This window comes from Saimiri boliviensis, chromosome 15 (assembly GCF_048565385.1).
Source record: "Saimiri boliviensis isolate mSaiBol1 chromosome 15, mSaiBol1.pri, whole genome shotgun sequence".
Lineage (NCBI taxonomy): Eukaryota > Metazoa > Chordata > Mammalia > Primates > Cebidae > Saimiri > Saimiri boliviensis.
In genome coordinates this window covers 34,092,005-34,164,093 of record NC_133463.1, presented here as the reverse complement: position 1 = coordinate 34,164,093, position 72,089 = coordinate 34,092,005, and positions in this window count along the sequence as shown.

The window sequence follows — 72,089 nt, the reverse complement described above, 5'->3', positions numbered from 1 at the left end:
TTAATGGATGAGTATTGATATAACTCTTTCACATATGTACAGTGCATATTTTCTTTGACAGAATGCAAATAAACTTTTTGAGGCTTTGTTTTGTTTTTTATCACCTCCACTAGCACCAATGCAACAGGCTGAGTAATGGATTTAGAATAATGATATAAAGATGTGACTTTGTTGTAGTTGAAGTCACTTTTATTCACTTTGAATTGTTTCCCCAGAGTCCCAGGCCTTAGCGTAATTAATGCTACTGTTCTGAAATCAGCTTTGGAACTTTGATCTCAAGCTCTAAATATGTCCTTGTTGTAAACAGCAATACATCTAATAATAACCATATCACCTGCTTATCTAAAGGGTTTCATGTGTGTTTAATTAATAATTGAGAACAAATGTCACCATAGTTGCCTCAGTCTAGACAGGGGACAATTATATCATCTACTTATTTTTTCTGCTTGAGGTGATATATAAAGCTTTCAGAGAAGGTTATTAAGGATTCAGATAATTAAACTGTATTTTTTTGCACACTAACAACAATTTATATTTGAAAACAATTAGCATGAGTTACTTGTGTGTTCAAAGAATCAATTTCACAAAAATCCTTTATAATGTACAAAGATATATGTTCAGAGATATTAACTGCAACCTGTTAACAATAGTAAAATTCTGGAAATTACTTAAATATCCATCATAAATTATGGCACACATTCTAGGCAGAATTCTAAACAATGATTTTTTTTTAAGAAAAGAAGTAAATCTATATGTACTGTTACAGAAAAACATGCAAGATACATTGTTAAGTGGAAAAATTGCAAAATTACAGAGCAGAATATTTAGTAGAAAGTAATTCATGTGAACAACATTAAACATAATGTGTTTTTGTACACACATGTACATGCACATTAGAGCACTAGTTACATTAAGATTACCTGAGAGGGCACACATACATACATATACACATACCCATACACATAATAACTCTAGTTACATTAAAATTACCTAGGAGGATTCCTAAAAAATGTTAACAGTTATTACTTCTGAGGTTATTTTAAGCATTTAAAGTAAGCATTTAAAACATTTTTATAATGATTATGTATTAGTTGACAGAAAACAATAGACAACCTCTGCATTTTCCAGGTTCTGTTGTAGCATATTCTTGCAATTTAATGTGTAGAAACTAACAACAAAGGCAACTTGAAATAACTACCTTTTTCCCTAGGTTAATAAGTAGTTATTCAAATGCAGACATTATAGGGATAAAACTAGCTTCGCATCACTTAATGTCCATTTTAATATCAATTAATTTGATGTAGAAAAGTAAACTCACATACTCCCACTACCTATACTCAGGGACAATATTAAAAATATTCAACAACCCAGAGGATTCTAACCAATCAGAAAAGACACAGCTATTAGTCATGGAAGCCCAACCCTTGAGTTGGTGGATCAAGAAAGAGTGTGGGGTGTTTGGAAGGTTCTAGGGTAGTCCAGACTGCAGAGATTGAACGACACATTAGAAGTGTGAAAGGCAATCATTTACCAGGTGTATACTTTTTGTTGTGTTTTAACTATTACCACAGCTCTGTGAGTCTGCCTATTCTTGAACCTTATTGGCCTCAGGGACTTTCCTTCACCAAACCAATACTGTAGTTATACACTTTCTTATCTTTACACATATTGTTTCTTTTCCTTCCTATTCTCTAATCACCTTCCATTCTCTACTTTGAAGTCTATGCCAGTGATCTCCTCTTCAAAGTCTATTCTTCAAACTCTAGTTCAAATGTCACTCTCTCTGTGAAGTCTTCTGTGGTCTTGATCTTTATCTTAGTTCATTCAGGAGACTACAGCAGAATACCACAGATGGATGTCCTGTAAACAACAGCAATTTATTTCTCACAGTACTGCAGAGCTGGGAAGTCCAGATCAAGGGGCCAACAGATTTGGTGTCTGGTGAGGGCCTGTTTCCTAGTTAACAGATGGATGGCCAATACTTTTCACTGTGTTCTCACAAGGTGACAGGAGTGAGAGAGCTCTCTGGGACTTCTTTTATGAAGACACTCATCCCACTAATCAGCTCTCAGAGACCTCACCTCCAATTACCATCACCTCATGGGAAAAGGTTCCAGTGTATGGGTACTGGGGGAAAACACACATTCAGTCTATAGCACTCTTTTTCCTTCCCCAGCAATAATTACCAAGGGAACCATGCCCTGTGGTTGTGAGCTCCTAAAGAACTCTGTTTATTCCAGTGTTGTATTTCTTCTACACCATTGCATAATGCTAAAATTGGGCTCTGTGAGATCATGGGTGTGTCTTACTAATGCGTATTCTTAGCAACTAGTGCCAAAAACATAATGGTTGCATTTATTACATGAACAAATTAGTACTAATAAAAGTAGGGCAGACATGGCTGTAATTGGGATCTTCTTTATGGTAGGTTCTAGAGCATTATGTGTAGCAACTTCCTAATTTTCACAATAAACCAACTGTGCCACAATTTTCACCATTTATAAATTAACCAACTGAGACACCAGGAGAGTCAGAGACTTGGCCACAGTTTTTAGTGATAATAGCTGAGGCAAGATTGGATCCAGGCTGTGTGGCAGAGTTTGTGAGTGTTGAAGCTTGTAACTAAACAAACCTATCCAGTTACTCAGATATCTTCATGGCAACTGGACAGGCAAGTGGACAAGTAGAAATCTTGTCACATGATGGAAATCTGTGGTCACAAAGTGATGTGTCAGTTCTTGATAAACAGTTCTACGATGGATATTGAATGCTACTCAGAAGGGAGATAATGAGTGCGTTCATAAAGTACGAAAAACAGAGTGAGTTGAAATTCCAGACTCTCTGTTAATTTGCTAGCTAGAAGATTTCAGAATGTGTGTGTGCGTGTGTGTGTGTGTGTGTGTGTGTGTGTCGTGTTTATGTACACACGCACATCCTGTGTAAATATGTATGGACATATATGTATATGTTAAAAATAATATTAAATGCAATTATCCCTCCAAAAACCCTATCATGAGGGCTTAAGATATATTAATGCATCTAGTCATTATAACAGCTTTCAGAAGTACATGCTATTATTATCTCCTTTTTTTTTTTTCATAGGGATTTTTGCTCTTGTTACCCAGATTGGAGCGCAATGGTGCGATCTCGGCTCACCGCAACCTCCGCCTCCTGGGTTCAGGCAATTCTCCTGCCTCAGCCTCCTAAGTAGCTGGGATTACAGACACGCACCACCATGCCCAGACAATTTTTTGTATTTTTAGTAGAGACGGGGTTTCACCATGTTGACCAGGATGGTCTCGATCTCTTGACCTCGTGATCCACTCGCCTCAGCCTCCCAAAGTGCTGGGATTACGGGCTTGAGCAGCCGCGCCCTGCCTATTATCTCTCTTTTACCCAATTAGGAAATTAGGAAATCTGAAGTCCAAAGAAAAGACTTGCCCAAAGTCACAGAGATAGGCAGTGATAGATCCAAGATCTCCACCTAGTAATCTAATTTAAAGCCTGTTAAACTACCATGCTATTCTCTATTTTTAAAATTATAAGCAATTATTATGTCAGGCACAGTTCTAACATGTAATAATAGCTAAAATATATTATGTGATGCCAGGAATTTAAAAAGCACTCAGTAAATGTTGAAATCCTTTGGGCTAGGAACAACTTTTACCCACATTTTCATAGAGAAAGCTGCAACCCAGTGAAGTTAAGTAACTGAATCACCCCTACAATAAATTACATATGTGGGAATTGATGGAACTAGGGTTTAAATTCCAGAATCTGGCCATTCTTAAGCATTTAAGCATTACATTCCAATGTCCAATGTCTCAAAAGTAGGGGAAGTTTTTAGGGGTCAATATGGAAACTGGGCTCCTGTCTTCAAAGAATAAACTTTACACCTACCTATGGTAGTGACTGTATTTGCCAACTAACTTGACGCGTTCAGAGGAAATAAACATTTTTCTTTGCAGAGCAAAATGAACCCAGGCTAACAGTTGCTTAAAAACCTCTTTGAAACCCTAAAAACCACCTGATGAGGGCAATTAACAAACCACTCATTCCGGTGAGGACCAGAGCACATATAATACAATTTGTTGAGTTGCTTCAGGACAGCGGTTGCAATGTACTGGCTCTATGACAATCTGCTGTTTACGGAGGCACAGATTTCTTTCCAAGAGGATGAACCTGCCGCTGGTGAGTGGAGTGTTGGACTTCAAACCTGGATGGTCTGAGTGCACAGATCCTTGACTGCTAGGCCACACTGCGTGTGAGTGCATACCTGCAGGAATTCCAGTCTCCTCAGATCACAAAGAAGTATGTGATGCCCTGCAAACAACAGCACATGCATCGAGGCCAGTTCAAGAAGCCAGCGTAAGATGAAGACTAGGAACGTTTTCTGCATCTGCCCCCATAGGCCCAGACATCGTGGTGGAGACGTTGGTGAGAAATGACCTTGGGGACAGAAGCACATGTTTGAAGCTCTCTACACTTGAAGCCAGTAGGGAACACATGCCATTATTTTGTCCACTTTCAAACAGAATTGGAAATCAAAGTGGCAGATTGCAGAGCAGGGTCCTGTGTGTTTTTAAAACATGCTTCAGAAGAACTGGCGTCCCTTGCAAAGGAGTAGCAACAAATAGTGACAAATGCACCTCCTTCTCTTGCCTTTTCCCTTCCAATATCTCTCCTATCTTCCATCTTCCTATGTATTTGTGGTTATCCTAAGGCTTTGACCGGCTTCCCAGGCTGGAGAAGTCCATGTTTGCATGCATATTGTGTTGGCCACAGAAAAGTATTTATTTTTCTTTGCAGGATATGTTGGCTTCTCTCTAGGTACTGAGTTCTTGCATTTTAAAAATCAACTTCATTGAGGTCTAACTGACCCAATAAAATTCACACATTTAAAAAAAAAAAAAAAAAGCACCTCCAAACTTAAGATTTTAAGTTTGGAAAATAAGTCAAGCACAAGGAAGGAGGCAGCTGATACCTGGTTGGCTGGCTGGATGCTTATGGGTGTCCCAGGGTACCATTATCTCTTTAAACATCCTGAGATAGGATCTGAGCATCAGTTAAAAAAAATTCTTATATATTTATTGTGATGTATTTTATACATTCAGAGAATGTTTAAAAAATAACATAATGATAAACAATGCACCTACCCTCCACCTATGTTAAATTTTAACATTTTTACATTTGTATTACATGTTGTTTAGACAGAAACAGATGTAGATATAGATGTAGAAAATGTAGATATTTACACCTCCTTTCAGTGAAGCTCCAGGGAGCTCTTCCTTTCCCACTCTTCATACTTCCTCTCTTCTTAAGACAGTAATCCCTCTCTTCGTCTGGTGTTGACAATTTCCAGGCGTTTCCTTATATGTTTCTTTCTTTTGATGGCCATTACTCATATGTAAGCTTGTAAATAAAATGTAATATTGCTTTTCAGGTTTTAAAATATTATTTTGCATTGTGCCATATTCTCGTACCTAAACCATGCCTGACATAGGTTATATACACAATAAATATTTCAGAGAGAAGAATGAATTGATTTTTTTAAGGATTTAGGGAAAAGTAACTCTAGTTTCTTCCTTTAACTGTGGTATGATGTTCTATTTTTAACATACACCACAATTATTTTTTCTAATAAAAATTTACATTAAATATCAGTAATAAAAGTTGTACAAATTACTTCTAACTCTTACATTGTTTCTTCTGCTTGACTTAATGCATTGACGGCTCATTCATTCACTGTTGAATAAAAGTAAAAATGATAGGCATCTTTATCTTGTTTCTGACTTTAGAAGAAATCCATTCTAAAATTTTATCTGTAAAATTGTCATTTGCTATATAATTTTGGTACATATCCCTTGTAAGTTTAAACACTTTCCCATCAATTCCATTGTGATTACAGTTTTCAACACAAAGTGATGCCAACTATTACCAAATGCAAATATTTCTGTATCCATTGAGATTTCATTTACCTTTTTCTTTTAATCTGTCAATGTAGTAAATTACATTAATAAATTTTCTGGTATTACACCATCCTTGCATTCTTGAAGCAAACCTTACATAGTTATGTACTAATTTTTTTATGTTAAAATATTAGATTACATTTTATTCAGGTAAATTACATTTTATTCAGGTAAATTACATTTTATTCATGACTTTTGAGTCTATACTAAGTCAGGAAAACATAATTTTTTTTCTTTTGCTCTTCTAATCCTTTTTTAGAATCAAATTTTTAACTGGCATGCAGGACAAGGTCTAACAGCAAAATCCAAAAATATAGTGGCACAAACAACATACAGGCAATGAGTAGGCATTTAGGTTTCATAAGAGTATCCAAGAAAACAAAATTCTTTTTTCTGTTTTGTTGCTTAGCCTTTTTCTAAATTTTGTCATTATCTAAAAGAAAAAACTGGTTCACTCACACCAGGGCTGCACATTTCAGCCCATGAGGATGGGGAAAAAGAAGAAATTGATGGCAGATTCCATCATCATAAAAGGATGTGATCTAGAAGTTGCATTCATTCATTTAGAGCTTCTTGGACAAAACTTAGTCATATAATTAAAACTAGCTGCCTAAGTTACTACAAAAATGAGGTCTCTAATTGAGTTTCCATGGTCAGCTAAAATTCAAGAGAGAGAAAGGATATTGGGTAAATTAGCAGGCTCTTTCACAGAAATAGAATAAGGTTGAATTCAGTTGTTCTTCAAATATGTGTGAGAATACTTCTAAACTGTTTAAAGGGTAAATATTTATCTCTCTAATTACTTTTTAAAAGATAAATTTATTATATAATCTTTTAAATTAATTTTTGGGCATTTAGCAAATTATTCATTTTGTTTAAATTTTCAAATGTACTGGCATAAAATTATATATAGAATTAAGAGTTTTTTAAGTATTGATATGATTATAGTTATTCTCTTTATAATACTATTAATTTGTTTTATCTTTCTTTTTTATGATTAGATTTGCCAGAGTTTTATCAATTATATTAATTTTTTAAAATTATGATTGTGTCTTTTCCTTCATTTTATATTTTTATTCTATCGCTTTTCTTTTTTATTATTAATTTCTGTTCTTTATTATGTCATTACTTCTCTCTTTTAATTTACTCTATTATTTTTCTAAGTTCTTGTACTGATATTTAATTTGAATATTCAGTTAATTGTTTTTCAAGTTTGCTTCAAGACTTACACAATAAGCTAACAATTTTTAAGTGCCAATTTGTTTTTTGTCATTAGTTCTACATGTTTTTTAAGTTCCATCATAATTTCTTATTTGACCTATGAGTTCTTTAGAAGAATTTTAAACTAAACTCTCTAAAGTGTATCTCCTATTTACTTAAAATTTAATTTTATTATGATCAGAGAATATGGTATTATATGATTTCTTTTATGTGTCAGCCTAATTGGGACATGGAGTGCTCAGATATTTGGTCAAGCTTTATTCTGGGTGTTTCTATGAGGATGTTTTAGATGACATTAACAATTAAATTAGTATTCTGAATAAAACCAGTTATGCTCTATAATATGAGTGCACCGCATCCAATTAGTAGAGGGCCTAAATAAAACAAATGTCTGCCCTTTCCACAGCTAAGAGAGAATTGTCCTGTCTGATGGCCTTCAACCCACCAGAACATCAGTTCTTCCTGGTTCTACAGCAGTCTCCAACCTTAAGACTCAAACTTCACCACTTGCTCTTCAGATTTTAGACTTGTCAGCCTCTATAATCATATAAGCCAATTCCTTATATAAATTTACTTATAAACACTTACAGTTGGTTCTGTTTCTCTGGATAACCTTGACTGTTACAGCTATCATCTCAAATTTGTTTTCCTATATTTGGTGTCTGTTTTGGAGTACTTGTAAGTGCTTAAAATGTTCTTTTTCAATTAGATTAGTCTCAGTCTCTAAGAAAATATTTTTACTGTTCTATTTTATAGATTACATGTTAACGCAATTAAGCTACAAACATTTTATTGCTAATACATTACCAAAATGCTTTTCAAACAGCCATTTCCAACAGTCTATTCTTTGGCAAAAACAATGCCATTCTCTTGAACGGCAAAATGTGAGTGCTACTAACAGGTGAACTCTTAATTTCTAGGTGAGGCTAACATCTTAAAATGCCTCCCTGAAACTTATACATGATTAATTTTGTTTATTTGTATAATTTCTTTGCTCTATGGTTTCAGCTTCATTTGCTGAGAAAATTTCAAGATTATTTCCTGAGAATTTCCTTTGTTTCTAAGACAAAGGAGAAGTTTTAATCTTACTAGAAACTGTAAAACAAGGTTTTTTAAAAGTTTCATTTAAAAAAAAAAAACAAGAGAAGAATAGAAATATTCAAAGAACCTGCTTTCATTTAGGCTGGATTAGTAGAAAAAAGGAATCCTCTCTTATGACAACTAAGGCATGAAATGATGCAATGTAATTTTGTGAATTAAATGCATGGGATCTGGAGTTCCCTTGGCTGGTTCAAATCTCTGCCCCACCTATTACTGGCTGTATGACCTTGCATATACTACTTAACCTCTCAGGGTTTTACATATGAAAATGGAGTCTAATAAAAGTGCCTACCTCATAGTAAAACTGAAATAATGTATGGAAAGTCCTTACAAGTCCTTATTATAACAGTTGTCAAAATGCTTTCATTAGATATTATTATCATTATTATTTGCCTGATAATTAATGTATCCTATTTTAAAATTCACTGATAGGACTTCATTTCGTTCATTAGTACACAACAGATTTTGATGTTGTTTGAATACATTCTAAAAATAAAATCAGCAGGAGATGTATTCGACCATTCTGCTAATGAGTCTCCATAATCTATAAGAAGAGGAAAAATTATATCATGCAAATTGTAATATATGTTATGGAGGAAAAAATGCACTTATTTTCCTATTTATCTTATAACATCCCTGTTAATCTCATTTAGAAGGGAAAGCTGAAGTTTAGAATTGTGAAAAACTCATGGTTGCTTCACAACTTGATTTCAGTTGAAGTGTGGTATGTGAGACAGGCATAATCATCTCACAAACTGACATTCAACAAATAGTTATTGCATAGCTACTGTGTGCTTGGTGCAGTGAAATTTGATTCCATTTTATGTTAGTCAGTCAAGTTCTCTTTTGTAGCCTCAAACCGTATAATGAACTTAAACCAGAAAATTCAGAAATGTAAGCTTTTCATAAAAATATTGATGAGGAAACTGAATGGCATCTCTTTTGAACAGCTGACTGATCTGTAACAGCCTATAAAATCCTTACATCAGCAGGGTGCAGTAGCATGTGCCTATAGTTCCGGCCACTTGGGAGACTGAGGTAGTAGGAGAACTTGAGCCCTAGTATCACACTACAGTCTCAAGCTGCAAAATCTGAAAGTCTTCAAGCTGTAAAAAGTCTCAAGCTGTAAAATCTGAAAGTCTTATCCTAGAAATAAAACAAGTTTCTTTTTTAACAAAAAATAAGTTTGCTTAGTGCCATTAAACAATCAAACAGCCTCCCCTTTTTTTCTGTTTGCAATGACATTTTCACCATTACCTTCTGTTTCATAATGTGTGTGAAGGAACTTGGTAAATAATCTCCAGACATTGTTTGTCTATACTTGCAATCCCACCCACTGAGTGCCAGATCTTACTGGACATCACCACTTAGAAGTCCCTCTGTTTCCTTAACCTCTAAAATCCCCAAATTAAACTTGTTTCCTCTGAAATCTGCTCTATTCTTGTGCTCCTTATTTCAGTTAATGGTACCAGTACATTCAACTGCCTAAGCAACAGATTCATCACTGATTAAGACCTTTGGAAACCCTAAATACGAGAAAATAATTGATGCAGCCCCTGCTCCCACTAAGCACACATACTTTAAAAACTATTCATAGGGTGAGTATAAAGTCTATGATATTTCCCATTAATGACAACTTTAACATCTTCAAACTCCAAAATGTTGAATTATTCAGAAAATATTTATGGTAGGTCATTTGCAGGCAGCCTGAGTGTTTACTGAGTAACCCAACATTGCTGGACCCACCACTCTCCTACTTCATAATCGATGCAGCTGCCTCCTTGACAGCGGGCTGAGCCTCCTTGCTGGTGTCTCTGCCTTTACCGTTCTCACTTCGAGTCTGCCCTTCACACTGTTGTCAGAATAATCTCCGCAGACGCAGATCTTATTATGTTATTTCTCTTCATAAAACTCTTAATTTCTCGGCAAAACACTCAAGGTCCTTCCAAGATCAGCAACAACATACCATTCTTGGATCATTTCCAGATGCTTCCGTCTTTCCCTGTCTCTTCCCCCTAGATCTCTAAGCACAGCACTCACCGCAGATGACACCTAATTTCCTATCTCCTGAATTCTTGTTGCTTTCTTTACCGGTCTCCCTTTCCCTTTCACTGATACTGTTTTCTCATTTTGATTACTTGCTAAAATACTTTCAGTTATTCAATACCTTAACTGAATGTCTCCGTTGCAATCATTTCTAACCACTCGCATTCACAGTCCAAGTAATTGCCTTTTTGGACTATGTAAATTGGCTTTTAAACACAGAAAGCCTTGACTACCTCGCTTTGTGATGACAGCCCATTTTTCTGCTACAGCTGAGTCCTTCTAAGGTCAAGAACCATGTTTAACTGTCTTCCCTTTCCTCCTTTCCAGGTCCTGCAGAACATAGCTGCACGTGGATTTGAGTGATTGTGTTCAGCACCATTCCGTATCCACAGATACTGCTTTTTTCTCACACCTTCTCTTGCCTCCCTCAACTCTCATCCTCTGTTCTGAGAGAAGGTGGAGCTGGCCTGATAGAGGCCCTGATGGAGGCACACTTGCAAGCTCCTAGCTGAGGGAGGCACCGCAGCACAGCCCTCCAATCCCTCCTTCCCTGAGAGCACCAGCTCTGCTTCTGGTGGGCAGCTGCAGCTAGATGAAGACAAATGAATCCAGAGACTTCTCTCGAGCTGTGAGCCTGAGCCAAGGGCACAGCTCAGCTGTCCAGAGAGCTTTGTGACAGAACGTGGGGGGCCAGCTGACAGGAACTGAGGCACTTTTAAATTTAGCACTTGTCCTTGCCCTTTCAGTTCATGATTTCTTGGAAGTTTCATTTGGAAAAAGAGATGAGGACCAGAAGTAGAAGTTGGAAATTCTGGATCCCCTGATTCTAGAATATTCTAAGATCTTCCAAACTAACCCTGATTCCTAAAAATAGAGTAGGACAATGTTATTTTAGGTATTGAGAAGAGCAAATATAGACATCCCTTACTTTGTTGACTTCGCTTAGCGGGTGTAATTTGTTCTATCCCAAAGCCTCCTTACCAGAGAATCTTTTTAGTGTAGAATGATAGGATGGAATACCAATTGGCATGGGTTTGGTAATAGTAAAACCATATTCTTTAATAACTTTTTCTTATTTGTTTTCCTGGAATTTTGTTTGGCTTTTTTTTTGGCATTTTTTAAGCAATTACATTCTTATTTTTAAAAATTATTGTGGAAGGTTTTGTTAGCAGAATTTCAAATCTATCATCTACGGTTAACTCTGACTTTCACTACAAACTTGTGAAGGTAGAGAGACCCAGTTCTTCCTTAAGTCACATCTACCATAAGGATATAATTCTGTCCCAGTCTGCCCATTTAAAGGGTGAACTTATAGTATCTGTTCAACTTTATATGTCATCTCAAAATTGTCAACATTTTAAGCAAGGGACTACCTAATTTTAGTGGGTGTGCAAGAAGAAGAAACGGGTCATTGACTGCAAAGGTGAAGCTATGAGCTATTAATGGGCATGTTGTGCTGAATCACAATCTCTTCTTGTTTCAAGTTAAAATTTTTAAGTGGCCGCGTGTTTGTCATTGTAATTGGTACCAAAATGCTGCTGTTCCTTGACTCTTTCATTCTCAAATGTGTGTATGTATATGTATGTGCGTGCGTGTGTGTGTGTGTGTGTGTGTGTGTGTGTATTCATGAACTGGGCATGCTGTCCTTCATAATGAAAGACTGCAGACTGCCATGAAAAGTACCTGGGCTTCTTTTTTTTACAAAGTGAAATGAGAGCATTTATTGCTGTTGCATTATTGTATTTTTGAATAAAAGTCTCTTTTCCCACTGTACCAAATCAAATGAGCTTGTGTTGGATTTTATTCATCGGAATTGTGGTTAATGCAGTCCTCAGCTATGGCATTAGTTAGGGCCTGCCAGCCCAGGACTGCTAAAGAGCTGGCTTTGTGATTTACCTGACTCAGTATGTGATCAAGCATCTCCATTATTGGAATAAAATAAAAACTTTCAAGATCATGGTCATGCCATAAAGAAAACAATTTTACCTCCACTCTAACGCTCAAATGCTACACTAATCTACTGTAATTCTGTCATTGCATTTGGAAGCAATTCCATCTATTCATTCAGAGATAACTGTTACAATACAATAGGCTGCCTCCTGCCTTCTCCCCTCAGTGAGCAAAATATGCTGTTCATTGCAAAGTAACCTAGCAGTAGTAAGTTGTTGTGTTTGTTTCTATGTGAATGAATGTGTGCATGAAGACCATCAGGAGGCTTGGTTTGTATTATGAGGTTACAGGAAAACATGTACATAGGTTACAGGACTCTCAAGCAAAATGTGGATGGGGAGGAGATTATGGCCTTCTTCAGATTTTAGTGAGAAAGCTAATAAAAGAGTCTTTGCCACTAGTAGTCCCACCAGTGCAACTCTGGCTCAAGAATTGAGCAGCCTGGATAGTTTCAGTATCATTATGTAAAGGAAATTATTTGTTAAACAAATATCACACTTTCATTCTCTATGAACCACTATGGATTTGACTCACTGATTGTTCTCTTTGTGTCTTAAGTGTAAACCTTGCTCCTGGATTTAAATAAATCACTCCAGGTAGAAGAAAATTAATTTCGTGTGAGAAAATGACCAAAAGTCCCTTACCACTCCCCATTCTCAATTTGAATGTCCCATACCTCTCTGTAAACTGACACTTAATCATTTCAAACTATATCCTTACTGCCCACCTAGAATGAGGAAAGGATAGTAGTTTAAAGAAGACAACAAATATGAGATACATATATTAATTTACCAGTACTTCTATTTTTCTTTTATCATCACGTTTTTCTAATTTTCTGTTTTCTTCAACTCCTCTGCCAACTCTACGGTGGGATGGTTTCTTTTAAAACACGTTGGCCATTCTGACCTTTACTCTAATTAAACAAAGCAGATCATCTAGAAGTGACAGATTATTTTACAGTTGGCATCATTGGGTCTCTTAGTTAAAAATCCATGTTACATGTTAAACATTTAGGCTCGGAATGTGATTCCTGTCACTGAATGGTGTCAACTTTCACACAAACAAGCTAAAATAAACACGAAAGATGTAAAGCTTATAGCTGGAGAAATCAACAGTATCTGGGGAATGTAAAAAAGGAGGAATTGAGTATCCACGGCCAAGAGAATTCAAGGAATGAAAATCCCAGGCTAATCACCCCAGACATCTTTGCTTGATTTGATTAAAACATATGTTTTGAATGATGCGATGTGCTGCTTAGATTTAAAAATAGTAGCAAGTCAAAGTACAACTCAATTCCTCCCAAAGTTGGGGAAATGAGGTCACAATAATTACTCAAAAAGAACTAGTGGAATATAAAAAGGCATTACAGGTACCTACTTTTCCATTTACCTTTGTCTTTCCTAAGAGCATCATGGCATATAATAGCAGTTTTTGAAGTGAGATGACATCACCATATTTAAGCAACAAAAAGGGAAAGGATTTTGCATACATTTACAATAATAAGGATAGTGTGTTTATTCTGTATGCAATGTGAAATCAAAGAACATTACTGACTTTTTAAAGGCTTTGTTTTATAGGATAAAAACCATCAGATTTCTTTCCTGTCTGTGTATCTCAAATCTTTTAATATTGCTGCAATGCTTTAGATTAAGTGCTGAGTGACATCCATGTGCCAAAAGTTGTGTTATATTAATATTCAAAGAAAGTACAAAGTGATGAGACTTAATGTAAGTATTAAAAATGTTCATCCTTTTTAAATATTATACATAACCAAAATACATGTCCCTGTCCTTTAGTAGTAGTGGCGGTTTCTTTGCATATATTTTTATATGTAATTTTCCCTTTTCTTTTAGACTATAATTCTAAAAGGAGAGGCAGAGGAGGTTCGCAATCCGAAGTCATGAGTGCAGAAGTAAATACATGGAGGTAGAATGTATGTGCGGTAAGCTAGCAAATTGTGTAATATGCCACACTAGCTTCTATCCTAAATGCCTGACATTCTTCCTTTTGAACATCTCTTGCACAAATGAAAGAGAGCAGGAGAGACAGAATCTTCTCTTTCGGAATATCATTACAACACTTGACTGGATTTCCTGCGTCCCCCTTTCCACCCCACCCTAACTTTTTAGTTAGGAAAGTTGTAGCTTTTAAGTAATGCTTGAATACTCAAGGAGACAAGTTCAGAGAATTCTTTTGTGACTTTGTAGCTTCTCAGCTTGAGCTGATGCTAGGTATCCCTGACTGCTGTCAGCCTTAGAAGATCTGTAATCCAGCGCTCACCTCCTGGATGAAACACCATTGGGTGTAGCTTTGAAAACTTCAGTGCTTTATGTTCCCAACATTGCACTTCCTTCCCACACATGGCTATCAGCAGTATGCTCATTCTCTGAAAACTGTATTTATTCTAAGAGATTTCTCAATACCATGAAGGCCCAAAGCAATGAACAATGTAAAAAATGTTGCTTTTCCTACATTTATAAGTGTCACTGCATATGTAAATATAACTTTCCTAACAAACTTTTTTGGGGGAACCATCTGAAATAATATGGAAATGTTCACATGAGATCATAGGTTGAGCCCCTTTTCTTTTCCTCTGGTGTCTTTGACATCAGTATCCAAAGTAAATCTATACTTTTTCAATTCAGTTTATCAATTCAGGTTATTAAATACACAACAAAGTATTTTTATTAATTATTATTTTATTGAATACAAAGCTTTTGACAACTATAAAGACACTGATGCATTGAAAAAAATTATTTTGGATAGTGCTAAAAATATTTATAAGAAACAGATTATTTTAGACACCAAATCTTTTTAGGGGAGAGGTTTTAAATTTAAAATTCTGGTTGAAATGTCCAAGGCAGATGAAAGGGAGAATAACCCTAAGTGGATTTCTTCTCTCCATTTTTGAGTGAAGGTGACAAAGGAATCAGGTCTTCAACTCTCAAAGAACAAGGATATTCTAATTTGTTGATTTTTTTTGACACCAAGGTAAGCCAGGTTTGAAGAGGTAAACGTGCTACCTGTGTATGCTAGCTGTCATTGAGCACGAATGACCTGACCCATTCAATGTGAGCATATCTGGTGACATTCACTGTCCTGATAAACACTATTCTCACATGAAAGAACAATTAGAGGAAAAGCTAAAACCTATGCAGTAGTTTCCAGAAAGAATATGTTTTTCTCTTCTTCTAGTATAATGCCTAATATGTGCTGAGCATTACATGGGACAGATCTCAGGTTTTAAGATGTCTAAAGCTATGCCATTTGGAATAATCTTTTAAGAAAAAAGCATTAATTTCATGCTCTGAAAACCATATAGTCTAAAGGATTTCTCACTAGCATGAAGGCCCCAAGAAATTAACAATATAAAAAATGTTGCTTTTCTTATCTTTGTATTATTATATATGTAATTATAACTTCTGTAGCAAAGATTTCCTGGGGAACTATCTGAAAATAATATTAAAACATTCATTTGGGATCTTATGATTATCCCTTTTTCTTTTCCTCTGATATATTTTACATTAATATCCAAAATAAGCCTCTATTCTTTTAAGAAAAAGAATGCAAAAAAGTAGAGATGACTGGAGTAAAAGGGAAGCTGCGAGTTTTGGAAGATAAGAGACAGGAAATCCAATAGGCGGGCAATTGGCAGTCCTGAGGAAGAGACCAGAACAAATGCCACTCAAGCAAGAATCTAACATATAATAAGAAATCTATTTTCTGAGCTGTAAGTTAACAATAAATTTTAAAAATAGCCTAAAAAAAAAAAAAGAAAAAGAATCACAAAATTAATAACAAATATTAACATTAATTTTTATTTTGCATGAGAAAAATTAATCACAACAAATTATACATTTTAAAGATATGACAAATGTCACAAACACCACAGCATTTTTAAAAAAAGCATGATATTTTTATTAATTAACTGCCTGGCATACCTCTATAATATTTCTTTGTATTTTGGTTACCTTTTTTGAGTGTCCCTTTAATACGGTTTGGTTCTGTGTCCCCTCCCAAATCTCATGTTGAATTGTGATCCCTAGTTTTAGAGGAGGGATCTGGTGGGAGGTGACTGGATCATGGGAGTGGTGGATTCAGATGATTTAGAGCCATCCCTCTCGTGTTGTCTCATTACGGAGTTCTCATGAGATCTTGTTTAAAAGTGTGTGGCACTTCTGCCTTCACACGCTGTCTTCTTTCTGTTCTACTATGTGAAGAAGGTACTTGCTCCCCCTTCAACTCCTTCTATGATTGTAAGTTTCCTGAGTTCTCCCAGCCCCACTTCCTGTACAGACTGCAGAACCACTAGCCAATTAAAACACTTTTTAAATTACCCAGTCTCAGGTAGTTCTTTACAGCAGTGTGAGAACAGACTAATACACCCATCATGAAGAATGTGATTTCATTTTCTGCAAAGAATAGAAAGATGATTCTGTTTTCATATAGTGTGGTTGATTGAGCTGTATTGTTATTGTTTTTGAATTACTGATAGTTGACATTTTTTAGGTTCAAAATTAATATAGTAACATAATATAAATTTTTATTGGGAAACCTCTAACAATTCTCTGTGACATATGTGCTTTAAGATCCATAAGGTTCCACAGATGAGCTTCTGGCCCTGTGCCCTTGTTCTCCTCCATTACCCACTTCCTTCTTGGTGACGAAAATTGTAGGATATATCTCTTTTGCAGTCAGTCTCTGTCCCTGAACCATTAGGTCATGACACAGGGTGAATTAGGCAGTTTGTAACAGGAATATTCCTAGAAGCCATTCAGATACCAGGACAACTAGAAGTATCTTACCAAGAAGTTAGTATGACATTAAGAATCTTCTCTGGGTCTCATCCACTTGTGGCCTCTAGATAAAGCAGTTAAAATTTATCAGTTTAAATTTCTGCAGTTGCTCCAATGCCACCCAACATAAGGAGAAGGAGCTGGAGGGAAAATTGAAGTGGAAAAGGACAATAGTCTTAACCAATTAGAGTTGCAATACCTTACTTTTGCAAACTTTACAAAACATCATGTGAACAGGGCTTCCTTCTAAGGCTTTGATTGGGCCCGTGGAAGTGAGGTATCCTGAAGTTTAAGCTTTACCGCTTTGATGCTAAGTTCATATCTGGGGTCAAATGCTATTTTACAATCTTTATACACAATTTATTTATTGATTTCAATATAACTCATATACTATAAAATTCATCATTTTAAAGTTTATAATTCAGTATATTTTAGCATAAGGTTGTGCAACCATCACCACTAAGTTCCAAACATTTTTATCACCTCTAAAAAAAACCCTGCACTGGTAGCAGTCACTCCTTATACCCTGTTAGCCCCAGTCCCTGTCAATCACAAATCTATTATTTCTGTGGATTTGCTCATTCTGGACATTTCATAGGGATCATGTAATATGGCCTTTTTTGCTGGTTGGCTTCTTTCACTTAGAATATTTTCAAGGTTTATCCATGTTGTTGCATGCATCAATGTTTCAATCCTTTTTGAGTCCAAATAATATTCTATTGTGTTGATATACTAGGTTTTATTTTTCTATTCCTCTGTTAATGAACATTTGTGTTGTCTTCCAGTCTTTGGTTATTTTCTATAGTACTGCTATGAACATTTGTGTCCAGGTTTATGCATGCACATACATTTTCAGTTCTTCTGAATATATACCTAGAAATGGAATTGCTGGGTCATAATGGCAACTCTATGTTTAGTTTTTTTAAGGAACTGCTAAACTGTTTTCCTAAGTAGCTGTGCTATTTTATATTTCTACCTGCAGGGTATTCGAGTTCGAATTTTTCCACATCCTTACCAACACTTTTAATATTTTGACATTTTTTATCATAGCCTTCCAAGTGGGTATGAAATGCCATTTCAGTGTGGTTTTGATTTGTATTTCCCTAATAATTAATAATATTGAGAACGTTTTCATGTATTTATTTGCTATTAGTGCACCTTCTTTGGAAAAATTTCAAATGTTTCCAAAGAAGAGGCACAAAAAGCAAATAAATACATGAAAATATTTGTGTTAATTTCTAATTGAGTTACTTATCTTCTTATTGAGTTATAAAAGCTCTTTATATATTCTAATACTATTCTCTTACCAGGTATATGATTTGCGAATACCATCTCCCACATGTAAGTTGTTTTTTACTTTCTTGAGAGTCTGCAAATCTTGTACTTCTTTGTTATATTTATTCCTAAATATTATTTTGGGTGCAACTATAGATGAAATTTGTTTCCCTATTCTTCATTGCCTGTATATAGAAGTGGATTGATTTTTGTATGTCAATCTTGTATATTTTAAGCTTGCTGAATTGATTTATTAGCTATTACAGTTTTGGAATTTTTTTTGCATAGAAATTCCTTAGGACTTTCTCTTTACAAGATCATGTCATCTGCAAACAGATAATTTTGTTCATTCTTTCCAATCTGGTTGTTTTTCATTTTTTTTGTCCTGTCTAATTTTCCCAACATTGTGTTTCTGGGATGTATATATCACTTTACAGGTCACTAGATCAGTGTACTAATATTTTCTTGAGAATTTTTATGTCTATATATATATAGCTTTCTTTCTTGTAATGTGTCTTGGGTTTTGAAAATGAGTTGAGAGGAGTTTCTTCATTTTCTCTCACTCTTTTTTTTTTTTTTTTTAAGAGTTGTGAAGAATCGGAGTTTTTTCTTCTTTAACTGTTTGGTGGAACTCAGCAGTGAAGTCATCTGGTCTTTGGTTTTTCTTTGTGGAAAGTTTTGATAACTAATTTAATCACTGCTTTTGGTTATGAGTCTATTGTGATTATTTCCTCTTGCATCATTTTTGGTACTTTCTCTCTTTCTAAGAATGTTTTCCCCACAGTGCTACAATTTTCATCACAAAGTGCAACATCTCTGTCATAGCTGGGAGGGGAAGCTCACACCTCTGGATACTTTCTCAGAGTTCCCCAGAGTCCTGAAACCAAGGGAAGATTCTTGTGTTACCCTAAACTGTACTCTATGTCTCAGCTCTCTGCTGTAAGAATGCTATTTGAAAACTACAAAGTGGAGGATGACAAAATCTGGAGAATTAGTATTTTTATTCCATTCATATTCTTTAAATTTGTACACTTATTAGAACATCATTTTCATATATCTTTTAATTCAAACTTTAAATATTATTTTCTTGTTTACTTAAATTTTACTTCACTTAATTCCACTCTTATGGCAATTTAGCTTTTTATTGTCTTATACTTGCCATATTTTCTTTTCAAATCTAGAAGTATTTATTAAGTAGAATTAATGGCAAAGTTTATAATAGTTTATACTTTTATATTATCTTAAAATTTACCTTACATAATGTCTTCTTGTATTTTAAGTGCCATTTTAATATTTTTGTAAAAGGTTGCATATGCTCAGATAATGCTAAAACAAAAAGAACAAGTCACAGTTCCCGACTTTAAGAGGTTTGACCACATTTTTCTAATTAACATTTAATCTTAAAACCATGTATGGTTAACTTCTTAAACCTAATTTCAAAGACATTTGGTACCAGACAGCAACAGGCAGATCAATGCTAGAATTCCAGATATAGTATGCACCTAAAGTAAAATAAATAAAAATAAATAAATAAATGTGTCTTGGCTTGTAGTAATGTTAGGTCAAGTAAGACGGGGCATATATATTTTTGATTCAGACAACCTAAATCACATTATAAGTAAATTTCTTTAAACAATGTATTTCCAAATCTGTTACATGTTTTTTATTACATGCTTAAATTCATGATGTTCAAGCAAAATAGTTCATACAGAGCTAGTCTTCCGGGTTCAACTTCCCGTGAACATTCTCCTCTTAAAAACTAAGCTACTTGGCTAGGGATCCAAGCATGATATAATTCATAGTATTGCTATTTAAGTAGAATACCTCTGTGAAAAGCATAAGAGGACAGAAACAACAAGTCTACTTACACCCTGAAGTCTAAACCAACACTTACAAACCTGTCTATATCTATACCTGAAACAAGCACTAACAAATCTCATCCTCTTCATCCAAATATTTTCCTTTTTCTGTAATTATTGTTTCAGTGACTGGCATGGCTACCCACCCAGCACCCAAGCCAGAAACCTGGAAACCATAGATGCTTCTTTTCTATATTTAATCTCCACCCAAATCCCTCCTACTAAATACATTCAATCAACTTGTGTCTTTTTAATTCGTACTCTGAAACAGGACTGAGTTCATCCTTTCTTTTTATTGCCACAGCTATTGCCCTATTTTCAGGTTTGCTTTCCTGCAGGCTTCTCTGTCTATTCTTCTGTCTCTTCAGAGCCTAAACTTTAAATTTGCCTTTCTCTCAACTCCCTTCATTCTCTTCACTGCCACCATGATAATTTTTTTTTCCTCTCTGTCACCCAGGCTGGAGTGCAGTGGCATGATCTCGGTTCACTGCAACCTCTGCCTCCCAAGTTCAAGTGATTCTCCTGCCTCGGCCTCCTGAGAAGTTGGGATTACAAGCTTGAGTCACTGCATCTGGCTGATAATCTTTTAAAAATTCAAATCTGCTCAAACAAAAATGACAAATCTGATAGATGACGTTAAGAATTCTTAACCATGCTAAGAATTGTTTGTTCTCCTGTTAACCATCTACCTTCATTAATTCTTGCTTTCATAAATGGGGGTCAATGTTAGAACTTTTACATTGTTACATCTTCAAGCTGTAACCACTTGTAAAGATGAATGGGGTTATATTCTTAATAATTAATTGTATTTTATAAATCCACGTTCAGACATGCTAATTTCTATTCCTTCTAAAAACTTCACTCAATGTGAGCTTTTTTTGTGTGTCCTTGGAACTGATTCATGTGAGCTCATGAACATTCTTCTTGGCCACGGCTGTTATGTAAAAACAGTTCTATTGATCTTTCCTATTGGGAAAGATTTTTTGTCCACATCAAGAATTTCATGATGTTTCCCACTTTGTCATAGAGATCCAAGTCAGATATGGGACCTCTAGTCTTATTTTATAATACAAGATTGTATTTTTATCAGATTTATTCTTCAGTTTTATTTATTTCTTCTTAAAATTAAAAAAATATATATATCCCCTCTAGGAAACTACTCTTCCCTCTTTGTTCTTTTTGGGGACCTCTTTATGCATCTTATTAAGGCCTTAACTTAGTTTGCATATTCATTTACAGTCTTCATCATTTCACTCCCAATTTCTTGATTTCACCATAAAGTTTCCAGGGTGGACACTATATTTGCATTTTCAGCATCTACCACAGTGCCTGGAACACAGAATATACTCAAATGTTTGTTAAGTATACACAGACTATTCTTTCTAATGTACACACAGAGTAGCAAAATTTTGGAACAACAATTTACTACCTTATTTTTCCTACTTTGGTGTCTGTCAAGATAAGTTTTATTTTGAATAAATTCAAATGCTTTTTTAAAAAATATTATTTCTAAATTTTAAATTGAAAATTATAGAAAAGTTAATGTAGATGATTATGATCATAAAGAGACTCTTTACACTCAGTGGTGTGAGTCATTAATTAGACATCTCATTTTTACCTAAAAAAAAAAAACAAAGAACAAGAACTAACACAGGATTCTGGTTTTGTTAGGAAAAAAAAGTTCAAGAAACCTGTATTTAATCAAAACACACCAAACAATCTCCAGATACTGTCTGGCAACAAATTTAGAGTTTGCAGAGCTGAAATGTTGATTCGCCTAGCTATAAATATTACCTTGATGAAAGACAGTCCTACCTCTGTCTTCTACCACTTCACGTCTGATAAGAAGGTTACTATTATGTGTGTTTTCTTAGGAATCCATTAAATCTAACTTTTCTGGAAACATCTAGAGAGACATAATTATTCAATATGAAAAGAAGTACCCAGATTTTTTTTTAAAAAGTTCTTATAAAACAATTATGGGGAAAAAAAAGAGAGAAAGCAAGAGGAAGAGTGAAAATTTTATTTGAAACTAAGGACTAATCCAGCAGCTTTACAAAAAAAAAAAAAATTGAAAAATCCTTTTCATGTCAATGAGAATTCTGAATTCTCAAGATTGGGCATAGGGCCCATCCTGTGATATGTTAACTAAAAGAAAAAATTTCTTTTTCAGGCATCTGCCTTCTTTTTTTTCTATTTCCATGGCAAGCTGTTTCAAGGTGCTTTATGAAAAGCTTCTCAAAACCAACGTGCTCTAAAAGCCACAAGTTTGATGATTGATGAAAGAGTCGCAAGAGAGAGTTTTTGCATCTCCTCTTTAACGGAGATCTTGAAAAGCCAAATGACTGAGAAAGAACATGATTCATCTTGTGCAAATGCTGAAGAGTATGTTTAACTGTCACCTACTGCATTTTGCAGCGGCGCCTATTCAAAAGCTCCCCAAAAGATGCAAGTGCCATTCTGAGGAGGGAGAAAAAACTGAGTCATGATAAATATCATACTGAACTTTCTTTCATTCGTGGAAATTGTGGGTGTTTAAATGTTACAAATAGTCACATTTCTATTCACATTATGTGAAAACACGTATAGTAAGTCCTCAACTATACAGAGCTCCCTGAAAATGAGTTATTCTGAACAGCTGAATGTTCCAGATGGCTTTGGGTTAACCCACTGAGTTCCAGCTAGAACATAGCAAATATCTTCAAAATAGACTGAGTTTTGTTCATCTGAAATTTTTCAAGGCATAGACAGTGCTTAAAAATGAGTCAAATTTTTAAAAGTTTATTCTCTAAGTGTACATACCGTGCAAAGTATTTAGCACAGTTCTCTGCATAGAGTAAATACCCCAATGAATAGTACTAATTGCTGCTACTACTTTTTTTGACTATAACCACAATTTCTACAGTTTCTTATTCTTTTTGGGAAACTTTGTATTAGAGTTAAGCCATCGTGTATCATTTGACTGAAAACTATTTAAACAGAAAAGAATTAAAAAGACTAATTTCAATGAATAGACTGTACAACTTTATTGTAACTCAGTACCTGAAAGAGAACTAAACAGCAATATTCAGTGACTAAGAATAAAGGCAAATTAGTCATTATTGCATTGATCCATTAGCATGTCACACAATTTTTCTTGTGCTCGATGTCTGTTTCTTCCTTTAAGATAATTACAATTTTTGAGGCTTCTTTCCTCTGATATTTGGGAGAATTATGTCTACAGCTTAATGGAGTGATTGACATATAACTGGTACAAAAATGTTTGTTTAATAATGAGTTCTGAAGAGCCCTCCAGAGTGCTGCATATGTAATTGACATTGCACAGGTTTCCATGCTGCCGCTTTTTATGGTTTTGTTTTTTTCTTTAGCTTCTAGAAGGGCAAAGTGAATAATCTTCCAAGTTGTTGGACTATAGTGATTTTATATCATCAAGGACTAAACTAAGTTTCTGTGATTGGGAACCACGTTGTATTCGACTTTAACTGGAGCCATTGTGGCTTCTAAAACATATAGTAGCCATTCAATATTTATGGAATGAATGAGCATAATACTGGTGATATTTTCTAATCATATTCTTTTTTACCTCCTTTCTCCACCATGGTGATTTTATTTTCTAATTGCATTCTTTTTTTATCCCTTTCTCCACCTGATGATTTCATTTTTCTATTCCTAAGAGACTGCAACTGTGAGGTTCAAGTAGATTTTTCATTTGACTTGGCAGAGGTATTCTATGATATAGCTTATAAATAAAACAGTATTATAATTATTCCCTCAACAAATAATTACAACCTAATGGTTGAGAGCAAATCTTTGGAGTAAGAGAAACAGGTGTTTGAAGCCCAGCTTTATCATCAACTGCCTTTGTGACCTTTTGTGACCTTAAGTTTACAAAGACCTAATGACTGTCAAGAGGATCAAGTGAGTTCATTTCCATATAGCCTTTAGGAGCATGGCCGACACTTATCAAGGTACTAAGTACCCCCAGTGAGCCTTCTAATATCTTACGTGTGTATTATTCCCTATAGGAACCATGTTGTAAAAAGATCAGGAAGAAGTACTTTAGTCATTACAAGGTATTGCAGTATTTTCTTTTTACACCACCGTTTGATCTGATAGCTTTACCCCTTTTGACTGGATTTGGTCATTGCCTTTGGTTATTTCTTTATCAATAAAGTGGTTTTGTTTGGTTTAGTTTTGGTGCCTTTAGATAAGAAATTGTTCCCGGAGCCTGAGAATTCTGGAAAGCTAATCTCTGAACAACTGCAGTTTTAATTCACTAATATTGTTTAAACTATTAATCACCTGTAGTTTTGTCTTGCAGTATTTTATAAACCAATGCTATGATATTACTAACTTGAGTGCAGAGGAAGAAGATTCCTTGATATTACTAACTTGAGTGCAGAGGAAGAAGACCAAAAACATCTTTTTCTTCATAATTATAAATTTTATCTTTGGTTAAACTTTTATTTGAGTTATACTTGTAGAAATGCATATATCTTATGTTACATGTTTAATAATGGGCCTACAATTTTTGAGAAAAGAACTATTGTTTGTAAGAAGTGAGACAAAACACAGCTATATATAAAAAAATCATTTTAAAAAAACCTAGTTTTTTTTTTATTGCATTTTAGGTTTTGGGGTACATGTGATGAACATGCAAGATTGTTGCATAGGTACACACTTGGCAGTGTGGTTTGCTGCCTTCCGTCCCCTCACCTGTGTCTGTCATTTCTCCCCATGCTATCTCTTTCCACCTCCCCACCCACCCACCCCTCCCCCATTTCCCCCCAACGGACCCCAGTGTGTAGTGCTCCCCTCCCTGTGTCCATGTGTTCTCATTGTTCAACACCCACCTATGAGTGAGAATACACGGTGTTTGTGCAGAAAGCAGAAACAGGACCCCTTCCTGACACCTTATACCAAAATTAACTCCAGATGGATTAAAGACTTAAACATCAGACCTAATACCATAAAAACCTTAGAAGAAAAATCTAGGCAAAACCATTCAGGACATAGGTGTAGGCAAGGACTTCATGACCAAAACGCCAAAAGCAATGGCAACAAAAGCCAAAATAGACAAATGGGACCTAATCAAACTCCACAGCTTCTGCACGGCAAAAGAAAGTCAGTAGAGTGAATCGGCAACCAACAGAATGGGAAAAAATTTTTGCAGCCTACCCATCTGACAAGGGGCTGATATCCAGAATTTACAAAGAACTAAAGCAGATCTACAAGAAAAAAACCTAGTTTTAAAGAGAATACTATATCCATCTGAGTTCCCTCTAAGATCATATGGAATCAACAAAACAGTAAAGAAATACAATAAAAAATCTTTCACATATTTTTCAGATTGTGAAAACATCAAAAATTCTAAATAACACATAGATTCATGTGGAATTAAATGAATTTCACATGATTCTATGTGTTAAATAACTTCAAGTTCATTTTGAATTAATATTTATTTAGAATATTAAGAGAGAAACATAACTGACCATAGTTGTTATGTTTCAGTATTAATAATGGAGTGCCCCAGGAATTTGTCTTGGGACATCTTCCTTGTCCTCATGCATCTATCACAAATCCGTAGGTGATCTCATCAGGTCTCACTGCTTTTAAAGACCTAAGAAGATACTCCACAAAAACCAATAAGCAAGGAAAAGCTGTAACATTAGTTTAGTAACATTAATCATCAGGGAAAAGCAAATTAAAATCACAATGAGATACCATTAGACCACCCACTTAAAATGGCTAAAATCATAAAGACTGACAACACAAAGTGCTGGTGAAAAATGTGGACAAACCAAACATAATTCTCATATATTGCTGGAAAATAATCTGGCAGTTTCTTAAAATGTTTAAATATATAGATTATATCTCAGAAATTTTACTGCTAGGCATTTACCCAAGAGCAATGAAGGCATATGAACACAAAAATACTGGTATGTTTATATCAGCTTTATTCATGATAGACCAAACTGGAAACAACCAAATGTCCATCACCTAATGAACACATAAACAAATTGTCATATATTCACACAATGGCATACTACTCAGAAATAAAATGCCACCAATTACTGATACATAAGACAACATGAATAAATCTCACAGATAAAATGTTTAGGGGGAAATGCCTGAGACAAAAGATATATACTTGATAATTATATTTACATAAATTTCTCAAAAGGAAAAACTGAGTGATAGTGAAACATATCAGCTCGGTAGTTGAGGGATGAGGAGCCTTAACTGAAGAAAAGCATGAAGCAACTTACTGGGGTGATGGAAATGTTCTACTCTTGCATAGGGTGGTGAGCACATGGGTGTATACACCTCTGTCAAAACTCTAACTGGGCCGGCCATGGTGGCTTGCACCTGTAATCCCAGCATGTTGTGGGGCTGAGGCAGGTGGATTAACTAAGGTCAGGAGTTCCAGACCAGCCTGGGCAGCATGGTGAAACCCCATTCCTACTAAAAAAAAAAAAAAAAAAAAATCAGCTGGGCATGGTGGTGCACACCTGTAATCCCAGCAGCTTGGTAGGCTAAGGCAGGAGTATCATTTGAACCCGGGAGGTGGAGGTTGCAGTGAGCTGAGTTGCCATTACACTCCAGCCAGAGCAACAAGAGCAAAACTCTGTCAAAAAAAAAAAAAAAATCCTCTAACTAGACTTCAATATTGAGACATATTGCAAATAGATAATTTATATGAGAATTTGTCCCAAGATCATTTAAATCCATTTTAATCTACCCATTTATTCAAAATACTGTTCACAATGTTCACAACAGAGGAATAAGACAGTAACAACAACAACAAAAAAAAAGTATTTTCCTTCTGCCTTCAGAAGCTTACAGTTTAGTAGGAAAAGCAGATGTTGTCAAAATATCAAAAATAAACATATAATTACAAACTGTGATGCAAATAATGTGAAGGAGGCATACCGAATTACATTGCAGCCTTTAAAAAGATTGCCAACCCTAGTGGGCACTGGGGGGAAGAAAACATCAAGAGGGAGGTTTTCCCCAAAGGTAGGCTTTATTACACTGTAGTTGAGAACACAGCTATTAGAGTCAGACTTTGGGTTGGGAGACAGAATCTATCACTCATGCAAACGTGTAACCTCAGGCACACTTTAAGGGTCAGTTTCCTTATCTGTAGTTATTAGGGCAGTATCTATGTTTATACATGCATATCTACAGGTATTAAAACTATCTGTGTTAGCATTTATTTCAAGTGCTTAACATGACCAAATCTAATGAAAATTGTGATTGACACAAACTAGTGCTTTTTCAGTGCAAAGGCAAGAAGAGAAGCTAACTTTGAGTGAGCTGAAGGGAGAACAGAGGTGAGAAAATAGAGGCACTTAATGTAGGTGTCTCCTTTAAGGACTTTCGCCATGCAGTTGAACAGAGAACAAGAACTGTGGCTGGAGTTCTAGAAGCCAAAGGATAATTTTATTTGTTTATTTGTAGTATGGGAGCTACTCTGGCATACTAGTAAAAATGACCCATTTTAGTAGAGAAAAACTGATGATACAGGAGCTGACACAACTGCAAGAATAAAATCCTTATGTGAGTGAGGAATGGCTGGAATTAAATAGGAGCTGGGACAGTTATTCTATTATAACAACAGTTCTTAAATTTAACTCAATACATTCATGAAAAATTGTCCCAGGCATAAGAGACAGAAGAGTTAACAAAAATACATTCGGTGGATGGGTGCCAGATGAAATAACTCTCATCTGGCTGTATCGTTTGCTCAGGAAATGTGAAGTCATCAGCTGAGTTTTATCACGGATGTTTGAAGTAGGAGAAAATATGAAATAATTGTCTAGAAGAATAAGTGATAACAAATATTTATTCTGGAATATGGGAGGAGCTTTCATGCTGGTTCATGGTTTTGTCATTCATTTTACAAAAGAGACCAGTCCTTGTGGATGTGAAAATTTCTTAGCAATTTTCAGCCACCTGGTTGCAGGCATAGACTGGGAGAAGGATGATTATGATCAAGATCGTGGTTTTGCCAGAAGAGTGTTGAGATATAAGAAGAGAACAAAGTGAAGAGTGTTTGCAGAGGAGAGGCTGCAGCCCTTAGACCTTGTAATCTGCACTTGGCAGGGAGGAACAGTAGGACAGTGGTGGCTCAATGGACAGAAGTTCCCTATCCATTTGGGGATGGCTGGAGTGGCAGCACAAATCCAAGTCGGCTGTAAGAAACAGGTGACTTCATTGTTGGGCACATTTTCCATTTAAGAAATATTCTAGGTCTATTCTCTAAATAACCATTTTGCTGTTATTAAATAAAACGCCCCTCAAAAGTTGCTCCCAGGAGAAGCTGTGACACTAATTTTGAAATGTTTGATTTGATGTAAAAATGTAATATTTGTAATAGCTTTGTGCTATTTATTTTCATAAATGAGGCAGTAAACAGTTTATAAAGAATTAGAGGCTCTTCACCCAGGTTGTGGGCCACTCTGGCCTCATCTGTTCCCCTACTGTCTCCACCCAGCCGCACTTCACAGTTGGGTGGTATTAGACTCCTTGGCTGAAGTGTGTACACAGAGGATAAATCTGGTGACTCAGTAGAATAGTTGCTATGTTGTTATTGTCAGGTCACCTGGGATAGATAACATTTTAAAAGAAAATTTATACAGAAGGAATTTTTAAATACTCAAAAACAGAGAGAAGAGACAATGTGCTTTGAAATTCCTTCCAATTATTTTGTTTGTTTGTTTGAGACAGGATCTTGCTCTGTGGCTCAGGCTGGAGTGAAGTGTCACAAACACCTCTCACTGCAACCTTTACTTCCTGGGCTCAAGTGATCCTCCTGCATCCACCCCACTTTGTAGCTGGGACCACATGCATGCACTACCATGCCCAGCTAAGTTTGAAAAAAAAAAAAAGTTTTGTAGAGACGGGGTCTCTCTGTGTTGCCCAGGCTGGTGTCAAACTCTTGTGTTTGAATGATCCTCCCTCCTAGGCCTTCCAAAGTGCTGACAACATATTTATTTAAGGAAAAAATACGACTTCTAAAATGATATCTCAGTTAAATGTAAGAAATTAAATACAGTCATGTATTATTCAGCACATATTTTCTGGGTTCTTCACATGTACAAAGCAATGTACAAAGAGCTGGCACAGAATTGTAAAGAAGGCAGACGCATCTCTGCCCCGAGAGAGGTCTATTTGCATTACCACAGACAACTGTGTCTCAGAAAGCTCTAGTTCTTCTATTTATACAATTCATTGATTGTTCCGTAGTAGCTAAAAGTAAAAATTTTGAATTCTTGTCTTAATGCAGAGAACAGGAAGAGCATCTGACATCTAAATTTAAAATCTATAAAAGCTGATATTGCTTAGGATACATTCTGCTAGTTAACTTTCACTTTTGTGTTTGCTTTTTAAAAATTCTCTAGTAATCATAACCTATTCTGCCTGGATATCAGTAATATATCTAATTAGACAGTTAAAGAAGGTTAAGTGATTCCAATTTCCAAAGATATATTCAGATTAATAATCACATAGATATCTTACTGAAAAGACAAAATAAAATTTAAGCTTTATTAGAACACAGACAATACAGTTGTGGAGAACAGTGATATAATTGGAGAACTATCAATATCTTAGGTATTGTTTAGTTATTCAATCCTAGGTGCTAAAATATTCAAGATAATTCCAAGCTAGAGATCCCAACTACAATTTTTCTGTTATATTTGGAATTGCTATGTTGTCACTTATGGGAAAGTTCTCTGACTAATATTTGTGCCAAATTATCTGTTGGGAACTCAGCACTTTTCCTCCTCCTCTTAGCTCTTCTCTGTGTTAAAGAAGCTGGAAGCCTGAGAACTAGATTTCTCGGATTTTCTGTAGGTAGGGTTCCAGCTAAGACCCCACCTGTGAGAGGCACAACATATGAAAGGCATTAGCCAAATTAACATTCCCCTGGCTGCAATGAGCAGATGAGTGTTTTGGGGCAAGTGAGCTTTTCAGCAGTCCCTAGATAATTTCTTTTGAAACATTGCTGTTGGCAACAGTGATCATTGTCAAAAGTTTCTGGAAGTGTCTGTCCCTTCTTGAGGCCTTGGATTAGTGGTGAAATATAGTGGTAGCTGCATGGTAGCTCCACTCTGTCTCTGCCTCATACCTTCCAGTAGTTCCCCCGTATCAAATCTCTTTCTTCTTACTTCACATAGACAGAGAAGTTACTGTGTTCCTGACAAGACTTGGACAGAGGAGATGGAAATTGAGAAAATGGTAGATCCAAAAATTGAGTTGAAGTATTTCTGTGATCACGTTACATTGATCTTTCATTTAGACAATCAGTAAGTACTTAATAAGCACTACTTTCTTTTATTTAAATTCACTAAAGAAATAGTATTTGAAAAGATTCAGTTTGTGGGAAAGAAGAGCCTCACTGAAGATAATTTTAGAATGTACTGTTTACTTGAAACTTGATAGAAAAGTAGATTTCAAGTGTCCTTCTCACACAGACACACACATAAATGGTAGCTGTGTGTGGTGATGAATATGTTAATTTGTGGTAATAAGTCCACAAAGTATACTTTACCAAATCATCATGTTGTACACTTAAAAAATATCCAAAAATGTTGTCAACTAAAAATTTTTAAATACAGTTAAAAAAAAACAAAATAAGTAAGAACAAAACAGAAAATAAATAAAAGAAGGACATTACACTGTCCTTGGCTTGGTATTATTAGAAAAAATGAAGTTGATTAAAAAATAAGAATAACTTACAAATAAATGCTTATTTGATGGATTGATATTTATATTAAAAAGTATCTCATAATATTGACAGGTCTTTGTGGATTTTTTTGAGAATTATTTTTTCAGGTTGCATAGCAAATAAATGACAAAATCTCTTAGAACTATTTCAAACTGAACTGCAATATTATAAACACAAAATGATTTATTCATCTAGGTATATAATTTTTTTTGGTATATAAGTTTTTACAAATAAAAAGATTCCAGTTGGGTGTGAGCAAATCTATATTATATTTTGTTTGCATAAAGGTTTTATTAATTGAAATTATCTTTACTCACCCTCCTGGATTAATCAAATGTGGCTGACAGTCATCACAGTCTTATAGGCCACAGTTGTTATGAAAATACGGTTGCTAGGATACCTTCATTATTTCATTGTCATGTTACACTGGCCTATCAATTAATAAAGAAACACTCAAGTTAATTCTCAGTCACATTTATACACATTCTTAGCATACGATTTCCCTTATCTCCAAGTGACATTTCTCCCTGTAGCATTCACCTTCTACTCCATAAAATATTAAACATGAGGTTATCACATCAGTTTACAAATTACAGCAATGACGCACGTCTTCTACTTAATCTTTCCATTCACTTTCCATCATGGTGAAAGTTCTTACAGCAAATATCCATGCCTAAAGTAAATTATTTTTTCTACTTCTAGAATTACTTCCAAGAAAATTGATGCTTAGGAACAAAATACATGTATTGAATTGATATCTTCACTCCTTTTGGATGCTTTCTATAGGAAACAGGAAGGTGAAGCAGGAAACCCTTTGAAAGTCCCTCCTGCATCTTCAGATATTCAAAACAATTCCCAGGTTACTGCTTTACACTTTAGAGTTAGATTCAAAGAAAATGACTTATAATGGGTCTTACAAATACATTTCATATGAATATTACATTTCAGTCAAAACTACCAAATGCTGGCTTGAGTTGCCACTTGTCAGAACATCATAAAAATAAGAATAATAGATGAAAATTTTTCATGTGATAAATTTACTTTATTTACACTTTTTCACTTTAAATTAGTGCCTACTCATTTCAGTCTATGGAATCAAAATAAAATAAATTACATTAATTTTCCAAAAACAAGGATGTAACACATTCTGAAAATTGGCAAAAGCAAAAATGTTGACTCTAATTATAAAACATTATATAAATATAGAAATCTTCTCAAGACTTCATATAATTTTGATAACTTCTCAAAAAATTCCAGCAATGAAAAGTACTGTTACCCCATAAGAAAACTGAACAATATCTGGATTAAGTCATTTGAAAAGTATTATTTAGTAAATTGTACAATCAAGGATAGAATTAATTGTACAGTCAAGAAGACTTAAGATTTCTTAATGTTTAGAATTGTTTTAAAGGTACTATCTATCATTCCTTCCAATTTTATGATCAATATTTGTATTTGAACAGTTTATTCAAATTCTGTAACTAGTAGAATGCAACAAAAAGAAAGAAAAAGAATACACAATTCAAGAAGTGAATGTCTGTCTCAACTCTTAAAAATATTTGTAAGCAGTTCAACATATCTTTATATTTGTATATAAGTACATTAAAGGCAATTGTATCAAAACCCAAACTGACCACACAGATGTAATATTTTTAAAAATTTGCCTGTGCCAAAGACTACACAGCTGTTTTCAATTCACTGAAATGGATGTGTGGTCTTCCTTTCAGGTCACAAATATATATATATATATATATGTATATATATATGTATATATATATATATGTATATATATATAGTTTTTTTAATTTTTATGTGTGGCTTGGCAAATCATATAGTTAAAGTAAGAATATACTCATGTGAAAAAAATCTTCAATCCTGATGTCCCATGAAGTGGGTTAAAACTGTTTTTCAATGAAGTATACAAAATTTACTAATGTATTTGATGCTTTAGAAAGGTCTCTCAAGTATTACTCAGATGTGTTTCGAGTATAATTCAACAACATTTGTTAAACTTTGAGAATCAGAAATTAAAACAATGTAATGATAAGTTAAATTCCAGGATTATAGTTTTTTGATGCAATGATGGGATTCAGACTTTTGAGTTTCATGCTGATATCAGTTTCCTTTTTATCACAGATCAATCTTGATTTTTCCTTAGCAAAATATTATACTTCATTTCCCAGACATTGTGGCCCCCTGATTCATCTTCACCTACACATTTGTCAGGCTCAATACATTTTAAATAGTATTTGCTAGGGCAGTATAAAAACATTTTCCCATGCAACTAAAAAAAGCACTTGGTGGTCATGCTTCCTTATTACTTTGGCAGGCCTAGCAAAATCTAAACACAATTTTATTTTCTTGTAGGCCCCATTTTTGATTTTAAATTCATCGTGTAACCTCTTAAATATTATAGCAAGGTATGAACTTTAATGACAAATTTATGTTTTCATCTACAAATTCCTTTCCATTGCTAATGTTAAAAAATTAAAAGTAGGGTTTGACAAATGATTATTAGATAAGATTATATCATGAACATATCTTTTCTCAATATTTCAAATAGCTTCAACCGTCATTTCCTCGAGATGGCACTAGGGCGACTTTGATCTTTGTGTTGAACAGTATGCTCTCAATAATTGAAAATATTTATCTCCTCTCTTGCCCATTTATTTTCATAACTTTTTTTATCATAATTTCTAGCCTCAGGACAGAAGTGATTTTTTTGTGTGTATTTCTCCTAACTATAATGGTAGTGCAATAATTCCGAGCTAGCATTTCACATTTCACAATGACAATTTTTCAAGTCAACTCAATCAAATATTTATTAATGGCCTACTGTGGGTCATAGACAGTGATGGTAGGCTGCTCTGCTTGTCCCACTCTAAGCTACATACCATTGTTAAAATGGCACAATTGACACTAAATCGCCAATTCAGACTCAATGGATGAGATCAACCTTGCTTGCACTTAAAGCAGATGTGAAATAAGATGTTATCATTCAATATGTTCTATCTTTCTATTATAAATACTTCCCAAATTTTACCTCCATGTCATTTCTCATGTCTCAGAGAGAATGAACTAAAAGGACAACAATAAAGGAAAATAAGTAGACAAAGGAGAGCATTTTGACGACCTACTGGAAACGTATATGGTGTGTGAAGAGAGAGCATTACTATTATGTTCAAGAATATGGGGAAGTGTGAATGGGAAATAAAAGAGAATGAAGACCAAAGGATGAAAACAAAAATGTCAGAAATAAAATGTCATATTTTATTTAGGTGTATTTTTATTTGGTTTAATATTTTAACTTCCATATTACTAGTAAAATCTTTTAGGGCTACAATTCTAGAAATTACAGAATTCACATAGGGAATCTATGTGACAGTATTTTGAAGCAAAGGTAATATAGTTTTTTCTATAGATTCTCTACTGAATACACTGAATACACACACACACACACACACACACACATATAAGTCAATAATATTATTATAATATATACTCTACTAAACATATGGAGTCTATACGAGTCAACATATAATAGAGTCAAAACTTAAATATATGTATTACAATGAGTAGCAGCCTTGCCACTGCTAAACTGTTTCCTAAAATCTAGAGTATAGGAATTCTATTGAATCTTCCACTTGATGATCCAGCATTAAAAATCATGCTTGGTCTCCTAGGCACCACCCACACTCCACTGAATGCTGATGCCTGAGTTGTAATAGGAAACTGTCTCCACGTGGTCTCAGGATTCCCCTCTCTATCTTCTCAGTCCACATGTACATCAAGAGGCAGCACCTGAGCTTTAAATCTCTATCTTAGCACACTGTTTCAAAGGATGATATTCTTATTAGAACTCCAGGCTTGAAAGATGTTGGAAATTACCCAGGCTTTGTGTAAAAAAGAATTGGGACTTCATTTTTCTAATGCTCTCTGGAGAAGCATAACCTTGTACAAGCAATAATTTACTCAGCAAACAGAAAGGGAATAAATAAACTCAAAATACCTTTATTAGGAGACATAACATTAAAAGCATAGCACAGTATCAGTGGTTTCTCTTTTATGTAAATGATGAAGATGCTGTGTTCCCAGTGAAGGTGAACAATGCTTGGCTGCAGCAAACCACGCCGGGAGTCCATTAATCTAAAACTGGACTATGGCCCTGCAGGGTATTCTCCATCCCACACTGAAGCCTGGGGAATTATTTTTGGAAAGTCAAGAAGCACTTGTAAAAGCCAAGAACTATAGGATGTAAATCTAAATTACAGACTGAAATCATACAGCTTTCCACATATTCCTATAATTTTTGGTTTCTTAAAAACTTTCTTTGATTCCCTTCTACCATTATGTGAAATCCGTGAAAAAGGATATAAATAGATTGATGCAGCTCCTTAAAAACTCACGGTTTCTGGTTAAACAGATGAAAAACAATTTTTTTAATTTAAAAACCATAACTTTGAAAATATATCATGCTAGAAAAAAATGCTAATTGTCACAAATTCCACAATTATTTTCTTGCTTACAATTTGGAAAGCAGAGACAAAAGCCCTTTATATTCTCATTGTTAATTCTTCAAAAATTTCAGAATTTTGGCCTTTGAGTCTTCCATTGTTAAGACGAAGAGATTACAGAACATTTATTCAACTTTTATGTTCATATACTTATTCACAGTAGAGTCAAAACTTAGAAAAATACCTTGAGTTAACTGACACTGCACATTTATGAATTCTGTATCCCATACAAGACCCAACAGAATTTTTAAAATATAATTTTTTTCCTTATCCTTTCCTGCCAACACTTGAAATGAATTCAAATGCAGTTGCATTAGTAGCGTGGGCCTGGTGATAGCACACAGAAGTATGAAATTCAGAGAAAACTAGGAAGCACTGTATGAGATTCTAGGACATTTCTTCTAGTAACTTCTTTCCGGCTATATTAGACAAAAAAGAAAATGTTACTTGCTGCTCTGTAGTTTTGCCCATCTTAGAAGACTCATACCTATGAGAATGATTTTTGTTACCCTGAAATAGTATTTCTCAAATCATGAACAAGCACAGTTGAAAAAAACCTTCTACCTGTCAATCAACTCAGAAATAAACATGAATATTCACTTGTTACTCATTTGAAACCCTGAACTTTTGGACTTAGTGTAGCTCGAGGCTCATTGTTTTACAACATGTTTGTGAGAACATAATGGAAGGAAAATTATTCATCTAATTTGGGAGAAGTGGCTGCTACATTTTGGTGTGGCATGTGGCCTTTCTATGTACACAGTGATACCCTGCCATGTACCAGCTTTTCAGCACTGGCATGTCACCTGGCCTGTGGCATCTCACATTCTCATGTTCTCACACTTGTGTTGTGGCCCAACTAACTTGCTAAGCCAAAGCAAAAAGCAGGTGGGGCACATGCTTGTCAGAGACTGGAATGGCAGGCCACATGCCTCTCCAAGTGCTGTAAACACCAGGGTTTGTTTGGAAATTTCATCTCCTGGTTACAGTAAACATGACTTGAAGGAGCATCCAGCAGAGAAGTGGCATGCCCTTTTTCTACCAAAAAAAAAAAGGGAATTTTCAGAAAATAATATAAGCTATTAATGAACTGCAGAATAATTTTTCAAATCTATTTACTGTTTAAGTATAACACAATATACTATAATGCAATCTAATATCTTAAGACATAATGTTTATAATGACATGGGTATAACATTATCATTCATATTTCTAAAGCTGGACAGCAAACCTAGTAGTATAAATTATTACAAATTGCATATTGAAAGAATACAGCTCTTGGACTTTGTGCCATAACTTTGTATAAGTAGATGTATAATTTTTTGTAGGAAAAAATTAAATTACACCATAGTATAATGATTACCTTTTATCACATCCTTTCAGCTCTAAAAAACCAATTCTATTCTGTTCTCAATTCAGAGAAAACAGCTTTATAAAATTACTCTCTAGTCTAAAAATGAAAATCTAATCAACTACATAAAAATGAGATAATTTTAGTTCAAGTACTATTTAAAAAGTTTCACCATTGTACAAAAATTCTAATAACTTGAGAAACTTATAATGATGATGTAGACACTTGATTTTCATGCGTTACCAATATTAAAAGATTAGCATAAAACAATGGGTTACTTAGCTTCATGATTTAAAGATTAAGATTCAGTCTTTCTAAATTGGATTTTAGGCTTTTTGCATATTTTTGTTTCTTTGATCATCTTCTTATACTTCAAAATTCTGGCCATATACTTTAGTTTATACTAGACCTAATCAATCATGTGATTAAGAAAACTTATAGCTATATAGAAAATTTGTCAAAAATTACTCTTAACACACTCACTGACAAAATGTTATATACTTATACACGCTTTACATACTTACTTATATATGATATATACTTATATTTATATACTTACACACACCAAGCATTTCATTTGGATCTCAATGGCCAGTGTCAGGAAGGCTAGATTCTGCTCCCCAGCACTCCTCTAGTGGAAATTTTTAGCTGAGCTTCAGATTGTGCAGTGGTGAATAGTCAGAAAAATTTTATAAATATTTGGTCAACTCAGGAGGCTGAGGTGGGAGGACTGCTGGAGCCCAGAAGTTAGAGGCTACAGTGAGCTATGATCATGCCACTACATGCCAGCCTGGATGACAGAATAAGACCCTGTTTTGTTTTTGATTTAAAAAATATTCGTCCTTCCACAAGTATAGTTCTAAACCAAATTCTAAATCAACTTGTGGTGCCCATTTAGGCTTACATATTAGTTCTCCAGGCTGTTAGTTGCAGTTTGATATAGGAATTTTCATCTGCAAGGTAGAAGGCTTGCTCTGATTTTTATTAATGAAGTTTCCATCCTTACCGCTGACAGCATAGGTTTGATGACAAAGATAAATGAAACTTTCATTGAGGGCAACAGAAAGAACAAGGATGATGTCATTCCCTTCTGTTTCTTTGTTGTTGTTTAAATTGAAACACATTTCCAATGAATTTCCATTATAATGCTAAAAGTCTTGAAGGGAATGTGAGCAGAAGTGCTTTAAAGCTTTTTCTGGGTGAACAATTAAGAACAGAAAGCTTTGTCTTGTCTTCTGATTTTGTTGTCTCCCAGATTTGCTGCTAGATCTTTTGTGTCTATGTCCACACTTTCTACTGTGCACCTTATATGTGCAAAGTATCGTACAGCCTAGGTTATACATATTAGCCGGTCTCTGTCCTCAAAAATAACAAAATATTCAAATAACTATAGTGCCTAGCAAGCCATAGCAATTCCAGTAACAACTTTAAAGTATTAAAGGTGAAAAGAGAAAAAGAACATATCAGGTTGGGGAAAAAAATTTTTTTAAGTTTCATGGAGAGGAGACATTTGAATGTCAGTAGAGATTTGACAGGGAAAGAATGTGGAGAATATTTTAGGCAAAGGGAACAGCTTGAGGGAAGATATAAATGCCCAATATGTGCTTGGGAGTTAGCCAGGGGGACAGTTTGTCACTCAAAAAAGGCAGAAGGAGAGTAGGGTGGAATACCAGTAAAAGGCCTGGTTGGCCCAGATCATGGGTGGTCTAGGATGCCAGGCTGAGAAATGTGTACTTACTAGGCAGTGGGAAAACACTGGGTGCTGTTTTGGGTAGAAAAATCATATTGTGGGAGTGGTTCTTTAAGATTTGGTGGTCAGCTCTGTCCTGTAGACAATGAATTTGGATATGGACCACAGTTTGATAATACTATAACCTTAGGCAACTCTGCTAGGCTAACAGATCTGAGGTCAAACTTTGTAACCAAGTAGTTACATAACTTGAACAAGTCCATTAATCTTTTGGCCTCAGTTCCATGATGTGAATGACCTTAAAGTTCTCTCCAATAATAACATGCTACAATTCAAGGTAATGCAGAGCCTGGACTGATAGAATGCAAATAGGAATGAAGGTAGAAAATGAGCATAGGCATTTGAAGAGAATGGATTCTATTTGCATTTCCCAATGGGGCTTCCGATGACGCTTGGGGCTTCCAATTCTTCATTGTGAAGGACTATTCCTAGCAATGCAGGTATTTTAGCATCTCTGGTCCATATCCACTAAATTGGAATAGCATCTTCCAGCCATTGTGACAATCCCAAAGTCACACATTTCCAGTTTTTTCATAGAGGATCGTGAATACTGGACCTTGCTCCATCCACCACCACAAACATAATCACTGTGACTCTATTTTAACTAATGTTTGGATATGGTAGAGAACTGAAAGACTGTTGGTCCATTAATAGCCATGGAAAATTCATGAGAAAGAGTTTTTTTGTTGGAAAAAAATATATTTTATTTTGGAAATACTGAATGTGAGATATCAGTGGGATAGCAAGATATCCCATTTGTCTGTAGTAGTAAGGAGGTAAGAGAAAAAAACAGCAACAAAAGTTCAACAATTCATCATTTCAACCTTAAGAAACAGAAGTTGTTTCTTGTTCAGATATTCAGATATTTTATTAAAGAAAAGGAGGTATTTTGACCTTGCTGGAATCTGTCTGCCTGACCCACTTAAATTGAAACTTATCTCAGAAGTTTGTTTTGAATTTCCAATGAAGCAAAAGAAAATGAAAATGATCAAAGTTTGGGTACCTACATGAATCAGATGCTTGCCAGGCATTTTACATGGTCACTGTGTCTCATGGAGGTTGAATATCTTGTTCAGGATAACACAGTTAAGTAGCAGAGAAAGAAGATGCAAACTCAGTTCCACCCAGCTCCAAAACTTGGATTCTTTTCCTGTTACAATGTGACAATTAACTAACTTCAATTTCAACAATCCATGCTGACATGCAAATTGGCACTATATATTCATGTGTTACTTCAAGTCCTTCTGCTGCACAGTGCTTAAGGCACAGTGACTGTGGTGGGAATTCCAGACCCCACACAAGGCAGGTTGAGTTGCAAACCATTCTGTTTGAATGATGCTGAATGAATTCCACCAGGGAATACTTGATCTAGTTTGACCAGGGGAGATATTATTTAAAGTTGTTTATTTCATTTACAACTCTTTCCCAATAATGGAAATAGGTACCTTCTAAATGTGGTAATGGATATCTCAGATTTAGAAACATATCTTGAAGTCACAGGGAGCTTTTTTCCCTAAGTTTGGTCTTAAGCACAACACCCAGTTGTATGTCCCTTTGTATTACTGAATATAGCCTTATTCTGTTTTCTTCTTGACTACCCATGTTGTTAATATGCTTCCTGCATCCACACATGATTTGGAGGTGGCAAAGCCTCCTTGATTTTTGCACTTATTGACTTATGGTCTTAACTGTATTTGGCAGTGTTTCTAGATCACATCTATTCACCTCTACTTGCTATTTGGTACTGAATTCATTCTCTTTGAATTCCTTTCTAGTTCCCCATCCCATTTTCTTTTGTCATGCCATCATGCAACCCATACAAGGCTGGGTTTTGAAACTCTTGGTTCTAACATTGTCTCTGATGCTGTCCTGGAGGAATGAGTAAATTTGCTTTCTTTACCTGTAAAACTAGACATCCTTCATTATTTTTTTTCCTTTCAATTTAGTTCTATTACCAACTATAAGAGGTCCTATCAAGCCATAGGCTATAATCTCTGTACTGTATTTCACTATGGAGGAATAACTGATAAAAATAAACTATAATGAATGACTTAAATCAACCCATATACTTCCACTGATGGTTAAATTAAAATTCACTTTCAATGTTTATCTAATCATCCTAAATATATAAACAACACATTATCTATTTCAGTGGGTTTATGAACACATAGGGGTTGCAAGTCAACCAGATTGAGTTCAATGGGTCCATAATTTCACTTCTGTTTTGTATAATGGTTTTCTGAGAAAGGGTAAATTATAAATTTCTCTCCTACTGGGTAAGCTCCAGGAAGAAACATCTGTTTTCAGGGTGTAGGGGGACTCAGGTGACTTTCATAGGACCTATTATATAATGCAGTAAATCATTCAGTGAATACTTGTTTCTTAAAGAATATGACATGGACCTAAGAGCATATGTGGTCCACTTTCAGGGATAGAAAAAAAAATAACTGCTTTTGTCACATGGAGTAGTCCAAATGAAGATAATGAACATAAAAGAAGAAAAACCAAAATACAAGTGCTTTGAGAAGTTATAATACAATATATAATTATATCTTACTTGTTAACTAGAATGGGTACAGTCAAGCCCTAGGAAATTCAGCAAGGATATGGTTGACCATTTCCAAACAGCCCTACTTTCCTAAAAGTGAGCAGAATTCTAAATGAGATCAAAAGCAGAGATATTTCTATCCTTGGAGAGACATAGCCAAAAATGACTTTTAACTGAAAGAAGCTCAACAGAGCTGCTCTTGCTAATTCTATTAGGTAAAAGTTTTTTGAGCTTGGATGGTAACTAAAGTGAATATATCTGTAAGTGGATCTACATATACCAGCAACATACTTTATATGTATATACTTCTAATCATTTCAATGTTTACTTATATCAAGAATGATGTATGTTAATGTCTCATTGTAAGCTAGTTGTAACTTCTCATGAATTGTTAAAATTAATCTAATTAAAATGTATCTCTAATGAGTGTAGCAGTGTATTTTCATAATTAATTTCTGATGGTCTTTATGTATGATCCAGGAAAAAAAAATCAGTATTCTGTTTCAGATATGCATTTTTCTAAGAAAAACGTAGCCTCGCAAATTATTTTAAATGTGTAAGATAAGAAGTTTATTCTGGATGTTGACCCCTTAGAGCTGTGATATTAACACAGCATTAAATTCTCAGCAAATAGATGTCACATTATTAATGTCATTGATAAGTTATTTTCTGTGTATCTATGCCCAATATGCATCCCAAATATTAGCCCTTGGTTGCTGGCAAGGCATTCAATATGTTGAATTGCCTTGTTCTTTACAATTTAAGTGTAAATTTTTCTCAAAACTCATGTCCTAGTATCTCTGGGGATTCAGTGTGTGGGGGTTGGTCAGTCTGCCATTTTGCATGGACACTGATGTTCTGTATGTCTCCTAAATGTTCAGTTTTCTTCATGTCTCACAGCTTTCAGCTGTTCTGGTCTCTCTCTCCTGTGTAACCCAGTTATAAAACAAAATCCCTTTCCTTAGCTACTTTAACATACCAAAGAGAGAGAGAGAAAGAAAGAGAGTCATGAATCTGTATTTTAAGGAAACTTAAAGGGCTTCATCAAAATGTTATATTTCAAGCATTTTATTAGTGACCATTAGACATTCCCACTGCCATGCTCATCACTGGGAATGTCCCACTAGCCAGCTCTTCTTCTGCATCCTCCACAGCTGCACTTTGTGGAACATCTCCAGATCCATCTCTAGAGTCCAACTTCTCTCCATTTCTGGGCTTCTTCCCTTCTTCCCCTTGGCTTCCTCCAAAAAGGAAAAATATATATATTATGCAAAGCAACACAGCTCTTTTTGTAAACTCTTACTATATCCTAGCAATGTTCTGAGGGATGTCACAGCAGAACCAATATAAATCCATATGTTATTCTGAGAAACAAAATAAAATTATCTTTTCTAAGATAATTCAGATGCCATATCTGAACGAACAGGTTTTTCTCCCCAGACTAGATGTGTATTTCCCAAGGTTATACAAACATATACATGAAATATACACACATATATATTTCACTTTTCTTCCATTTTTATTCCACCCCCTAGCATTTCACTTTTGTATGGTTAATTTCTGCTAAAAATTGTAAATGTTCAGATTTTCCTAAGCTTTATTTAAATTACTAAGTTGATGATACTAACACTTCCTACTACTATCAGTCTATTTTCTCCTCGCATTTAATGATTGAGCATTCTGCTGCCACTTCTCCTTACCATCTTGTCCTTCCTTAATCCTCTAAACTTGGCTTCCATTGCTCCCACACTGCTGAAGGGATTCACCAATGTTCTGCTTTTAACAAAGTCTTTTCTTCTTTTCTTTATGGAAACACTTGTCTTCTTGAAGTTCTCCCTCACTGGAGTTTCTTCAGCATTTGGCACTGGTGGTTACCCCTACTTGATTTCAAGTTCTTGTTTTTCATTATTCCACATATTTTTCCCACTTCCTGAAATTTCAATCTCTAAAATGATTTGTACTTTTATTCTTACTCATAAAGAACTCATCAGTTTGTTCTGCTTCAACTACTACCACTAGCCAAATAATTCCTAAATCTACTTTCCAACCTTGATTGCCTAACATCTTTTCAACCTTATATTTCAACCCCCATAGATGCTAAAGTATGAAACAATGAAATCATTACTTTTTGTACAAATGTTTACTGTATATTATACCTATTGCATACAATATTTATTGTATATTGCATATTGCACTTATTTCTTTATTGTCCCTTTTCTTGTCTGATAAATTTATTTTGATACCGTTATTCTTTTAAATTCATCAAGTCTTATAGGCTATTCCTTTAATTATCTAACACATCACTTAAGTTGAATCTTTCTTCAGCACCATTTCTACAACAACCACTCTAGATCATGCCAAATTACTACACATTTCAGTCTCTATATCCTCTTCATTTGTAGCATAATTTCTCATACTAATCAGCATTCAGAAACTGCTAAGTTTTTCATTATATACACTTACCTCTAGTATCTTCTCCCTCCAATACAATCAACATACATTCACCAGTGTACATTTTCTTAAATGCAAGTTGAATGAAGTTGCTTCACGTGATTGTATTAAATGTACATTGCCATTTTAGTACTCTCAATACAAGTTTCTTTGTGGATGGCTCTTCCCCTTCAGTAGAAGAACTGGCCTCAACAGTTCTTACATATGCTGCTACCTTCTACCTCCAGTCATAGTACATTCCCTGGAATGATGGTTCCTTCTGTGTCCTTCACTCAGGATGACTGTTTTACCAAAGCTATTCTCAACATTTACCCATTCTAAACAACCTAGTCTAAATATGTATAATCCAACATGACCACATTTTAGGTTTTTTTTTTCTGCACATGATTATAACATTCTAAATATTATCTCTATGAAGAATAACCCTTTTAGATTGCAAACTCCAGGGGCAAGTACTGTGTTTTCTCCATACATTTTAAACATCATGACATTAAGTGCAGTGATGCGCACCCAACAAATGTTAACGGGTAGACGATCTATAGAATTAGGCAACAATATATTCCATATGATAAGTCATTAAGAAAATCCCACAGTCTTTCACCTATAATTGGTTTCCCCACCCCCACATACTGCCTTTTTTAAAAGCTCAATTATTAATATAAAATAAATTAACAGAGCTAGGAAGGAAGAAATACTAGAAATCTGTCTTTATTCTGAAGCCCACCGAAGCTGAGCAATGGAGAGGTGACACTTTGTCTCAGCCAGCATATCTTCAATTTCTCCCTGCTCCAGCTCCCATTATCTCTCTACTGCCACAGCTGCATACTGCTATTGTCAGTGGTAAAGATGAGACATCTCTAATTAGAGGGCAGGGTAAATTGCTTTTATCTACTTTTAACATGCTTTTACATGGCACCTGGTACACAAGCCTCAGCTAGGCAGCCATAATTTGAAAAGCAAATGAATGCTAAGAAATATGATACATTTTTAAAAGAAAATTAAATATATAGTAGCAAAATCAACATGCTGGAAACTTCAGAGTTTAGTGCTGTCAGAGTCTTGTACACTTACGTATTATAAGGAATTAAAATAAGCAGAGTCCACATACCCTGTAGAGTCTAGTGGTCCTGTTTTTCTTTTTCTGTTGGGAACAAATGGTGAGATTTAATGTCTAGAAAAATTGTCAGTGTGAGAAACAAACTGATGGTAACCTCTTGACAATCTAGAAGAGTAGATTTTTAGATGAAAGAACAAATTAGTAGAATTCTTTCTCTGACTTGCATGCATCTATCATCTTTATAATGAATAAATCTATTACATATGAGTTTCTGTTTCTGGTTTTGTATTTAATTTTCATTTCTTTAGCAGTTCAGAAAATTTTCAAAAACAAAGCAATTTATCAAGAGTTTGAAAAACGAAAGAGAAATTGACCACAGTTAGATCCATAGTATGTTGGACAGCATTACTATTCAATAAAAATATTTGACATTTATTGTGGCTTGGAATACAGATTCCACAGTTAGGAGAGCCACAGGCTCATAAACATACTCTGTAGGCTCCTCTCCCTCTGAGCATTACCATCAAACATGTATTAATTGTCTTCCTACGACACTGTCTGTCCCAAGAGAACACATGGTCTTCACTCTATGCCAGGACCACAGCTCTTCCTCGTGCATAGGTTCTATTATTATTGCCCTCTAAACTTTGTTTACTTACTTTCCTGAAGATTGCCTGCTTACTGGCTATAACTTTCCAGCTGTAAGAACTGGAAGCTCTAAATAATAACAGGGCTACACTGTTTATTTATTGCTTCTTTGGAACAGAAAACCAACTGAGGTCCTTTAGTATAGTCGGTAAGAAGGACTTTCAGCTAAGAAAAGCTGGCACTGTAAACACAGTGGTTCTGGCAGGGGAACTGCCTGATTAGGGATCCCTAGTTTCCTCAATTCCCATATGCAGGCATCTATATGCATTTAGAGCTTGTGAATTTTTTCTATTTTCGATATACCATGAATGAGAGGGTATAATTTAAAGGGCTAAAGCAAGAGGAATATTTTAGAAGTATCTCTAATTTAAATATTTGAGCCATATGCAAGATTAGAACACGTGCTTCACTGCATTAAACACGACTTAGATTGTGCTGATTCCTATTTTAGTCTTTGTAGTAGTCATTAGCATGGTTGGTTAAATAGTTCTCTGCCTTCCTTGCACATGATAGGGTTGTACTTTCTGGCCCTCTTCTGCTTAGGTGTGCCATGTGACTATTTCTGATCAATGATTCATAAGGAGAAATGACATTCAATGGCTAAAGGGAAAACTCCCAGGTTCCTCTACCCACCATACCCTCCAGGTAACCAATAATGTTCAAAACTGAGGGTGACCCATCAGCTTAGACCCTGAAGTAAAATCAGCGAAGAACCTAGAACCCAGTGAAGAACCCAGAACTAACCTATGTTGGTCACGTAGCAGAAGCAAGAAATAAAATTTGTTCTGAGGTTTTTGTGCTTTTTGTCATTGCAGCATGCTCTAGCACACCTTGATCACTGCACTACTGTTTATTCATTTCAGTCTGAGAATAGATGCCCATACCTGTCTATTTGGCTACCACACCTGGATCACAGTACTAAACCATTTAAATTATACTTCCGTTATCTCTCCCATTGATTAGTTTACAGTTTTCTTGAAGACACAGGTGTCTCACTCATTTTCACATTTTCAGTTTTTAGTACATTGTCCCTATATCATAAACACTCAATACTATTGAATTGAATTGACTTTAACTTGTTCAATTTCGACATTTCAGCTCTGTGCTCAAATGGTGGATGAGCTACAGTGACAATTAATCACTGTATTATTTTTGTTATTTTTCCCTTGTTTAACTTAAGAGCAGCACGTATTTGGATACTTATTTAAGTATTTAAAAGAGGCAAGTATGTGGATATGTGTCTCTCTTAAAGTTAAACAAGGGAAAAATAATAAAATCAGTCTGATATGTTAGAGAAATAAATTAAAGTTAGGAGGTTTGAGTTAGACTTCTGATTCTGGTTGTCTGACGTTTGATAATTTATTTTGGTAAATATTTATTAGTTGTCCACTTGCCATGTGCCAGTGTTCTAGGCCCTGACAACAGTAAGAGTTCTTGAGGAATAACAGGGTCATGGCAAGTCCCATAATAAGTTAGATTTTTATCCTCTATGATAAATTAAAGACAATAACATATTCTTATGTTTGTTGCAAGGTTCGAAGGAAACGATATATTTATATGAGTTTTGTAAATTTCAAAGCATTTCAAAAATGTGAATCTAAGATACTTTTATCTTAAAATTTTTGAATAATACATTTTACCAGTAATTATCTGCATGGATGCTTAATAATTCAGTATTCTAGATATCACAATAAATAACTCATTTCTTGTGACAAATTGGGACCCAGAAAGAAAAAAACTTTCAAACTCTTCAGCAATCATTATGAAATTTTAGATCAGTGTTTTAGTTTGGAGGAGGGTGTGTGTGCTAAAAAGCAATCACAATAAGTCCACTTTTCATTTGTTCTGATTTCTAATTTCAGTAAAGACAACTGTTTCCTAGAAAATAACACTAATTTACTTGTAAACCTAATACAAAGCATAATTGGGAGTGGCTAATATATAGGCAGAATGAAGACAGTGGTTCATAAAATGATTTATCCAAATGTTTTTGGTACATTCAAAGAAGAAATACTTTATGATTTCTTAATATACAGAAAAAGCATATGGGTATTTATATATATTGAAAAATAGATGTATGTTAAATGAGCCGGTTAAGTAATATGTATATACCCAAAAACTACCTGAAATTTTATGTGTAGCAGATTTAAACCCTAAATGATGATCTTTCATAATATCTCAGTGGTAGTGCTGAAAGAAATCAGAGATGACACAAACAAATGGAAAAACATTCCATGCTCATGGACAGGAAAAATCAATATTGTTAAAATGGCCATACTACCCAAAGCAATTTACAGATTCAGTGCTTTTCCTATCAAACTACTAATGTCATTTTTCACTGAATTAAAAAAACACTGCATATGCTCACTGTAGCACTGTTCACAATAGCAAAAACATGGACTTAACCTAGTTGTTCATCAACTGTGAACTGCATAAAGAAAGTGTGGTACATAAATACCGTGGAATACTATGTAACCATTAAAAATTAAATTATGTCCTTTGAAGAAACATTGATTGATGCAGCTGGCGACCATTATCCTAAGCCAACTAACTCAGGATCAGAAAACCAAATATTGCATGTTCTTCCTTAAAAATGGGAGCTAGGATGGGCGCAGTGGCTCAAGCCTGTAATCCCAGCACTTTGGGAGGCCAAGGCGGGTGGATCACCAAGTCAAGAGATGAAGACCATCCTGGCCAACACGGTGAAACCCCGCCTCTACCAAAAAAAAAAAAAAATTAGCTGGGCGTGATGGCATGTGCCTGTAGTCCCACCTACCCAGGAGGCTGAGGCAGGAGAATTGCTTGAACCTGGGAGGCTGAGGTTGCAGTGAGCCAAGATCGAGCCACTGCACTCTAGCCTGGCGCCTGGCGAAAAACAAGACTGTCTAAAAAAAAAAAAAAAAAAAAAAGTAGAGCTAAACATTGAATAAACATGGACACAAAAAGAGGAACAGCAAACACAGAGACCTACTTGGGGAGGGAGGTTAGGAGGAGAGTAAAGGTCAAAAACCGACCTATTGAGTACTATGCTCACTAACGGGGTAACAGAATCATTTGTACACCAAACTCCAATGACATGCAATTTAACCATGCAACAAACTTGCCAAATTGCTTATGTTTCCCCTGAATATAAAATAACAGTTGAAATTTTTTAAAATAATAATTTCTTAGTGGGAGAAATATGACTATCTCACAAACTAGAGTGAACTTTGTACACTTTTTGATATATAAGATATATCAATATTTTATTGTGCTTTAAAAATGTCATCAATAATTTCACTTTTATTCATTTATATATTCATTCATTCATTCATTCTTTCAAAGAAATATTGATTTGAGCACCCATTCTATTCCAGAGGTTGTGCTAGGCCCTGTAAACATGAAGGTGAATTTCATTTAGTTTTTGCCTTCAAAGAGTTCATGATGTCTTCCAAATTCTTGCAAATACAAAGAAATGTATTAGGATGAACCACATTAAATTGTCTGATAAAATCCAAAAAACATTAAGATGAAGGCATTGCTCTAAACAAGCCTAAAATCTATTTGGGCTTATAAATGAAACAACTAGGTAATATGTCTTCTCTATACTTTTTAAACCTTATTCCAAGTAATACATTCACTACAACTGAATAATCCAGAAATATTTTCTGAGTTTATCTTATACATAGACCCAAAGAGCAAGGTCAACCTGTAAATGAGTGTAAAATGTCCTCTGAAAGGAAGAGATGTGTTATACATGTAAATTCAAGTGAGAATTTTTGAAAAATTGACCTTTTATTGGGATTTAAGACATCTTTTCTTTCTCTGGGAAAGGGAGTCAGCAGTACAGCTTAGCTTAAACTTTATACAAGGAATAAACTGCTATTGTTCTGGTGGTGACACAAACATCATGAAGCGACTGCTCTTGGTCATATGGAGGTTTGTCTGGGGCTAGCAAGGGAGCTAGGCAGGACAGAAACAATTAGAAGATTCCAGGGTAAGTGTGGGACACTTGTGGTTGTCTTCCATTTTATTCTCTTTTGATATGTAGCAACCTTACTGATAAAATGGATTTGATTCCTGCTTAGCTCTCAGAGAGTCTTAATTGGCCTAAACTGTAAGAGTGGTCTTCTTTTGCCAGAATTATTGGTTCAGAAATGGGCTTGTGAGCTAGGCCTAAACCAATCAGTCACAATATTCTTCTAGTTGTGGGGTCTAGTTCAGGGAAGGGCATTAGATTTGTTTGCTGTAATCATGGGAAGCACAGGATTTCTGTTTGACAGTTAGAGAAAGAGAAGGTATCTTTCTCTCCTTGGATGTGAACCAGGAGGTGTATGTGTGGATATGTGGATATGAGAGTGTGGATATGTGGAGAAGGTTAGAGGCAAGAGAAAGAAAAAAAAAATGGAACCAAAAACCAATGACACTGTGAGCTCTGTATTTTCTTTCCAGCAAGTGCAAACATTCAATGAAGTCTTGTAAAGGTAGTAGTATCGTGGGTGAATTAGAGGTAGGTCTAATCAGGTCTGGGAGAAGAGGATAATATTCTGAGCCCCACAGCCACTGTCACCAGCAAGTGGAACTATGTGCAGCAGGAGCATCACTAGCTACAGAGAGAGTTACCTGTCAGGTAGAAGGGAAGAAGCAGAGGGACTGCATTCAGCAACAAGGACAGCAGCATAAGAGAAACTTCCAGAAATACCTGGGTGACAAAAAAAAAAAATAGGGTGACAAGGTTTATGGTACATTTGTCATCATAAATTGAGTTAGTCAAGATACAGAGAACATACTTTTCAATCCATTCTCAGGTGTGCAATGATATGTAATCTGCATACTTCCTGTACCTCAATCTAATCTATGTCTTTTCTTTCTGGCCAAAAACTTAATGTAGCCAACTCCAGACATTTTTTTTTTTTGAAGTCACAAAGGATTCTTTCTTCTTTTCTAAACCTTTCCCCTCTAGGTGTTAGATCCTCTTTATGATGTTTTTTACTTTGCATTACTTTATGGTACTTTTAAGATTATTTTATATTTAACAACTGCTTTGCACAGCATTACAGAGTAAGAAACAGAGAGATTGTGGTTTGAGGGGCATTGAGATTCTTGGGTGTGAGCATCTCTCCCATTTGGATTCTGATGACATGACTGCCTTTTGAAAGTTTCCACTCATTGGTACACATGTTGTCCCATTGGTTATTGCAGTGAGACCCCAGAGACTACCTTTCAGCTTCCTTCCTGCTTTCTAAGTTTTTTTCTCTTCTCTGTTTCTCTAATATTCTGTATTCTCAAAGTCCAAAGAGAATTAGCTTTTAGTTGTATTTCTGTCTTCTCTCTATGGCATAGGAAAGATAAAACTGGTTATAAAAGAATTTTTCCCCAAAGCATGACTCACACAACAATATGGGCTTTGTGTCTTAGAAAGACAACAATTAACTTCATTTATTTTCCTTTCCATTTCGATGCACCTCACCTCTCTATAGTACTAGAGTACAAGGTCTAGTTTGAGAGAGAGAGAGAGAGAGAGAGAGAAAATGTGTTGGGGTAGGGGATAAACAAAAGGATTACAGAGATTAGCAAACATCTTTGGTAGATATTAAACCACCACAGTCTATATAGTGGTAAGGTAATATTTACACAGTGAACAGCAATGCTAAACTGTGTCGCACAGGGATAAATGGTCTATAATGTCATAGAGAAGGAAGAATTTAGTGACAGCCAGGAAATTAGGAAAGTCTTCCTAGGAGACCCAGGATCTCAGAGAAATTACAATAGACAAATCTAAGGGTATGGAATTCTAAGTTAAATAAGAGAAGAACAGAAGCAAAAACAAAGATGAGAGAATAAATGTGTCCTTGGAAAAGTAAGAAAGTTCACACAAGTCTCTTGGTGATATTTCATGGAGTATGGAGAAAATTAAGACAGTATATTCATGTTTGAGATGGATTCTCAAAGATGCTGAAAATTAGGCACATTGTTCTAGATTTGATGATGCAGAAAATAAGAATGTAGTTGAGAGAGTCATAATATAATGATAGCTGTTTTAAAGAATGGGTACTTGTTGTCTAGGAACCATTCTCATCATAGACCTGTCCTTCCAAAATACATCAATAAAAAAAAAAAAAAGAATTAAGCAGGGTATTAAAGAAATGGCAAGTGAAGACAAGTTACCCAAGCATTTTTAACAGATGTTATTCTGTCCAATATCTGTACAGTAAGAAGCATGAATTTGATGCCAGTGATCTGAAGCAATATTTTATCATTATAATTAGATTCTGACTCCCATTCTATTGGTCCTCCAATGGCCAAAAGTTATGTGTTCCCCAAAATCTTTCTTTGGTTGGCTCAGCCAATTTATACAGTAGGTCTACCACATGCAGCCCAAACCTATATAACCATAAATGTCTGTCTTTCTGGAAGGCTGAGGTATTCATGTCCTTAATCGGTGGCTTTCAGACACAAAATCATTACTCAATAATTATTTTTGTTTTAAAAATTACACTAAATGTTTAAAGTTATAAATTTGTAAACCTAGTTCTTTATCTGATTCCAATTTACATAAAATTTTATTGTATTTTAATAATTACTGCAAAGAGGAATCTTATAACATGAGTAATTCATCTTATTTAAATGTTTTGAGCTGCCTTTATAAATTTAGACTTTTGTTTCTTTTGTATTTTATCTTTTCTGATTAAATAAAATTTGCTGAGTGATTAAATAACATTTGTGGTAAATATATGTTAAGTTTATGGGTATGGTGAATCATAAGTTATCTTTAATATTATAGTATTCCTTGATGCATCAAAGTCCCAACTCTCCATTAAAAACACAAGTTAATTAAATGGTAAGTTTGATTTGGTTCATCATTTCTCCATTTAACTCTAGGTTTTTGCAGGGTCAAAAAAATCCTCTTAGGAGACTAATTATATAATTTCAAATAATTTGAGCTTCCCTTTCTAGACAGATTCTTAGAATTGCCTTCTCTCAGCTGGAGTTGTGCATCAACCAGAAGTTATAGCCCTTGTAGAGCCAGAACTGCAGACATCTGGGGACATTGTCTACAAAACTGTGAGAGGCAGACAGAGCCACAGATGAAATGGTTTCTGCTTTTGGGTCCACAGTAAAGTTACAATTCACCAAATTCTTCATTTCACTTAAGGAAGTTGGTAAATCACTTTAAAATTTTAGCTAACTTCCTTCATATTGCGGTTTAATTTTTTAAAATTTCCTTGGGTCTTTTAAGATATTAAGTGACATCTGATGGGATTTAGCATTTTTCTTTTACTTTCCTGGCTCCATATCATACTTTTGAGGATGATTTTAGCATTCAAATGACAATAACAAATGGTGAATGTTGTCTAAGCAAAGTATAAGAGAAAAATTTGCCCTCATTTTTAATCCTCTAATATACATTTAAACCTGTGATACATAGATTATGCTCTGTTGAAATTCAATGTATCTTGAGGTTACTACGGTGGACAAAACACAGTTCTGGTCATCAACGATTGTAAGTAAAAGAAAATAGACAAGCAAAGAAAAACTTGCAAAGCCATGTGTAACTGCTGGCTTTAAATCTACTGGGAAAGGAGACTAGATCTTCTCTTGGAATTACCAACAAATTTTCTACAGAGGAAACACTTTAGATTGCTGCATTAACTCTTCATATCACTTTAATGCTTTCTACTAGGGTAATGCTGAATAGTAGTTTCCAGAGTGCAGTCCTGGAACAGAAGGATCATCCCCATCACCTGTGAACTAGTTAGAAATACTAGCTTACCACTTCAGACCGACTGAGACAGAAACTCCAGAGGGAGACCCTGCAATCTGGGTTTCGTAAGTCCTCTAGGCAACTAGGATGCCCATTAAGTTTAAGAACCACTTGTTAGAGTAACACCAAGCTAGGTAAGGTTGATCTTAACTTATGTGCATGTTAAAGAATGATTATGTTCCAAAGTGAGGTTATACGTGGGATGTGAACTCTGAAGATTTAGCTGCAAACTTTTGTACATGACTACTGATTCCTCAGTAAACACCACAGATTCTGGTTTTGGATACTGAAATGCGGTATGCACTCTCTCAAATGATCACTGATCGAATACTGCATTTAAGCATCCTTAGTGATTCTGAACCTGGATGACCTGTTGCAGGACTATCAGCAGAAAGATAAAAAATTATTGAACAAAGACATTTGAGTTATGCTCTTTAGAGCAAGTTTAGTTTCTAAAAGCAGAGTAAAAAGTAAAGCAGAAAAGCTACTAGTTTACTAGACCTTTTTCTATTGAGGAAACAATAAATAGATGTAAGAGCAGCAGGTTTTCCACAGGACAGTAATTCTTTTAGTGTAAAATCACTGTGGGCTAATCCTGCATTAAGTCACTAAGATATACTGCATGAACAAAAGCATCAAAAGAACTCGAAGGACACATACAAAAAAACACATATGAAATTACGAACTCAACATCTTCTGATATATTTAACAGATTTCAAATTCATAACAATCAAGATTTTTAATACAGAATGCCCCCTCTTTCCTCATCCACCCTCAGTGAATCAAGACCACAATAGTTCTAAGATTTAGCAAAAGAAGCCTGGTTAAATGAAAGAAATAACTTCCCTCCCCACCCTCCCAGTCCCAGATCTAAGATGGTTACTTAAAGCCCCAGTTATTTCCCCAAATAGAGCTCAAGCCTTATGAATAAAACAGGAATTTGGCAATCAGCTAGTACCTCCTAACTCTAGATTTATTCAGTGAGGTGGAAAAACTAGTCAGAAATTTGGAGAGAAAATTACAAGGATTCCACAATGGCATAATAAATTAACTAAGATATAATTTTCAAATATCATTTATGATTAGTAATCATCATAAAAAAGTGAGTTTAGCTTTTAAGACTAATTCCCCTCCTTACCAAAACATCTTGAAGTTGATTGGGTAAGACAATATGATTCTGATCACAATTAAAAAGTATCTTTATTTGAAACCTTCAAATATCTACTTATATATCAATCACCAGTATTACTGATTAGATTTCCTGGTCAAATAAGTAGATAGGCAAGGCTCCAATGTAAAAATAGGCCACCAGTTGACATCTTACCCAGTATCTGGGAAGTACAATAAATAAATAAATAAATAAATAAATAAATAGGGTCAAGGTGGAAAGGTAGAGGCACTGCTTGCAAATTGAGGACAAGAGTATCTCTGGGTTCAGTATCAACATTGACAAATGGAAGAAAGTCATTTTCACTCTTTTTCTTATAAGAAATTTTACTATGGCATTGTTTAAATGGGATTATTTTAAGGTGTTAATACGTTTGAGGTGTTCAATAATATTTACTAAAGTTTAGAATTTTGCATGTATTTTGTGTTTTATTGGGAAACGGGGGACATGTAGCTTGATTTAGTGAACAGACGTTAGGTTGTCTCTTATTTACAGGTTAGGTCAGGAGGATAAGAAAATAGTAAGTATTGTTTCAAGCTTGAAAGCCAAAAGTAGAAGACATTATAAACTTTGCTTATAAACCTTGACTAGACTGCAGCTGAAACTGTTTTCCAAGCCATAGTTCATAGTCAAACTTAAGAGCTCAGAGGAAATTTGTATCAACAAACAGGAATCTCACTTCTGCGTTGTGAATTCATCTTCATACATTACATCTTCACAAAAATGTAGTAGATAAATGTAGCAGATATTAATATCTAACATAAGACACTCACAGTAGATTATAATATGCACCATAGACACCAAACAAGTTAATCTTAACAATATACAGTATATTTATTTAAGGTATAGTATCCAATATATAGGAATGAATTAGCTCCAAGATGAACCATGCGTAATGAAACTTGCTGTTACTCCTATAGTGCTATTTTAATAAACAACATAACAGTAAACATCCAAACTAAAATATTTTATGTGAAAAAGTTATTGAACATTGTATTCAAACCTTTTTGGAGCTAGATGAAGAATATGCCAGTTATTCAAATACCTCTCTCATACGGAATTATTTCTCAGAGAAAGTCGCTACTCCCAAAGTACTATGCTCATTTGCCAGTCAATCCTCTTTCTGGAATGTCAAGGCTATTTAAATCTTGCCGCACCCTAAATAATGGATCTTTGTAGCTTGCACCAGCTAATTCCCAGTGCAGACGGAGCTCCCAGCTCTTCACATCCATAAGCTGAAAATTAACAGCAATTTTTCATTATGACACTGGGACTCCAACTGTGCACATAAGTGTTTCAGAAAAAATACAGCATGATATGATTTCTGTACATCTATATATTTTTTGAGGTTTCAGGAAAGCACAGCGTTTTTCAGACCCACTTATGTAAATGCAATGATACTCTAATAGAGGGGGAATTATCATTATATTTCATTTTCTATGTTCAAAAAAGAAAAACCTCATGGCACAAATTTGAACTAGCACATTGTTTTCTTGATTTACTGGGTTTGAAGAGATACTGAATGAATAGCCCTCCCTCATGCAATATTTCATGTACTTTCTATAGGTCTGTGAAATTTCTATAATGCAACAAAATAAGCCTTGCCTCAGGTTTAATGTCTTCTGTTTATTAGCAGAATACTGTGCACCTGCTCAAGACACCTGCACATTTTAACTTAGCATTTTAAACTAAATCCAATCAACTCTGCATTAGCACACTGACTCACCATCTAGTACATTAAGGATTTAGGGTTCAATTCATAAATTGCTTAGCAAGATGGATGTCTCCTCTCCCCGGTCTCCGTGTTGCTCCTCCAGTCCCACCACCCCATGCAGAGGATTATCTATCACAGTAGAACGGTAGCTTTATCCCCACTGTCAAGTGGCATTAGTAGGTTATTTAACTCTTAGGAGGCAAATCCATAAGACTCATGGTCTGTTGTTCATGAGACAAACAGGAATTTTATTTGTGATTATAAATAGGCATATTTTCAAAAGGAAATGTCCATCAACCACGAGAACATGAACCTTGTGCATGACAATTTTTCTTTTCACTCGCAGCAGCAGCTGCCACTCCGTTTCCTATAGGTGGCAGGAAAAAAACTGGGAGCCCTTTCTTTTTCTTCTTTCTAGGTTTGGCTTTATTGTTATTGTGTACTTCCTCAAACTATGTGCATTTATTTTTCAAGTAAAACATAACACATTGATAAAATATGTTATTTCTTATATTTAAATATATTCTCTCACATCTTTTCCTACATCTGTGACCACTCATCCTTGGTTTCATTAACTAGTTTCTGCTTTTCAGCCTTCCTCTTGTGTTTATTCATTCAGCAACTTGTTTTTGAGTTCTTACTATCTTTACAGCAGTCTCATAGGTGCTGGTAAACAGCATTCAACAACATAGAAAGTGTTTCTTGTTCTCATATAATTTACATCTTCATAGTAGGAAAGGGTGGAAGCAGACAATAAATGAGTGAATAAACAGATAATAAAAACAAAGATGCAACTCATCATAAGGGTAAGTGATAAAAACGTAAACAAACAGGGTAATAAGATAGGAAGAAACTAAGTCAAACGAATATCCTAGTCTCTCTTTTCAATTCAGTTCAGTTAATTTATATTTATTTTACCTACTACCTCTGAGCCAGTCCTTGTTTGATAATGGGTCTACAAAGGTGGGTAAGTTTCCTTTATACCTTAGCAATATTCACATTCCATGAGAAAGAGAAAGACCTAAACAGTCATAACAGCCTGGCAAGTACTATAACAAACTTTCTATGATCAATAGAATAGGGAAATATTCTGATATTACCCAAGGGCGTGAAGAAGACCTTTGCAAGCAAAGGATAACTGAGTGGACTGTTGAAGGAACAATAAAAATTAATTCAAATGGTTGCAAAATTAAAGAGCATTGCTGATAGACATGCATAAGCATAGAAATTTAGGCAAATATGTACATTTAGAGACACATGTTAATTATTAATAAGGAGCATGAATGTTAGTGTGCTAGGTTTAAGTGTTTGGACTTCATCCTGAGGGCAGTAAGAAACTATTGAATCATTCTTTAAAAAGTAGAGATAAGATCGGGTTTGGGCTCTAGAGATATCCTTTTTTTAAAAAATCATACTTTAAGCTCTGGGGCACATGTGCAAAACATGCAGATTTGTTACATAGGTATATACATTTGTTGCATAGGTATACATATGCCATGATGGTTTGCTGCATCCATCACCCTGACATCTACATTAGGTATTTCTCCTAATGTTGTCCCTCCCCTATCCTCTCACCCCCTGCTATCCCTCCCCTAGTCCCCCCACCCGCTGACAGGCCCCAGTCTGTGATGCTCCCCTCCCTGTGTCCACATTTGAACAATTTGAATGTAGACATCATTCCAGGGCTTGGTTAGGGGGCTGGTAAAGACAGACCAGTTAGGAAATGCTACAGTGAGTGCAAGCAAGATTGACAAGCACCTAAACTAGCACATTGGAGGCACTCAATAATACATACATACATACATATGAGAGAGAGAGAGAGACAGACAGAGAGAGAGAGAGAGAGAGAGAGAGAGAGAGAGAGAGAGAGACAGACTGAAAAGAGTAACGAATTAGTGCCTGAAGTAAAGGAGGGCCAGATAGGAGACTGGGGAATGAAAAGGCTATTGATTTAATAATGGCTTGTTGTTCTAATAAAATATAATGTGACTCAGAACCTTAAGCAGAAGATCTGACTGGTGGAATGTGCTTATGTTCCAATCAAAGTGTTCTAGGGCAGCTGTTCTCAACTCAGCCTGGTTTTGCCACCCAAAGAACATTTGCCCATGCATGGAAACATTTTTGGTTTTCACAACCTGAGGGAGGTACTAGTGGCATCTAGTGGGTAGAGATGATGCTGAACATCCTGCAGTGCACAGACTCCCAGTTGCAACAAAGAATAATCCAGACCAAACAAGAGTGACAAGGTTGAGAAACCATGCTGTTGAAGAATTATCTCAGTAGGTGTGGGTAAGCCTAGTCAGTACAAAGCCTCAGGAGCAGAAATCACTGCATTGAGGATAATGTCTAGGAGATGAAACCCAGCTCAAAGATTTGAAAAGGCTTTCACTCCAGGTCTACAAGCTTTATCTGAGTCAGTCAAGTAAGCAGGCATTTTCTTCATCTTGCTTTTCTTTTCTATGCCTTTAGAAATAAAACACAGCTAAAACAGATGTTTGTAGGATACATCTCCTTGTTGACATTTACTTCTTTGTAATAGCCACACACGTTGCTGTTGGCCATTATGTAATGCAGGAATTTTCTAATCACTTTGGGGAAGAAAAGCAGCAGCATATTACATTCTTGATAGATTAATACAGCCAGGTTTCAAAATCTATTTTAATAATATAGTGTAATCAATTACCAGTGTGAGAGAGAATCAATGGTAGAATTGGATTATCTGAGAAGCTTGGTCTCAATTAACGATAATAAAAATGGCTAATATTTATTGAGTGCTTGCTTACTAGCCATAACCCTTTTATGAGTTTATATGCATTGCTCCCTTAATCCTTAAAAATCCCTATGAGTACTGTAGTATAATTATTTGCATTTTGCAAACGAGAAAATCAAGACACAGGTGGTTCGTGAACTTATCAAATTTACAGAATTAGTGAGCTGGAGCCAGTCCTCACATCCACCTTTCTGACTATAGAGCCACACTCATACTCACTACTATGCTGTTTCTGGAATTACTTGCTCCAATTATTACAAAGTCACTCTGTTTTCTAAGTGGACCAACGAAACAAAAATCTAATCTTTCTTGGAAATAAATAGAAATAGAATATTTCTATTTCTAAATGAAATAGAAACAGATACACAATGGTGTCATCATGTTTCCTTAGTAGAATCTGTCAAATAACTCAAATTTAGTATGTGAAACTAAGGTGAAACGTCTGTCATTTGTCCCCAGATTATGAACACTGGTAGAGATTTTCTGTTCTTAAATTCATGTAACAACTCCTCCTTATTTCAACTGATTGGGAGAATTCTTGGTGATCAGAAAACTTGGAGTAAAAGAAAAGTGTAAATGGTTTCTTGAAAATTGAAAAATAATATTTCCTCCATGTAAGTATTGTAAAGCCACTGTGTTTTGTGTGGGAAAACTTTTTGAAAATGAAATATATCTAGTGATGAAAAGAAAATCCATATATGACTTAAGTCTTGTTGGGATCAAACACAGCTTGCAATAAGTAAATTTTGTATTGATCTATCTATATAAGTAAATATAGAAGCAAAGTAAATAATACATTTATAAATTAGGTCCCCAAAGTACAAAACACTTGCAACTTGCAACATTAATCTTTAAAATCATTTTTTAAAATTTCCAGTAAAGTAATATGATTGTAATGGATTATTGGCCCTTGTTTTTTTTTCCTTTTTTCTTTTTTTTTTTAGGTTATTTCTCAATGTAAGTTTTTCAAAAAAAAAAAAGAAGAAGAAGAAAAAAGTCAAATGAACCCATAGCAGCCTTTAAAAATGCATTCCCCCAAGAGATACAAAAAAGTTTAATTTTTCAAGAGAGTATGACCAATTTTAAAATAATTTATAAAAATTTCAATCACCTAGCATCTTGCACTTAGTAGACATTTGTTGAATATTGAAGTTTTTGGAAAGTCTTCCCAAAGGCTTAAAGGAATAAACAGCTAGTGTCTAATCTGGCACAGACAAAATACATAGGAGAAAGATGAAGGAGTACTCAAGACATTTGTGTGTTATTTGATGAATTTCCCTAAACATTAAATGGCAGATTTGAGGCCAGTGCCTGCATGAGCAATTTGCACACATATGTTATGACTTGAGGGTTGCGTTTGATAATGACATTTCAAAATAACACTTCATAAATTATAGTCACCCACATTATGTCACTTGGACCTCTAATGTTCTTATGAAGACATTAAGAGTATCTCTATTTCGCAGACTCTGAAAGATTCAATAACCAACCTAATACCCAAATAGTATTTGAACCTGGCTCCTCAGACAATTAAGCTAGTACATTTTGTTACCTAATAGTTTTTATGCATTCCCTTAATCCTTTTCCATACTGGAATCTGTTTCACAGTCTTATTTTTCAAGTGAGAAAACAGTCATTTTCACCTTTATTTAGGCACTCTCCCACTCAAGCGTGTGAAGGAGCCCGGAGTTTCATGAACACAAAGTGATTCAAATAACTTTCCAAAGTCTCTCACCCTTTCCAAATTACTCTGAGTGGTCCTTCTGGTTTTAACTATAATGAAAACCAGACTCTCAGATTTAGTATGGTATCATCCAGAGATAGCTATCTGTTATCAGTTTCAGAGCTTGTGGGTTTTCTTTAATCTCCTTCACTGGAGTTGAGGGTTGAGGCATCATTTGCTCTGTGCACCCTGGCTCTACTCCAAAGACTTCCATTTTGGAGCCAGACCTCTGCACCTGTGCCAGGTCCAGCTGCTCAACTCTGGCATTGTTACACTCAGCAGCATTTTATTTGAGTGAGTGAGGCCAGTCACCTTCTTAGTTAACTGGAAAAGAGCTTGCTGGTTTGGAGGACTGAATGGGTGGTGGTGTAAAATTATGGTGAATGTTTTTCTTCCCTTCCTGCACACAGAACACATCATATATTCCCTCAGTACCCTCTACCATAGGAAAGGGTGTCTGCACCTCTAAATGGAGGAGATTTTAATCCTTTAATAACTTTACCAGGACTACAGAGCAGTATCTTTTCTTTCTTTTTTGGTTTATTCTACCTGGGAATAGGAAAAACAGACAAAATTGCCCACAAAATATATGCGCACAGTAAAAATTATGACAAGAATGCTCTCCAAGATAAACAAGCCACAGTTCCATTTCCTCCGAGAATCCAGCACTTGCTGTCATACATTGGTAACTCTGGCTTCCTACTTTGAATGATTCATGAATCAATGGCTTAAACTGTAACTGATTTAAGAAACTTAATGGCAAATTTCCACTACAGAAATTCAATGTGTTTGTTTAAAATAAATTACATTCTGAACCAAAGGATCCAGAAACTGTCCCATAGAGAAACCCATTCTTTACCAAGCAGATGTTTAGATAACTTGTTTATTTTAAAGCCTGTTCTTCTTAGATTAAGTTTGAATTCTAGCTAGGGAATCTACATTATTAACTGTCAGCTAAAAATAATACAGAATAAGAAAATCACATGGAACCAGTCAAGGCAAGACAGAAACATGAAAGACTGTAATTCTCTTCAATTTCCCTCTTTTGGGGTAATAGAATTTGAAGCCAATACTCACTAAACGTGATAGGCACAATATGTTTTCTCCTTTAAGTCTGATGATTTTATTTTTAGTAAGCAAATACTCTTAAGCTTTTTCATATTACAATGGGAAATGACTTAAGAAGGAATAGATGTTCACTCTACTAAACCTGTGCTCAGATTCTTCAGTTGTTCTATCAAGGAGATGAGTAACTAGAGTCTTATGATTAATGCCTGTATATACGGTAGTGAAATGCACATGCTATACTTTGTCCACTGTAAGATTAATTCATAGCTAACCTTGAAGAAGTACTTAGAAGTTAAAAAATCCATGATTTTAGATTCCTTGATTTGTGTATTATGGGCAAGTGGATTTTTTTCTATTACTGGTATAGAAAGCTAAAATGAAACTTAAAGGCTAATCATATTGTGATAGATTCACATTATGGAATGGTTAAATTTCAAGAAGACAGATCCTAGAAATGTATGTGATCCATAGCCAAGTCTCATGTCTCTACCTCTTGAGCTCTGCTTGTATCTACTTCTAACTCAGTATTGACAGGACAAATCTACAAACACTTCAGGATCTTTGATTCATGAAGTTAAATACACGATCATATTATTTAAGTCAAATTAGAATCATAAGAACCAAACAAAGGCTTTTCTAACAGGCCACCTCTAACTAAATGTTTAACACTTTAAAAATATTTAACTAGTATTAACACTTTGGATCTTCAGAAAAATTTTATTAGAGATATTATTAAAATTATATGCAGGTTAGATTAAATGGAGCACTGCTGTCTATTTCATAAAAGTATTTTAAAGACCTTTTAAGTACAGATTGGGAAGAGTAAAAAAAATACATTGGTAAGTTACATTTTTATCTTTTTGATGTAAAAGAAATTGAGAAGTGAAAAGTGAGCACTTCATTTCAAATTTATAAAGGAAAATCCTAGAAAATGTACCATAAAGAAAAAGTAATGTTGTGCTTCCAACAACTCTCAGTAAACCTTTCAAACAATGTGAGACTTACCTCCTTTTTCCCAGTTAATTACAAGGACAGGACAGCCATACACCCCAGCCACGTGATGTTGGCACCCATCTTCAACCACATGATGAACTTCTATGGCTTCTCACCTTTCTGGATGCTAATTTCTCTAACTAAATACTGTGCCCACCAGTGCCAACCCACCATACCCAAACCCAAGATCCATCTGGTTCAGTAGGAAAAGCACAAACCAGCTGCTATTTTCTACATGAAGGCTACTTCAACTGCCCTGAGTAGAACTGTTTCCTGGATGCCCTTCTGAGCTTCAAAGACAACTTGTTCCTAACAGCATGTACCTTTCTGATCCCATTGCCAAGCTATGATTTTTCAATGGTAATGGACCATGCTGTACTTAACTTTGTACCTCAATGACCTAGTGCAAATTCTTGTCACATATTTGATTCTTAATAAATGCATAAAATGTGAATGAATGAATGAATGAATGAATGGAAAAAACTCCAATGTACTTTTTTTGCTTGAAGGCATGTCCCAAAATCTTTTTGCCTTTTAGTTATTTGAACCATATGTAGGGAGTATAAATCATCTCAGAGGTTTCCAAAATGATATTAAATTTCAAAAATGTGAGATTTAAAGATTATCCAAGACTCAGAGAAGATATGTGACATAGCTGTTCACCCTTAGTGACCTGGAGAATGTTGTTTAGAATTTCTTGTTTATTGGTGGGAAGGATGCATGAGTACAGGTTTTAGGAAAGCAGTTGGGTAAGCTATGTATTTTATCCATCTGAAACACATGAACATTTTTATGAATAAAGTTTTCAAAGGAATGCTACTTTAATCTGAAAGCAAAATATATATACAATTGCCCAACAACAGAAAGATAATGAATTCATTCAATAGAATATCATGGAGATTTTATAATTTATAAGGAAGTACTAATAAAATGATATTATGGGAAAAGGAATATTTTGCATTCATGATCACCATTACTGTAAAAAAATATATAAAAAAATACTGATAAAAAAAGGAAGACCTTTTTTTCACTTATCAAATTTCCCATTTCCCCCCACTCTGGAACAAATTTACATTCTTTCACTGTCAAAACACCAATTTAAAAAATTTATATAAAACAGCATACTGTTTGTATTATTAAACTGTTAATATTCAAGGTATTTTTCTTGATAGAGTTAAAAATATTATAGTTGGAAGAGAATTTATAAAACAGAGGTTTTCACACTTGTTTGGGGAAATTCAGGAGTCCAAAAGTGTACCTGCATACAGTAAGTAATGTATAATTAAATCAGAATAACTTTATTCTTATGTATTTTATTTACTGTGTTTCTATAAAATGTATTGTTTAAAGTAAGAATTCTGCCACTAAAGACAAATAAGCTTGAAAAGTACAGTTTGAGCCAAAACCCATTTAAGATATAGATGAAGAAATTGAGGTTTGGAAAGGCAAAGTGACCCAGGGTGGTACATTAATTTTTTTTTTTTTTTTTTTGAGACAGAGCCTTGCTTAGTCACCCAGGCTGGAGTGTAGTGGTGCAATTTCAGCTTACTGCAACCTCCACCTCCCAGGTTCAAGCGGTTCTCCTTCTTCAGCCTCCTGAGTAGCTGGGATTATAGGCATGAACCACTATATCTGATTAATTTTTTGTATTTTTAGTAGAAATAGGGTTTTACCATGTTGTCCAGGTTGGACATGAACTCCTGGCCTAAGGTGATCCACCTGCCTCGACCTCCCATTGTACATTGATCTTAGTGGAGGTACTATAGAAAGATTTTAGATCCTTTAATATTCCCAGTTCAACACCTTTTCTACTACACCTAAAGATATGCTACTCCCTGAACTATTGCACCATCTACCTCTATAAGCACATATTACTTTGTGCTAGGGAAAAATAATCATATCAATTTATCCTGGAGTTTTAAATGTCATGTCAGGACCTGGGTTCTTATTATATTTACCTAAACTCATCCAGTATTCAGAAAGTTTCCTTTGGAAAAGTAAATTCGCAATTGAGTAAAGCCTGAAAAATTCACCTCACCAAACTATCAAACTCTCTCATACAGTGAAATGTGTATTTACAACTTTCTACAAACTGAGAAAGGAAGAGAAAATTGAGGTTGGTTATATAAAATATCACTTATATAATTGAAATGAAACACAGTGAAATATTTCTGATACCAAGGCTTTTTAAAAAATTGATTTTATTAATGTGTCATTTACCTTCAATGAAATGCCCCTACTTGAATGGCATAGTCAAATCAGTTTTGATGAAAGTAGATACCTGTGTAACTTTGCCACAGTATAGACAGAGAACACTTGGATTACTCTAAAATTTTCCTAGTGCCCCTTTTCAGTGAACCTCATCCCAACCCAGACCTAAGGCACCACAGACACCCTTTTTGTTAGCATAGATTTGTTTTGCCTTTTTAATAATTAGCCATTATTGAGGCAGCTGCCATGTTGTCCCAAAGGCGTATGTTATATAGATTGTACTATCATCATGAAAGCACAATTAAGCAAAGGATGGCATTTGCTATTCATTTATGAGTCACATAAAATGCTAGAAAGGTCTGAACACCAGTCCTCAGCCTGACAGTCATAGAACTGCCTACAGGGAATGTTATCTCTGTCCTTAATATCAGAATATGTTTGATCCAAACATAGTCTCCTGATCTTTTCCCTAACCAGGATTTTACATTAAGTCTCACATTAGAGAGGACATTTTTTCTCTCATTTAGTATGAAATTTATTTTAAAATGTGACCCTGAGAAAAAAAATGTGACCCTGCTTAGAAAATAATAGTGAAGAGACTGTCCACATCATATCAGGAAAAGGAAATAAATGATCAGATATGAAATGACTATGCTTCTATCCCCACCTGTCATATTAAAATATTGTCAATTGGTACTCAAGATTTTCTCCTACTGCAGCAACTTAAAAATAATTTGGATATCAATTTTTTTGCTTACTGTTGTGTTGTGATTCTTTCCTCTGTTGTCACAAGTATGAATATCAGGTAATGGGCACCATTCATTTTTGTGCTTAGTAGTTTTCCTGGGGTGCCAGTGACAGGAGAAATGTATGCATTAAAACAAGCGTGATGAAAAGCAGTTCTCTTTATAATTTCAGCCCAGCTGCTGTATTGATGGATACAATCTCCACCACATGCTCCAGGTGGCTTCTAATGCCTGACTCCCTGCAGAAGCCTCTATTTGCACATCTTAAACCACTTATTGGATTTGAACAGGATTTTTCAGCCTGAGTGCAGTAACAGTGTTCACTTGTGTAATATTTGTAAATCCGGGCTTTACGTTTCACTCACCAAACCGTTGTCAGAAGACATTCAACAGTCCCTTTGTGCATCCCCGACTCTCTATTTTGGATTAGACTGTGTCCATTTTGTGTGACTAAAAAGTGTATTGATAAATATATTTTCATCGTGTTGGCATGCACAATAAAAAGCAATTCAATTAATGAGTCTTTTCCTCAAGTGGTGCTTTTCTTTGTCTCTCAGATTCATATAAAATTCATTTAAAGGCTTTGCATTCAAAGTTCAAAAAGGTTAACCTTTTTTTCAGACTATGCATCTCAAAAGGTTCAATTCAACTTGTCTGCTGTTGTTTAAATGTCTATTTAACTGTATCAGTTGTTTTTGAATTATTGTGCATAAGACTTCTGTTCAATGCTAACAACACTCTAGTATGACATGCTGTAGCCTCCGCAATTCAAGTCTTTTATACTTATGAATGAGAGTTGGTGATGACTAAAGCAAATGCCTTCTTTTCGTTTGAAATGTACCGCAGTACAGCAATCTTCAAGCAGATATTTTTCTCTGCACTTTGTATGCAGGTAATACAAATTTCAAGAGTTCCCAGTATAGCCGATAGCTCTGCTCAAACACTTGGATTGTGTAACATTTGAGAGCCTTGTTAATAGCTTAATTCACCAATTAGCAGAAACAAGTGCCTGTGATTTATAAGCAAAGCTGGACATGTGATTATGATGCTGAATCACAAGGAAACCTCGTTTCTTAACTGTGGGCCACTAACCAGAATTAATTGACCACCAATACATTGGAAGGTATGAGCCACTGGTTTTATTTTAAGGATTCTTGTCTCTGAAAGGTTGGGCTTCTTTCCTCTGGAGAAGTTCTTTTAATAGCAGACACCACTGGTATTTGGCAGCATAGTATGTCACACAGGCTAAATTCTCAGCCTTTCTGTATCCTCTGCGCAGAATAAAGACATATGCTCTTGTTGAGTGACACTTGCAAGTTGATATTCCAGAGCAGTTGACTGGACTTGTGACCTGAATTCAATTATGTGTATGTGAAATGTGAATGATTACAACAGGATGCTCTAAAGGGTGATGGGAAGTTACAGAAACAAGGATTGTGACCTAATGGTTGTGTTTAGCTTTGGAGTGGGTTTACATCAATGATCTTCACTGAACTCTCCAAAGCACGCATGTGTAACAGTGGACTGGATATAATAAACCAAGGTAACATTACATATCTTGTGGGTCAATAACTCTGGTGCTAAGAAGGATTTGCATTCTGAGAGGGATCTTTAGCAGCAGTATCATATTTCGGATTCAAAGTCCACTTTCTGAAAGGTACTAAAACACATTTAAGCCTACGGAAATAGGTCCTAAGTACATAATATCAAAATATTCATTAGGAACATAAACCCCAGATGATTCCAATTATGTTTTAGGACCTTTGGGGGTTTTCTGTGGAAACAACAAACAAGATATTTGCAAAACCATAAATAAAATGTGAAAAAACTAAGCATGGTGCTTTTTAACTATAAAAAAAATCCTTACTATACCATGAGCTAAGTGTACATGGATATACATACACTATAAAACTCATATAATTTTTTATTAATAGTAAAAGCTTTAACAGCTGTGTGGGACATTTTAAAAATAAAATGGAGCAAAAGCTCAGCCTTCAAAATTATTTGTGTACAGTTCTAAGCATGTGAAGCTCCTCAGCTAGGTCTTTTTATCTAACACACCACATTCTGAATTTAATACTTGTGACCTGTTTTACTGCCATATTCTGGCTTCTCTTCAGTCACAGGTGGCCTGACATTTATCAACTATATTATAAATCCAAGCCCATGATTTGGCAAAATGAAGTCACAAACCATGACTTAAGAATGAATCAGTTGGGCCAATAAGGACTTCATATTTGTTTCTTCTGAGTCTCATTCACATCAGAGAAAAATATCAAATAAGAAATTGATTTTCTCTGCCTGATTGAGACAAACACACTGAGATAGACTGGCTTCAAACTAAGCCATTCTTTGGCATTCTGAAAATTCCCAAAGACAGCTCTGCTTACACCACAGCTCTTAGACAATGATGTCCTTTCCTATCAACCATGGCATGCCTTGCTCAGGATGGCATGGTACTTCTGTGACATTTCTGTCTCACATGACAGTCACTGAAGAGAACCATTCAAATTCTACAGTCCATCCCTTGTATTTGTGTATTTTTAGTCACCTGATAGATACTTTCTTGCCCTACTTTCTATATAGTCTCATGATAGTCAGGTGTTTAACAACACATCAAAGTTACAACATGAATACATCCACATGTCTTTCCAAGAGGAATACACTCATTACCTTATTACCATTCAGCAAGGCAAAGGAGAAAAACTGCTTCTCATGCAGGATAGTCTAGACAAATGGCCAAGTTTTCTCACTAAAGACCAGTGAGCCAAAATGGGAAGGTAGAACCCAATAATTACTCTAGTGTTACCAGCAAAAAACAAAACAAAACAAAACAAACAAACAAACAAAAAACTCAACATCACAGACACAATGACACAACGATAGCCACCATACACTGAGATACACTCAGGTGCACTGATTTAATTACCATTATAACCAAATTTGTTATTTGCAAGGATTGTAATAAAAGGCACTTTATTGGTGCATCCTACTATACTCTTTGCTTTTCCCTGAAACACTGTAACATCTAACCATAGGCAGTCAAGAAGAGTTCTGACACCCAAACCGATTTTAGTTACGTGTTTTTCGTAATCACACCCCAACACCAAACACCCCCCTACATCAAACAAAACAACAGAGAAGAAAAAACTGTACATTCACTAGAACACAAGTTTCTACACATTGACCATGAATTTCCATTCTACATGAGGCAGTAAACAGCTTCACTTGTACTTTGCAGCCTTCATGAAACAACTCATCAAGCCACAAAAATCTGTTTCTGCTCATCATGTACAAGTAGACTCATGCTGGTGTAAGGTACATAAGGAAGTTAGAATATGACACCACAAATAGCAGTCTGTTATGAGAATGGCTCCCTAGGTTGCCATCTTAGAAGAAACCTACACTTTCCCATTACATTATCTGAAATTTCAGTTTTCCATAGTAATCAGCATCCATGAAATATTAACCCTTCTTAAAAGTACATCCTAGTTGTCCAGGAAATATTTCTCATTATGGCCAGTGAGAAGTAGCCTTACAGTGAGAAGTTGCGTTGAAGTATGCTTATTTAAAAAGGAAAAGAGATGTTTGGAAGAGCTGGTGGGCATTTCTACAGTGAAAGCCATGAAATCATGGTAGAAAAAAATTAGTATAAGACAAAGCCTCCAAAGAGCAAACAACCCATAAAAGGGTGACAGATACAAATACAATTCAACTAAAATTAAGTTAACAATTATAAGAAGCAGTTAGACATAGTAATATTTACAACTTACTGACTCCAATGAGCCATTGTACAAATCAATGTATGGATGTGAGATTTTCTGTATGAGAACGAACCTTGCAGATGTTACATGGGGTTGGAAATTAAGTATATTTGCAGAATCGTCAGGTCATGGACTGCTATGCTAGTAGGTCAGCTTCCTTTTACCCTTATTTAATCCTTATTACAACATCCTTATTAAATAATTGGGTATGGTGGTCACCAAAATTGTTATCTTCTGGTACTGTGCAGAATTGTACTGCCTGGTTTTATAATGCTTGGGGTTAAATGTCTAGCTTTGGCCAGTGAGTTGTGGAATGGAAATGATGTGTCACTCACGTGAGGCAGCATTTAATAGTCCATTCAGAAGCTTCTGCAGCATATTCCTTTTCCTTCAGTCATAATAACGAGCAGCATTCAAGATAATTGCTATTCCCTCAATCTGGGCCTGGGGTGACTTAAATGGTCAAAGCATCCCCACCAACCCAGGATGGATATAGAACATGAACCATATTGATTGCCACTCTCGAATTTGGGGTTTGTTTGCTATTGTAGCATCTCCTGTTTTTTTCTGATGGATACAGTAACCTCTTATTAAAAAAAAAATTCAGTGACAGCAAAAGCATTATTTCAAAGGTGTCCTGTTCCATTTGGGGATTTCTCTAAGGTTTAACTTTTATCTTTTTATATTGATCCTATATCCATCTTTTTGTAGCATTCTATTATTAGACTTTTTTTACTTCTTGAAATCATAGAATGCAAATCTAACTCATCTATGATGGTCTATCATGTTCAGTTAGTCATTTATTAGCAAACATTATTAATCATCTATGATATGCCTGGCAATGAGCTAGATGAGTAGCATCAAGAATAAGTAAAACACAGGCCCTGCCATCGAGGAGCTAATACTCTAGTAGGTGTATTCCTAGACCCTATATGTGGATACCACAAAAGGGTACTCAGTACTCTTGCAATTTTAATTTTGTCGATCGTCCCACATTTTGTGATTGTTGTTGTTTGTTTATTGTTAAATGTTCCTTTCCACATAAGGGTCAGGTAGACTGTAGGATAGGTGAGCATCTTAAATGAGCCAATGCTGAGAATAGTTGCCAAGACAAGAAAGAGGATTTTTGCAAAAAGTGCTGAAATTCTTCAACCACAGCATCTCTGGTAATAGCTTGCATTATGTTATGATTGTCAGAGCCTTTTCTTGTAACAGCCCAGCCTGGCCTGGCGCAATATACAAGCCCGGTTGTTTTGACTCCTCCCTCCCCTCCACCCCCTCCTCTCCCTATGTAGCTGACATGCTTCCACGCATAAAAATTAATGTTCCCATTTTAACTGACTCGTTTGGCAGGAACAAGTTTGCAAGCCAAAGCAAACATGGAAGGAGGGAAAGAAATAAAGCACAAACAAGAGGGATGAAGAGTGCATTTGGGGATTTTACAAATGAGTACCGGTATGGTATCACATACATTAAAATTTAAAAAGTTTTATAATTTTTAAACTGATATTAAGCTGATGCCAACCAATTCACGATAATAAAGTAATAAAGTGAAAATAAACAACCCTAAAATGAGAGCAAGTAATAAAGTTTATATTAAAATTACAAGAATATAGAAGACATATATATTGCATAATTTTAGATTTTCTGTTGGACATACATTTTTAATTAGAAATTTCTCCTAAAGGTTAATCATTATTCTATGAATCACACACACACACACGATTCATAGAATAATGACATATGTGTGTGTGTGTGTGTGTGTGTGTATTTGCCTTTGTTCATTATGAGCTTTACAAAACATCAGTTCTAAAATTATCTTATGTACAGGCCCCAACTAAAATAAGAGTTTTGGTTAAAACTATTCATTCTTCTTATTGTCATTTCCTTTGCTCTGAAAGACTCAGATTTTCCACAGTTATGATAGCCTCAGAAAAAGCGTGCTTGGGGCCTTCAATTACACAGAGAAAACCCGGTGGGTGGCTTGCTTGCATAATAACAGGAGGCTAGGACACAGTGGTGAGGGGCATTAAATAATAGATATGTAAAATATAATTCTAACATTTTATGTGTAATGCTTTTAAGATACAAGGATAATAAATAATCTAGAATTAAATGATTATTCACATTTGGACTCTGCATAGTTCCTGCTGCATTTACCATTTAGCTGAATTTCTAATAACAATAGCTAATTATTAGGATGGCAATTTGAGGAAAAGAATGTTTAAAATAATCCATATATACGTTAAATGAAGAAAAATAGGTTGAATAATTATCTGGTTATCACCATTTTAGACCGAAAAGAAATAAAAAAAGAAAACCTCCGGGAGAAACACTTGGAAGATGTGGATAGAATGTAAATAAACTACCGGGCGATTCCAACCCAGGCTAGGCCCAAACCCTGCACAGTTACTTCTCAGCATTGATACATTGTTCTGTTAGAGCACAATGTTCTTATAAGTCAGAAATAAGGTGTATTTTTTTCCAAAGAAAAAATGGGTTGGAAATGTATATTTCTTTCCCATCATGTTCTATTCTCTTAAAGAGCCAAAGCAAAATATATGGCAGAACTAATGTAAGGCCCAGTATTTTTATCCCTATGTATGCCAATCTGTAACTGCAGCAGTAAAACTTTCAAAATCAAATGACCCTTTTTATGTCTACTTTTATTTCTCTTGTATTCCAATTGCAAAGAAAGTCTATAAAACAGTTGCACTCTGTACCTTGAATATTCAATTCAAGTTGTCAAAATAATGAAGGAATAGCTGAAGTTTAAAAATAGACTTGTCTGTGACTTTCATTAGAGTGGGTAAAAGAACTTCATTATTTAAAAAAACTACATTAATAAATAAACTTTAACTTATTAATTTCTAAGTCTTAATTTCTAAGCAAAAAAACTGAATTCAGGACATTTTAT